The sequence below is a fragment of the Phocoena phocoena genome, chromosome 16 (genome assembly GCF_963924675.1).
Source record: "Phocoena phocoena chromosome 16, mPhoPho1.1, whole genome shotgun sequence".
Lineage (NCBI taxonomy): Eukaryota > Metazoa > Chordata > Mammalia > Artiodactyla > Phocoenidae > Phocoena > Phocoena phocoena.
This window is the reverse complement of record NC_089234.1, coordinates 27420876-27492964: the sequence shown is the minus strand read 5'-3', so window position 1 is coordinate 27492964 and position 72089 is coordinate 27420876. Positions and strand designations below refer to the sequence as shown.

Genomic DNA, 72089 nt, shown 5'->3' with positions numbered 1-72089 from the left:
TCTCAAGCCTCACCTTCCCTCATCTTTAAAATGGGGGAAATAATGCCTGCCCCTTGGGTTGTGAGGGTTAAATTATTTACCTGTGTAAAGTGTCCAGCACCGTGCCTGGAGTACAATCAGCCCTCAATACGGTTCCGTGTCGGGTTCCCACAGCCAGAGCCTGACCCCACACCCTCCACCACTAGGTTGCAGGCACACGGACTGATTTCCTTACATGCAAAGTGCTGGTGTTCACGCGCAGGGAAATACTTGAAAACCGGTGAGTGTGAGGACAGAAATGAGGAAGAAGGAGGATTCCACGTTGGAGGTGATAGGTTTGGGGAGGCCTTCAAACAGAAAGGGGGAACCTGGAACAGGAAGAGAAAAGGAGAGTGAGCCAGCCCTGGGGGATGCTTAGCAGATCCTAGGGGGTGGTCTTGAGGAGAAGGGTTTAGAGGCTGGGTTGCAGGAAGAGGTGGTGATTTGCCTGGGTCAGCAGATTAATGGCACTAATGAAGTTTCCAAGAGCATAGTGAGTTGGGGGGTCGGGGGCGCCCATGTGGAAAGGCACATGACTAGGGATTGATCAGGCTGAAGATGAAACAGAGAAAGCTTCCCGGGCAGCAGAGGTAGGAAACGCCAAAACCAATTACTCCCCAACTCCTCCGGCCTCCAGATCCCTCCCCCGGGGAGGAGGGAAGGGGCTGTGACCTCTCTCTGTTGGTGCATGCACTCCAGGCACACACACAGACAGGCCACTCACGTGGATAGGTGTGTGCCCGGGGGAAGGACCACACGTGGGAGTGAGTAGACCCAGGATGCGATCATGTTTCTCATGTTGGTCTATGTTCTCTCCTCCTTGGGCATGGGTCTTCTCACAGATGTCCCCACATCCCACCTAAGTGTCCCCACATGGCAAGCACATGTGTCACCAGGAAGAGTCAGGGGCCAACGAGTGGCAGCAGAAGTGGGGGGGGGCGGTGCTGAGGATCCCCTTCGTTCAATTTTGACCTTAAATTGCCAACTCTACAAATTTACTAATTTGGACTCAACCCTAGTTTCCAGTAGAGGCAACCCTGGATTACCATTTAGGTGGCTAATTCCCCATGCAGATCATTGACAACTTATCAGCCCCTGGTTAATGGGAGTGTACCCCACTTAGGGAAAGTCCAACCTTTCGGAAGTAATCAATTACCCACAGGTCTCTTTTAATAGCCCCTGATGTTTGTTGAATGAATAAGTGTGGCAGATTGGGCAGCCCTCTTCAGCTTAAAGAATTCACAAAGGATATCAAAGAATTAGATCAAAGGGCAAGCAAACATCTCTTATACGACCTAGAGAAGCCCCTAGTTAAAAATCAACAGTTAAGAGGTGATTAGATGTAAGATAAGGACCCTTCAAACTCCTAACACTAACTCAATAGTTGTCCACATTTGGGATCTTTAAGGGAGATGGAGGTGGGGGAGGGAGAGCAGGATGCCCAAGGAGGCCTGGATTTAGCTCTTGTCTATGGAGGGACAGCTCCCTTCCGAGCCGCGTGTTGTGCAGTGTTTGCCCCTCCAGACTCAGGACAGAATTTGTGTGTCACGCCGTATGCTGAGTGGTATTAGTACAGTTATTAGCAATTATGTTTTATCGTAAAATCACTTTGCCTTTGAATATGTGATTAAAAATCCGACTGTTCCTAGAGTCAGTTCTATCCAATCTATTCCTCTTGGAAACTACTTCTAGTTTTATAATACAAACCAACAGGCAAACAGGATGGGAACCCTGGACATTTGCATGCACCTAACCATTTCACACAGGGAGCTGTCACCAACCCACCCACCGCACTGCTGGGTCCAGATGGCTGGGGCGATAGGGGTCATGCGCCAAAGGTACTGCAGAGAGTCTGTGCCCCCAGGCCCGGCCCCTCCCCCAACCTCCAACCCAGTGACCACCTCCCAAGGCTACCACTGGAGTGCCTCCCCATTCTCAGTGCCCCCATACCCACCCTGTGCCCCTACTGTAATGTCTACGAGGAAGACCGGCTCCTTTTGGGGCCTGTAAGCTTTTGTTAGCGTTATGTGAGCCGCTAGTGACAAGGGCCCTGAAACCCAACTCGACCAAACTCATAAAAGGGGTCACTGTCTCTTTAATTAAAGTTCCCTGTTTGGAGGTTAAAGACAAACCCGTTTGATGGTGCAGGTGTGTGTGGGGGGGGGGTGGGGGAGCCGGGTGGAGGGGACTGGAGGGAAATGGAATTCTATCCTTGGAGGGGAGCAGGGAGGGGCCTCACCAGGGCCAGACTGGCTGACCATGGAAAGTCTGATGGGGAGGGGTGGGCCTTGAGGTCCCCAGTGCGGTGAGGGTCACAAGGGGAGAAACTAGCTGGAATGGGAGGCCAGGGGCCAGCGCAGTCAGCTCTGACCGCCCTGCAAGCACGCCCTGCACATACTGCCTGCCCTCAGCTTCCCACCTCCATTATGCCTGTGGACCACTCCCCTTGTCCACTCTCCAGTTCCTCCTTTTCCACCCCAAAAGTTCTCCGTTAAAAGAGGGTCCAGGGCCTAATCCCATCTCCACACAGATGTGACTTCATCACAGTTTAACATAAAAAGATCAGCTGGTATCGACTGGTAATTTGGACCCACGCCACGCTATTGGCAGGAAGACAGAATAAGTTAGGGTGGCCATGTTTCAAAAATTCTCTGTGTGCACTCAATCACAGCCCAGGGAAGGCGGGTGGGTGCGTAATAACCCAGCCGCGCTCTCCATTTCCCCTGTAGATCAATGCTAATACCAGGAGGCCCCGGAAGATGGATGGAACCGACAGGAACCTTGAAATCCCAACACGGAGGCTGGTGCCTCAACCGATAAAGGATTTTGCTGATGCTGGGGCAGGGACACAGAAACCCTCGGGGCCGTGGGAGACAGTCAGGTGGGGGGCAAGGAGGTGGGGAACAGGGAGCAGCCTCTCTTTCACGAACACGCTCATGTCCTCACTGACACCCACAGTTGCTCACGCAGCCGCTGACAGATGCACGCGCCAGAGTCACTGACACACACACCAATGGCTGGCACACACCATCACTCGCACACTACCCAGCCCGCAGCTCCAGCACCTCCCCAAGAGGCCTTGACTCCCAGAGGCTGCTCACACAGGTCCTAGCACACACGTGCACACGCATGCACACGACTCAAACCTACACACCAGAATCAGGGGCTGTGACACAGACACTCGCGTTGACATACTGAGATGCAGTCACACGCACCCACTGGCATCCACACGCTGCCACAGTGAAGCACAAAGATACCCACACCCACACATGTACACACCCCCGCCTTGCCTGCCTTCCTTTCCATTCCACCCCTTCTTCCTTTCACCTTCTGAGTCTGGTCAGGACCTTGCTGGCCGACAGTCAACTGGGGAGCCTCCCAGGACCTGTTAGAAGTAACTCACTAAGACAGAAGTAGATCAAACACACAGCCCTGGAGACACAACCAGACAGGAACCCCCCACACACACTGGGCTGGAAGGCAGGAAACCTGGGCTCCAGGCACAGCCTAGCCAGAATCGCTGCATGGCCTTGGGCAAGAGTTTGCTCTCTCTGGGTCTCTATTTCTTCATCTATAAAACAAGAGGTTGGACTGGGTGATTTCTAAGATCCCCTTCCAGTTCCAAATTTCTGTGTGTGGTAGATATAAATCCTTGTGGAGTCACACACATACAAACACACACACACACACACACACACACACACACACACAGGCAGCCCCAAGCAAGCACACCTGGGCTTTTAAGTGCCTGGCGGCCTGAAGCCACAACCACGCTGACGTGCAGGGCCACACATGCACGGGCTGCTCTTCCCAGCAAGGGTGCCTGCAGCAGGGACAGCAGCTCCTCATCCTCCCCAGAGCTGGAAGTCAGGGAGCTGCAGAATTCACTCTTCTGGGAGCAAAGAACTGGGGGCAGAGCAGAGAGATGGAGCATTGCCATGAGTTTGAGGGAGTAGGTGGAGTGGTAGGACAGTGATTGGGACCTGCAGAGGGGACAGAGAGAGAAGCACAGGGATGACTGCCAAGACCCTCCCCCCCCCCCCCCACACACACACCCTTCCAGGCTGTTATCTGATTTCCTTCCTTTTGAATTCAGCCCCAGGACAGGAGCCATTTCCGTGGCCTCACACTGACATCTTGTGGCCACCCCTAGGATTGCAGGCAACGCCAGGCAGCGATTGGTATCCTGTGGAGAAGCACAGCCCTACCTAATGGGGACCATCGTGAGCAAGAAAACAGGTCTGATCCTTGGGTGCCCTGTCCCATGCACAGCAGCCGGGAAGTACAGCGGGGGCTAGCATGTACCTCGAGCAGGGACAGGTGGAAGAACAGGAAGATGCTTTGGGAAAAGGCTTCAGGGGCACCTGGTGACAAAGGGGACTAGAGAAAAATAAATGCTTAAGGGAATTCCAGTCTGTGGTGGAGATGTAACCCTGTTCTCCCACAGCCCCAGTATGAGGTAGGGAAACGTGACCCTGACTCATGGGGCTCAGTCTAAGGAGGAGATGCAGCCTTTCCCCAGGGATCCCCCTGCTGAAGGAAGAGACTCAGCCCTGGCCTCACAGAAGCACAGTCTGATGGGGAGCATTTGGCCCCCTCACAGAGAGCCTATTTAGAGGGAGGAGGGGTAAGGTACCGCTCTGCCCTAAGTTATCCTCTAATTTTGAGGAGGGAAAAAACCCAGCCCCCCATCAGGGACCCCAATCCTATCTGAAAAGCATGCAATTTAGGGGTTCAGAAGCTCTCAGCTATCTCAGCCTCCCATGCCAAGCCCTAGTCTGAAATTCTGAAATAGACATGATTTCTGTGTCTGAATCCGTAGCCCAGGGCTGGGAAGAGGGTTGAGGAAGGAGTTTGGGGGTGGTAGGTCCTCCCCAACCAGCCCCATCCGTTCTGAAGAGGTCTGGCGAGTAGTGGGGGAGGTCCATGCCTCCCAGATCTTCCCGGAGGTAGCCTTGACTGAAGTCCCAGCCCTGTCCCAGGACTCTCCTGCATCCATTCCTCCTTCTGGAGCCTCCTGCCACTCTGGAGCCAGGTCTCCCTCGCCCGGAGCTGACAGATCACACGCACACATGAGGCAGAGACTATGGATTCCCAGCCTGGAGCCAGGGAACCCTGGAGGTGCTAGGCTGATGAGTTTGTTATAAATTAGAGACTCATTAAGAGAAGGTGAGGAGGGTTCAGTAACAGCTTTCGGGGCCCATCTTTTCGATTTCTTGTTCAGTTTGTTTATTGCGATTGTTCCTGTCTCATAAGCTTATTGCAAAACCAATAAAAATGATCTATTCAGAGAGGGGAGCTGCTCTTTTGACTGGTAAGCTGCCGCTTGGTGCTGGACCCCACCCCACCCCCTCCGGGTGGCTGCAGCCCCAGCCTGGTTGACCAGCTGTCTCCCGCCGCGGGGTCAGCAGAGGGTGCCAGATTCCTGCTCACCAGAAACTGTGTGCACCTGCCATGCAGCCACCCTGGGCTGGCCTCAGGCCTCCAACCTGGCCCTATCACCCCAATGACCGCTGTACCCCAGCCCTGCAGCTCACCTCTGATGGACTCACCAGGTCTGAGCTGAGCACGTGTCAGGGCTCAGTTGTGGGGAAGTGGGAGGCCAGGATGGGGACCCAGGGATGGTCACTGGAGCCTGGAATTTGGGGTGGACTTTGCCTCAGTTTCCTTTTTTGTGCCTTGGCAAGGCTATACTTTTAGCATGGGGTTCCCTACCCTGAGGTAGCCCTGAGGAGTGGTGATCAGAGCAGAGGCCACAGAGGTTCTCTAGTATCAGAAGTCCTGGCTTTGACCTTGATGATAGAAAAGAGGCCCATGGCCTCTTGCACATCCAGGAACCTAGTCCCAGTTGGGGTCAGGGGCCCAGGAACCCCCCTCCTCAGTGAGATGGCTCTCATCCTTATCCCTGTCCCACCAATGACATCAGTCCATTTAGTGACTATGATATTCCCGAGACATCATGGATTTTCTCATGCTGCTGGCTCCTGGTTTCAGAGGCTGTCGGTTTATTATTGTGGGGAGTGTAGCGTTGAGGGGAGTCAGAGAGATGCCAACAGACTCCTTCACCGACCATACAGAATTTCAGAGTGTCACAGCCTGGAGGGACTTCCAAGATCACTCTGTCCAGCACCTTCATGCTTCAGGTACAGAATTAGGGTCAGAGACATGCAGCGACTTTGCCCAAGTTCCACAGCTAGTGAGTGGTGGAGCTGGGCCTAGAACCCAAGGGGACAGACCCTTGCACCATTGCTCTGTGTCTTTGCTGGTTTATCTTGCTCATGTCAGAGAGCGCTGCCTCACGTGTCAGGCCCCACAGCCAAAACAGATAACAGGCTTCCTTTTCCTCCTCGCTGCTTAACAACAGGCTTGTTTTCTCTAAAGCAAAATCAGTGTCTTTCCTCAAGGCCAATACACTGACTCTGACCAAGGGCCCCAAGGAGGGGAAGAACCTTGCACGGAGGCCTTTAGAGCTTCTCTGACATTTCAAAGAGATAACATCAACGGACTCTTCCTCTGTTTATCTTGCACAAGGAGGACAAGAGGTGAAGGCGGGTAGGAAAGAGCAAACGTTTCCAGGCAGCAGGGTATCTCAAGGACTCGGCACATCTTCAGAGAGAACACATCAACATTTTCCCTTGATCTCCCTGCACTTGTCTATTTTAACAAACACTATATAGCACTTCCTATGGGTCAGGCACTGTTCTAAGTGATTTACATATTAATTATTGATTTGATTTTATTCATATTACGTATTTATTGAATCCTCTTAATACCCCTATGAGGCAGGCACTACTATTAGTCCCACTTTACAGAAGAGTAAAATAAGTCACAGAGAGGCGAGCAGCTTGCCCAAGGCCTCACACCTAGGAAGGGGTGGCGTCACCATTCAAAGCCAGGCAACCTGGCTCTGGTCCACCACGCTGTGTACCCTGTCTTTACAGAAGCCTCAGCACAGCAACTGGTGGGACTCCTGCGACGTGGGGAAAAAGGCTCTGAGCATTCAGAAGGGATAAGACTTCCTTGGGGCCCAGTGCAGTCTCCTCAAGTCTATCTCTTGTTCACCACCACCCTGGCCACCTCTGCCCCTAGCTTACCTTACAGGCAATGTGTTATGGTTGGGCAGGCCAAAGGAAACATAGGCAGCCTGGACCATGGGTCCCTCCCACACCAGCCCTGTTTGGGAGCCTTCCACTGGGTTCTGGAAGCCAGAGCTCCGGGTGCAGGGCCGAGCACCCATCGCCCAGTTGTTCACGAAGCCTTGCTGCTTCCCACGCAGCCGCCTGTCCTGACATCTCTGAGAGGGCCTTTGATTAAAGAGACAAGTGACTTTGCCCATTCTATTGATCAGAATAAATTACTAGGAACTAATTTATGGGCCTCCCCACAGCCGATGACATGGTGGATTGTGCGCTCTTGGTCAGTAAATTGGATTGTCAGGCTAGATTATTGGTTCGTATACAGTTATCTCTCATAGCAATATCAGGCAGCCCAGGTAGAGGAGTGAAATCCTTTCTCTGCTGCCAGATGCCAGGATGTCATGAGGCCTTCTCGAAGGCTGGTGGGGAGGGGCGGGGAGGGAAGAGGAGGAGGGGAGGAGAGGTGAGGCGAGGCCTCTGTGCAGGATGCTTATTAATTAGTGCAGCATCATAGCATTAAAAGAACATTAGTGTGGAATCGTCTGCACAGTGATGGGGAAATGACATTGTGGGCCTCCTCCTGATTCTCCAGCTATGGCTCTGCTGGGTAGAGGCAGGGAGGGGCTTGATGAGCAGACCGGGGGATGGGAAAGATAAAGGGCTGGGGGGATACGGGGCCAAGAAGATGGGAAGGGAAAGAAGAGGCCACATTTGCTGGGAGTTGCAAGCAGAGCAGGTCTGCTGAGTGCCAGCGTCTCTAAGCCCCACGCGGGGGAAATGGAGCTGCCGTTCTGCTCCGTACATCACAGCCAACGATGAAAAGTTCTAGAGCTGGGATTTCTCAGGCAATTTGGCCAGTGATGCATGGGGCAGTAGATCCTCACGCACTCTTCCATGCTTCTGCCAAGCCAGCAATAACAAAAACTTATTTTTTGCCAGGGAAACGGATATGAGTCAGGCAGCCCATCAGGAGTAAGGGGGGCTTTACCACGCCGCTGCGACTTGTACCGCTTGGCTGTTTCCCTGAGCTCTAAAGACCTGCCAGGAGGTGACAAAGGCGAGACAATTTCGAGTTCACAGTCCTGTGTCCTCGAAGCATAACAGCATGCCATAGAAGGGGACTTTCAGGGGCTGTGGGTTGCAAAGTCAGCGGTCTCTTCCCCTAAGCCCACTGAGGAGGGGGAAACAGGGTGAACAGGAATGCAGCAGAGCTGAGGCGCTGGAGAAACCTGCAGCCCTTTCCTGGCCGTGAATTCCTAGGAGAGGTACCCACTGCTCCTTCCTCACGCAGGGCATGGCAAGAAGTGGGGAAGGGGGCGGTGTTGGTAAGCCAAGCTGGCCGAGGGCATGAGAGCATAAACATCCCCAGTGAAAGCGCTCTGTGCTCTCCTGCCACGGGCTGCCAGGGTCTTCCCCATGCAGGGCCTGGGGTCATCCAGTCCCTGAAGGGGTGGGTATGGAAACCCATTTGGTCTTGTTTTTTCCCTTCCACTGTTGAGGAATGAGCCCTGAGGAGGCCTGCACTTTCTTTGAGGCGTGATCAGGAACACGGAGAATGCTTCTTTGGGCTGCAGGCCTCAGGGGAAATGTTCCAACAGCGAACGGAGCCCTTCTGACTCCAGCTATCACTCATCTGACACCACCAGTAACCCCGCAAGTAAATACCCGCTGGCAGGGACCCAGGGCCTCCAGCTCGCTTGAGTTGCCACTGAGTACAACAGCCAGGAGGTCTCATCATTGTCACAAAGGTACCGAGTTCATCCCCCTCACCCCTTGGTGCTGATTAGCAGACAGGGGGCAGGCAGATGTGGGTCCTCAGAAAACACATAGCACCATGGACTAAAAATATTCTGCACATTTCAAAAGATAAAGGTCAGAGGTTTAAAGGGTGAAAAACCCCTTCCCCAACCTCGGGATGCTTTTTGTTCCCACCCTAGTCCCTTGGCTCTCCAAAAGTTAAATTGTGGTGTTTGGTCATTTCAGCATGAGTTTTTATCCTGGTTACTCTCCCTTTCTGCCCTCCATTGATCAATACGAAATGAAAAAGGGCAAACCCTCAAAGACAGAGGAAACAGGGCTAGGACCAGAGCCCCAAGCCCCAAAGCTGTGCCACCCGCTCCTGTCTGGCTCTGCTGTGTCCTGGCTTCCATTACAGCAGCTCTGCAGAAACAAGCACGCAAGCCGCCAGAGCACACCAGTCTCCGAGATGGAAAAGTTTGCAAAGCTTGGAAAAAGAAAAGTGGGCCTTCTAGCCGGTCTATAAATTAGAGACTCATTAAGAAGAGACGCGAAGGGCTTTGGGGGCCCGTGTCTTTCGATTTCTTGTTGAGCTGGTTTATTGCTATTGTTTCTATTTCATACGTTTATTGCAAAACCAATAAAAATTATCTATTAAGAGCAGGAAACCCATCTTTTGACTTGTTGGTGGAGGTTTCTACAGAATAACCTTTAACTGGTCCAACATGTCTGCAGGAGAGGAGCAGGCCCGGGTAGATGCCTCCGGAGGTCAGCCAAGCAGTGAGTAGGAACGCCCAGTCTTGGGGGAGGGGAAAGCACCCTCTCCAGAACCTGCCAAGAGCAGAAGGTGAAACTCTAACCAGTGGAGAGCTATACAGTGTTTCATTCATCCCACTTTAAAATGTTTCGATTGGTTGAAAGCATTTAAAATGTGAGACTTTTCACCAAAATAAGCTGATATCTAGCATCTCTTAAAAAATGGGAACATCATACTGGGCCTCGTTCTCACTGTTTCCAGCAGAGAGACAGTGTCTTGTCTTCACAGGGCTCATGCCCTCCTTTCACCAACAGTGCTCAGCCAGATTGCTATATATTTACATTACCTGCCTGACACCTGTAATCGTGTAAGTTTGCAACTCCTACTTTAGAGGATCAGGTTGGAGGGGGAGGCAGCTAAAATTTCATTTATGGACCTACTCTTGAAATAAAACTTTCTGAGAATGCTTCGAAATCAGACCGATAAAATTTTTCTTCCAAGATTCCCAACAGAAGGCCTGAGCCTTGTCCCAGGTGGACGGGAAGGGAGCTAACATGTGTTGCAGGCCTGTGTGCCTGGCTCAACACTCCTTTTTTTTTTTTTACATGCATTATCCCCATCAGTCGAAGCTGGCAGATGTCCGTGATGTGCCCGGGGGCAAAGGATAATATAACCCTCAGCCCAAGAACACCAGCCCTAGAAGAACCCAGAAACCATCTCCCTGGTTTTGAAGAAGGAACAGAAGGTCCACAGTGTTATTGTCCCAGGCCTTGAGAGGATGCCCTTAGGGAAGATTCACAACCAATTGCGGGAAAATCCACCCAACTGTGACTCAAGTTAGGACTTGCCTCCAGAATTACCAACACCCCTAAATCTAGTGAAAGGGAACCACAGGGTCTTTGATAATCACTCTGTCAGGTCACGGGATGGTGACTAATGGGCCTAGAGGAGGAGACGCTGAAAAACACTCTAGGAAATAAATTTGGGTGATTAAATTTCAAGGCAGTTCATGGAAGAGCAACCTGAGGCCTAAACTAAGCCATCAAGTTACCAAGAGAATCAAGATTTCAATTTAACCACTGCTGCCCAGGAACCAAGTCTGAGTCTGCAATATATTAGTGGGTTAGGAGGAGGTACCCCCCAAAACTTTCAGAGTGACCCAGACATCTTCCCAACTCCAGCCATTCCTTCCCAAAGGCCAGCCAGTAATAAGTCCAGGAAAGTATTGCCTTTCCCCAGTTATTACATAATTTTGAGTCTTTAAGGAAAAAAAATCACCTCTCACCTGAATAAGGGAGATGGGGCTTGGGGAGGGCCGCCAATCAAACACAGGCTAGTGCTGTGCACAAATCTCTAAGAGACTCTCAGTTTACTAAACTAACAGAAGAGGCCCAAATTCCTCCAATTCTCTGCTATTTCCGTTGAGTGCAGTGTACCCTGATTGGATCTCATCCCCAAACAGTCACGGTCTAATGTCTGGGGCATAATCCCCCTCTAGCTGAATCACACCCCAGGTACCCTTAAGCTTTGCAGGTGAATGCACCCGGTGCTCTAAGGTAAGAGCCCTAGTCTGATTCCCCCATCAGATACTGGCCATGCCCGCTGTTTATAGTCCCCGGGGCATAACTTTAACTTGTTTGTTTCTTTTTGAGTAACGCCAGGGTGGAGAGCCTTAGAGCCTAGCTGGCCTCCGTGATGGAGGAGCCCAGGCGGGAAGGCTTAGCTACCGCAGCTGCTCCCATCTCTCTCTCTTGCTCAATCTCTTCCTCTCTCGAGGTTTCACCTCTCTCTGCCCTGGCTCCACCAGCTGTTTCCTGCAAATCCAGCTGAGACAGCTGCTGGCCTACCATGCTAAATTTCCAGGGGCCCTGGAACCCCTTGACTCTCTTGGCCCAAATGCGGGCAAATCTCAGGCGTCCAGACAAGGCTAAGATTGTTCGAAAAGTACTTCACTAGGAAACTGGGGGGAACGCCAAAAAAGTAAATTACAAAAGCAGAGAAACAGACAGCTTATAGAGCACAGATTCCTTCTCCCGGAATGACTCAAGTCTAGACACAGGAAAGTTTGTTGTAAAAATACGTGAATAAGAAAGATGGGGGGAAAGGGAGAGAAGAAAAGCTACAGCTTGTTGGACACCCACGTCTCCTGCCTCGCACTCCTTCTCAGTTCTTTAAGGCTTGGATACGGAATAAAGATGCTCACACTTTAGCCAGAGATAGAGGTTAACAGAGATAAAGGCGATGGCCATGCCTGATGGAGCTCTTAGTTGCTTTCAGAAACTGCCATCCAGGCCCCTTTCTCTCTCCCTCTCTCTCTTTCTTTTTGGCTGTGCAGCGAGGCTTCAGGCCCCTGTCTTGATCTAGCTCCCAGATCTGGGCTATCTGCACATCTGCCCTGCCCTTTGGTAGGGGTTCCTGACCAGGCCCCTGGACAAGGAAGGCAATTCTCTGTCCCCTTCTTCTTACAGGGGCTCCAGGCTGCCCCTTCCAGGGAGCTCAGTGAATACCACCTTCTCCCCAAGGCTGCTTCTACCTGTCCTTAGAGTTAAGGTCTTGGTCTCTTGGTCTGCTGAGGTTCTGGGCCTCTTGAGTTAATGGCCAACTGGCAAGATGGTGGTGAAGCCACTACTACCCCAGAAGCCTTTCTCCTCTGAGCTTCTAACCCTGGCAACTCCCTCAGGTGCCCGGTCCTACCCTGTTCAGTTGCCTACCCAGCACAGGTGACCTTCCTGCATTCTATTACTGCAGTGGAGTTAAAAAGCACAAATACTTATCCATTATCAATAAGAGCTTAAAAGCTGTTCTCTCAGAACACTTCCAGAAGGGGTGTAGCATATGTTGGGTGGTGCTTCCAATTTCCACCTCAAGATCTAGGCTCAGCCGAGCTCCACTTCCAAAGGTCCCATCACTTAAAGGAAATGTCCATCTGGCTGAGTCACCAGCACCTCAGTAACCATTATCCAACTCGCCCCCAACCGAATTTGTCATCTCAACACTGCCAGGGAGCTGAGATCTATTAGTTCTACCAGAGGCTGTGGGTTCCAACCCTGGATTTGTCACCTGTTAGCTGGATGACGTCAGTTAAGCAATTTAACCTGAACTGCTTTCTTTCTGTGAAATGGGGATGAGTGTTTGTAGCTCCCTCTCATGGCTGATGTGAGGAATTAACAGAATTACATCTTTAAAAATAGATATACGGATATAGATACATACAAATACACTCCCTTTCTTAGGCAAACTGGTGCTTCATATCAACTCTCCAATATCCTTCAGTGATGCTACCGTTTCCAGAAAAGTCGGCCTCCTCCGTGAGACAGTGATACCTGCAGGAGTATCCTATCTCCACGTGACAGACGTCTCATTATAAATGAATACATTCACATTCTCATTTTAGGTATCAGTCTTTCAAGCCTCAGTAGTATGCTTTTGCTACCAGGACAAAGATCTGTTTCTAGCTGCAGGCAAAATGAGTTTTCTGAACCTGTAAGGTTGAGGGTCAAATCTTGGACCAGGGAAAAGTCTTCAAGTTAGTGTCTATCCCCTGAGAAACCTCCCAGAAGACAGCCGGAGCACCACCCCCAGGACAACTGGTCAACCCCATCTCTGACAGCCCTGGGCGTGCTGCCTCTTCTCCGTTTGTAACTGTTCTACATTGGGCACGGGAGTTCACGCATAGCAGATATTTGGGATCGACTTGTTTTGTCAGCGTGTGGCTAGGTGGGCAGACGGTTGAGTGGGTCACAGGGAATTTGTGCCTCTTTCTCAGGGTGGTAAGAAGCAGTGGTGGCCTAGCAACAGGGGAATCTGCCTAGCAACAGGGGCGGGAGGCGGGGCCTGCTGGAATCGTGTAGAATGGCTGACGGAGAGGCAGACAGAAAAGGAGACCTTTCCGGATCTTGTCAACCTGGGATCTCAGGCCAAAAAGAGAAAGCAGATCCACAGACACCAGGAGAGAAGCATGGGAGGCAGGGCAGGAATAGAGGCAGCCTTTTTGGAAACGTTAGAAACCCAAACTGGAAAAAGCCGGGTGCCTTTCCCAAAGTGCGCTGAAGCACAGAGAAGCCCTCCCCACTGCCACCCGAGTGAGCTGATGCCCCACATGGACACATTCTTTGGAGAGGATAGCACCTTTCCTGCACTCCAATTTGCAAGGGTACAACTGGATACGCTTTCACGTGTGCTGTCAGGTCTGGAATTTGTTCAAGTCAGAAGGCCACAACCCCCTGGAAGGTATAAAGACCTATATTCACTTAAAAATCAATCCGGAGGCAGAATAAGCAACTTTCCAACACAGTCTGTCTAGGGCAACCATTAAGAACTCAGACCGTTCTGGCATGAATCGCTTCCCTCTTCCCTCTTTTCCACCCATCACAGGACAAGGGCTTGGACAGCCCCTCCTGTGAACTTTCAAGACCCTCCCCTGAAGAGAAGAAAAATTGTCATCAGCCTTTGACCTGATTAATAATTAAAACTGCTGAGTCTGAGTTGCCCCTAACAGCGAGGTGCTCCAAAACCCCAGCAAACTTTAACAAATAACCAGCCCACTCAGGGGATAGAGGAAGCTTTTTTCACTAGACAAACTGACAATTAGCCACTATTCAGATCCCCCTCTAGTCTTAGCATATTGGTTCTCCTTTGAAAGTGGCTCGGCATGGGGTAGAATTTTTGGCCTTGAGTTTAGAACTACTGTGCATAAAATCAAAGCAAGGAAGCCATCAGTTGAGAGAATAGAGGCTGTTTGGGGATTAGTGATTTCGGAGTTAGATTTCTAATAACTTGAGCGGTGGGTTAGGAATGTCCTCCAGGAGCATCAGGCAGTCAACACCGTGGGACATGTCCCCACATTGAACTGCAAAGCAGTGAGTCACTACCCTAGAGGGCGGAAGTACAAAATGACATGAACTGCAGCTCAGCAGCACTACACGGTAATCTGCCTTTTGTAACCGCTGCAGGCTGCATCTGACGCTTACCATCTTGGGGTTACATGTGAAACCCCAAGTTGGGCTCAAAGTTTTCTCCCCAAGGAGCCATAAATACAGGCATCCCCACATCGGGAACCATTCATCGAAAACAAAGGGAGGAGAGTGGGTGAGATGGGAGAAGGGAGGAGGGGCAGGCATTCAAACTGCTCATTTTCCCCTAGGAAGCATAAGGCCCAGCCACTACGGTGGGTGAGCAAAGCAAATTGGTAATGGGTGATCCAGATTGCATCGCAGAGTCTTGCCTGCTTTCCAGGCACTTACTGAACTTTATAACTCTTTTGGGGGTAAGGCACAAATATCCAGGGTTTCTTATTGACCAGTGGGGCAGAGGGAGTTTGAGCTGGCTGATCCAGGCCTGCTGCTTTTCCACAATACTGTACTGTATTCCATCAGGATATTTTTTTTAATATTTTTTTTAAAAGGGGGGAGGGAGCTGGAAAATCATGAAGTGAACAGCAGCTGCAGGCACTTCAAGACTGCAATAGCCCAGCCTAGAAAGTACTAGAAAAATCCATTTTTCAGCGATGGAGAAGGCAGAAGATAGAAGTGGGCAGTTGGCTGCTCACCCTAGGCACGTGAAGGGGAGGAGGGCAGTTTTGTGAGGATAAATTTCCTTTTTATTCCTTTACATTTTAATTGAAGTATGACTTACAAACAGTAAAGTGGATGGTGCATAATGTATGGCTTGATGAAAGTATATATATATTCGTGTCATCACTAGTCAGACCAAATGTAAAGCATTACCACCACCCCAGAAGTTTCCCTTGTGTCCCCTCATTCAATATGCATCCATCCTCTAAAAGTAGCCACTCTTCTACCCTATCTCAGGATAAGGTTTGCCTGTTTTTGAACTTCATATAACTGAGACCATAGAGTATATACTCTTTTGTGTCCATCTACTTATGCACAACATAATATCTCTGAGATTCGTCTATGTCGTTGTTTATTTATCCATTCTACGGAAAGGATATTGGTGTTACTTCCAGTTTTTTTTCTATTATGCGTAAAGCTGCCGTGAGTGTTCTTATACACGTCTTTTGGTGGATGTTAGCACTCATTTCTGTTGGGTATATACTCGAGTGGAATTGCTGGGCTGTTTATTTATTTAAAAAAAACAACCTGGGGCTTCCCTGGTGGCGCAGTGGTTGAGAGTCCGCCTGCCGATGCAGGGGACACAGGTTCGTGCCCCGATCCGGGAAGATCCCACATGCCGTGGAGCGGCTGGGCCCACGAGCCATGGCCTCTGAGCCTGCGCGTCCAGAGCCTGTGCTCCACAACGGGAGAGGCCACAACAGTGAGAGGCCCGCGTACCGCAAAAAAAAACAAAAAAAAAAACCAACCTGAACTCAAGGAGAGCAAAGACCACATCCATCTTTTTCAGTGCTATATCCCCAGAGCTTGTCACAAAGTAGGTACTCAGTAAATATCTTTGGAAAGAATATTGATTAAAATGTCATTTTTTTCCAAAATTAATGTACAGATTTGATGCAATTGTAATTAGATAACAAGAGAGTTTTGGTTTGGGAGGAAAATTGAATAAAATGAACTTAAAGTTACATAGAAGAATAAATGCTTTAGAATGGCAAATAAAAACATGAAAAAGAAAAAGGGTGAGATTTGTCTTACCAGATATCAAAATGTACTATAAAACTACTGTAATTAAATCAATTCAGTATTGACATGGGAATAGATAAATGTATCATTGGAATAAAATAGAGAACCCAGGAATAGACCAAGTGTGTATATGTGAGAATTTACTGTATGACATAGTTGGTATTTCAATTCCATGAAAAAGGATGGATTACTTAATAAATGGTGCCAAGACAGCTTCCATCTGGAATAAGATAAAACTGGACTCCTATTTCATACCACATACAAATATAAACTCCATATAGATTAAAGACAAATATAAAAAATAAGACAATAACCTTGAAAATTTAGGAGACTACATGTTCAATATAGGGGTGGGGGTTGTGGGGGGCTTTGTAAACCAAGACTGGAATCCGGAAGCCATAAAAGAAAATATAGATATATTTTACCTTGTAGCTATAAAAACAATTTGTGTGGCAATAAATAAAATAAAGTCAAAAGACAAACAATAGATTTGGGGGAAAATATTCATAATGTACAGGACAGACAGATAATTAAAAACAACAATAAACAGAAAGGTTTTATAAATGGACAAGAGGGAGACAAATAACCCAATAGAAAAATGAGCAAAAGCTATTAGAAAGCACCCCACAAAAGAGCATATTTAAATGGTCAACATGCTTAGGAAAAAAAGCTCAAAATTATTAGTATTCAAAGACGTGCAAATTAAAGTACAATGAAATATTATTTTATACCTTTCAAACTAGCAAAAATTGAAATGAGGCTAATTTCCATTGTTGGCAGGGATGCACAGAAAAAAGTTTTTACATTGCTGGTAGAAATGTAAATTTCTACAATCCTTTATAATCTGGGAACATCTTTTGAAATTAAAAATATGTATTCCCGGGCTTCCCTGGTGGCGCAGTGGTTGAGAGTCCGCCTGCCGATACAGGGGACACGGGTTCGTGCCCCAGTCCGGGAAGATCCCACATGCCGCGGAGCGGCTGGGCCCATGAGCCATGGCCGCTGAGCCTGCGTGTCCGGAGCCTGTGCTCCGCAACGGGAGAGGCCACAACAGTGAGAGGCCTGCGTACTGCAAAAAAAAAAAAAAAAAAAATGTATTCCCTTGGTCCATCAATCCTACTCTTATATCCCACAGAAATGAAAACACCAGTACATAAAGAGATATAGGTATATACACATGTATGTATGTATGTGTGTGTGTGTGTATGTGTATCAGCATTGTTTATTTGTACTGGCCGATTCTCCCCCTACACCTCCACCCCAGAAAAAAAACTAGAAACAAACTAAAATCCATTAATAGAGATCAGTGGTTTGCTAGTTAAAACCATTGGAAAAGCCCTGATTTGTAGCTTTTGCATACTCCTATCATGTAAATATTCCCACCATGCCCAATTTCAAGCTACCATCCTAGTGTCACTGAATGCCAAGCTGGGAAGAGATGTGAGCAATCGACTCTAGAAAGCTGGGGGCTCCAGCACAATCCCACCGTGAATGAATTATAGCAAAGCCATACCTTGAGCTACTCTGCAGCCATTAAAAATAACAAGATCATCCTATAGAAGTTTACTTGGTAGATTTCCAAGCGGTATTGTTGAGGAAGAAAAGCAAGGGGCAGAAAATGTTTAAGACGACATAATTATATTTTTGTAAAACATCTATCGACCAAAAAAAAAATATGCGTGTGTGTGTGTGTTCTATTTATATATGGTCGTAAGAATATGAGAAGAGGAGGAGGGCAGAGACAAGGAAAAACGGTAAACAAAAAGGACACACTTACGCATTATATATCTGTATAAAAGTAAAATTATTTTTAATTTACAAAAATAAAGATATATTTAGTCTCTGGTACATGCTCAGTTCTATACAAGGTTCCTGAGAATATAGGAACATGTGAGACACGGTTTCACTCTAGCTGGAAATGTAAAAGCAAAAGTCACAGGGCAAGTTATTTTCTCCTATGAGGTGCAAAATAAGTGCCACAATAGAGGGATAAGTAAAATGAGGGTAGGGGCAAGAAAATCCCACAGGGAGAGCTTCTTTTTAAGTTAAGGCCCTCCTTGGCGCCAACTTGCTGCCTGGTCCAGGTTTCCTCCACCTTCTTGCAGTGGGCCCTGGGGACCGGCAGGCTTTTTTCTCCTTAGGGAGGTGCCTTTGCCAGCCTCCGCAGCTCCCCCATCCTTGCTGCCCCCAAAGACAAACCCATTTCATTTTAAAGCTTTTGCTGCTTTACTGCTATTGGTTTATGCTAATCACCATGGAAACTGACATGGAAAAACATAAACACCACTAATGTGGAAGCCACACAACAGTTAAGAATCATACAGGTGGGACTTCCCTAGTGGCACAGTGGTTAAGAATCCGTCTGCCAATGCAGGGGACACAGGTTCGAGCCCTGGTCCGGGAAGATCCCACATGCCTCAGAGCAGCTAAGCCCCTGCTCCACAACTACTGAACCTGCACTCTAGAGCCCGTGAGCCACAACTACTGAGCCTGCGTGCCACAACTACTGAAGCCCGCGCGCCCGCACTCTGCAACAATAGAAGCCAGTGCAATAAGAAGCCCACTCACCACAACAAAGAGGAGCCCCCGCTTGTCACAACTACAGAAAGCCTGCGCACAGCAATGAAGACCCAACACAGCCAAAAAAAAAAACAAGAATCATACAGGTGTCACCAGGTTTGTTTCCCAGGGCTGGCTCTTGTCTCCTTTCTAATATGGGAGCTGGAAGTGCTCACTAGGCTGCCTCTGTCCCCTTTCGTTCCCTTTCCCAGTCTTTCGCAGAGCCTCTCTCTTAGGGTGGCCAACTATTCACCAAGCAAGGCCTACTGACTTGCCATCAGCTTTACCTTGGGGAAGGGTCCTTCCACCTCAGAGGAGTTCTGCTCTTCCACCCTTCTTTTACTGGGTTTTGTTATCTGTGTGACACACCCACAAATAGGCCAGACAGGTGATCTGTGTGTCTCCAAGCTCAGGATTAGCTAAAGCCCACTAAATCCCAGTTGGCCCCAATAGCCTTTGCCTTCAGGAAGCTCCAGACCCTGATGAATTCTCCACCCAGAGAAGTCTCTCATCTGTCAAAACCCTTCATCGCCACCCAATACCTCCACCTCCCCAAACTCTGCTATCTCCTCACTGCCAACTAGCCACCTCTTGTCTTGCTCTTCTCTTCCAGTGGTTTCGCCTTCATCCCTAGACTGTCAGGAAACTGGCGAGCATCCTCTGCCTGGTGTCGGCCATCTCCCATTCAAGCGCAGCTTTAAAAACTTACTGTGCTCAATATCTTTAATGGATCACGTCCACAGTTTACATTCATCCAGTTGCCAGAGCATTTACAGAAAGTTATGACTCATGCATGAAAATGGCCAGAAGGCCTGTTTACATAGGAAAAAGAAGTAGGGTTTCATTAGAAGGTCTGCAGTAATGTCAATCCCAGGGGATCAAGCCAAGCTGGAAAAGAGAAAGAGTTGAGAATCTTAATAGTTAGATGAACACCCACCGAGCCCAGCTGGACAACGGGACAAGAAGGGTGTAGCCAGAGATCAGAGGTGGCAGCAGAAGGTCACAAAGAAGTCATGGGAAACTGCAGTGAGCAAGGATGAGCCTTCAGGCCACGCATGTGGGAAAGATTTTGTACCTGAGTTTGGCAGCAATATCTCAGAAGCTGAAAACGAGTAGTAAGACCACACAGCCACACAATTGATGAGTGATATTTCCAGACAAGGCCTAACTGCCTGCAGCCTAAAATGAATTTGTTTTATTTTGTTTTTTAATCTTCATTCTTTTCCTGATTACAAAAGAACTCATACTCACTGTAAAAATGTTAAAAGTTACAGAAATATATAATGTAGAAATTAAAATTCTGTCCTTCAGAGATAACCACTTTTCATCAGAGGTGTATTTATCCAGATTGCTTTTTCTTCATAGATGAATATTTGCTATATATGTAAAGTTTTACAAAGTCAGTATCATTAAATCATGGCCAGACTTAGAACTTAGGCAACCCTAAACCTGAAAATGGTTAGGATGTCCCCTACCCCACCCGTGTTTCATTCAAAATAAAAATACTAAACAGTAAAATAAGCATATGGAGGTCAAAGTTTTTATTTTTCCTTTAATTATTATTTCAGTATTTAAAAAAAAAATATATATATATATATATATTCTTTCGAAACTGCTTTTTAGCTTTCTTGGCACCCTAAGCATATGCCTGGTTTACACATCGTCATCCAATACTACATATATTACACATTGTCTTGTAACTTGATTTTCTTTTTCACGTAAGATGTATCTTGGGCATCTGTCCATGTCAGTATCTAAACGTTATTGTGACTGGCAGGTGTGGGCTCCTCTCCAGAGAAAGAAAGGATCTTTCAACTGCTGGTGCCTGTAGCCAAGGGTAAGGATCTTGGAGGAATTTTATGGCTTTAATACACTAACATTATAAACAGTGACAAAGAAGATTCCTCCAGATTCAGAATTGAGTTCAAGCAACTGAACTGCCTTCAAACCTTTATGGAAAGAGAAGAGATATAAATAAACTGACTCGTTCATTTAGTCACAGCGTAGATCAACTTAGGAGCAGTGAATATCCTCATCATAATTAAGGGTGAAAGTAAAAATCAGAGAAAATTCATTAATAGAAGTTTTTCCTTTATGTCATCACTGTTAGAGAGAGAATTTAGAATTAGACTACATCTTGATTTGGTTATTTAACTCTTGCTTAAATATGGTGCTTTTGTTACTGATTTCTAATATTATTGCATTGTGGACAGAGAATGTTATTTACATGCTATCAGTTCTTTGGCATCTTGTTGAATCCCGCTGTGACTTAGAACATGGTCATTGTAAATATTCCACATGTGCTTGAAAAGAATATATATTAAAACTGCAAGTTTCTCCACCATCCTGGGAGAAGGAAGAAATCAGGAAACTAAAGTCCACATTCCTAATTTGAAATTAGAACTGAGGGACAGGTTTCCAATAATTGTAAGTCCTGAAATTTGCCTGGCTGAAACCCTCAAAAGATTTACAAAAAAGATTTTTGTTAACTATAAATGCTTTTTAAAACTTTCAAACAGAATAAAAATTATAAAGTGGAAGTAATAATTTCTAATACCTCTCCTAAGTCTCAGTCCCAGAGGGGGGAAGTGGGGCAGTGTTAACTTTTTTATGTATTTCCTTCCAGACACTGTCTATATAAATACAAGAAAATGCAAAAACATATTAACATGCCTCACCTTAAAGGAAACACCATGTAGAAATGGGACTTTACATATGTATACTGTTATGCACTTTGCTTTTTTCACTTGACATACCTCAGGCATCTTTTTATGTCAGCATATTTATATCCTCTCCATTCTTTTTAATGGCTGAATGGTATTCCATAGTAAAGCTGCTCCATAATTTTTTTTTAATTAATTTATTTATTTATGGCTGTGTTGGGCCTTCCCTGCTGCATGCGGGCTTTCTCTAGCTGTGGAGAGCAGAAGCTATTGTTCGTTGCCAGGGCATGTGGGATCTTCCCAGGCCAGGGCTTGAACCCGTGTCCCCTGCATTGGCAGGCAGATTCCTAACCACCAGGGAAGTCCCATAATTTGTTTAGCAATCCTCTGTTGATGGACACTTGGGTTGCTTCTAGTTTTCTATTACAGACAATGTTGCTATGAGCAACCTTGGTTCACACACAAAATTGCTACTGCTTGGCTCAGTCCTTTCTCAGGGCAACTGCTCCCTTCCACTGTGTACCTCACTCAAAGCTCTCCTCTTTTTTCTTTGTTGCAGACTCAGGTGTTCAACCTGCTACCCTCTCATTTGGAGGCTGCCATTCCACCCACCCATCCTAAGCCTGGCTAAGGAGCAGCACGGAGTTACCTAAGCTCCCTGTTTTGCTGGTGGTCCTGATGACTAGCACACAGGCTTTTTTGGTTTTTTGTGTTCTGCACCATCACTCCAAGAAACAAACACAGAATAACAATAAGAACAAATATGGGATGGTACAAAGCTTGTAAAGTTTTTACTTTAATAGTTCCTGGCTCTGGTTTCTGTCTATCTTAAGAGACAGTAAATGGAATACCTAATTTCCAAGGTTTACCGCACCATTTCTGATCCCCTAATTAGGAAAAGTCATACTGATTCTTTTTCCATAGTATTCCTTCTTCCCCAGCCTGCAAATGTCTTATTTCAAGACAACACTTTACAGGGACTTCCCTGGTGGTCCAGTGGTAAAGAATCTGCCTTCCAATGCTAAGGGACATGGGTTCAATACCTGGTCAGGGAACTAAGGTCCCACATGCTGCAGGGCAACTAAACCCTTGTGCCACAACTTGTGAGCCCACACACCACAGCTAGAGAGAAGTCCACATACCACAATGAAAGATCCCACCTGCTGCAACTAAGACCCGACACAGCCAAGAATAAAATAAATAAATAAATATTTTTTAAAAAAGACAATGCTTTACGGCCCTGAAGACCCTAGACTGGGTTCCCAGTTCCACAGTTCTCTGTCCTATCAGTTGTGGTCACCCCCAAGCATTTGCTCCAACTATAGTTTTTCATTATTATGCAACATCTGTAGGTAGGCTGCAACATTCTATGACTAATAAACAGCTTGAAAATGTCAGAACTTTTAGTCCTAAAGCCAGCTAATCCTGGGTGAGTCACACATAGCCTCCTGGTACCTGTAATATAAGGCCAGCAGAATGCATAATTTCCCAAGCCCTGCAGAGATTAGGTGATGGGGGCGGCACAAAGAGGGGGCAGATTTCAATGAGATAATTCAATCCCAAGGCGAGCTTTGGGTATGAGTGCCTCATGGGTCGGTACATCTGTGGACACCTGTTGTTTTGCCATTTGTTCTGCTGAATTGGAGACACCCAGAATCCCCCAGGCTGAGCCCTTGACTTTCACACCTGTCCACATCTGAATTTTTCATTTGTGATCTAAGCCAGCAGCACTCCAAGGGCCTCTAGAAAATCAGGCATGGCATTTCTAGGCTGTGCTCTAAAAAACAAAAACAAAGCATATTCTCCAGCTCTCAACTACCCAGGAAAGGTTTGTTTCTATTCTGGTCATAAGAACACAAAGTGAGAATTTTGTGCTTGAAAGACTTCCAAAAGAGAACATTATGGTAAATACCATCTGAGGCCCCAACATGGGAAATTGGATTCTGGAGGAATCTTGGAACGGATGGTTTGGGTTTACCACATGTTGAGACCTCAGACTGAAGCCTGCATCTAGGGTGAAGAGAAGAGAGAAAGTGCAGATTTGGTCAGTGGCTTGGAGAGTCCTGGAGTGGAATTAGCACAGGTTTTTCAAGTGCTAAGAATGTTCTTAGATTCATTTAATGTAACGTATTTTTCTAATGCCTCCACTTATTTCTGGTATGGTAGCTAGGTGGCTGGGACGGATGAGCTGGGGAAAGAAGGAAGGAAGTGGGGGTCACTACTGACCAAGAACTCAAGCCAGGATTAAGTGAACAGTGGGAGTTACTCCTGAAATTATAGTTGGGGATGCCCAAGTGTCACCTAGGCTAGCATTGCTCCTACACCAAGTACATCCTCTTGCCCTAGGAATCTCCTTCTGAGGAATTGGCCTTGTGTCAGGAAATCAGAGGAAGTTAGGACTGGACAGGAGACATACTAGGGGAACTGACCCAGCTGTAGGAGCTAGCCCCCTTGGAGGTTGTAACACCTCAAGGACAGTGGAAAAGTGTTTCAACATTCTCAGTCCTAATTCTGAAGATAGCATTAAGATATCCAGAGTGGGTGGACAAGGCATTCATGCAAAAATACTATGTGCCTACCATGAATAAATAATGGTTATTAATAATGGGTTGTTAATAGAGATAATCAGAATTAACCTTTATTGAACACCTACTATATACTGGACACCATTATAAGCACTTTTTTTCATTTATTGTGATAAAGAATACATAACATTTACCATTTTAACCTTTTTTTTGACTGTGCCATGCTGCTTATGGGATCTTAGTTCCCTCACCAGGAATCGAAACCTCACCCTCGGTAGTGAAAGTGTGGAGTCTTAACCACTGGACCACCACGGAATTCCCTAACCATTTTTAAGTGTACAGTTCTGTAGCGTGAAGTATATTCGCATTGTTGTGCAACCATCACCACCATCCATCTCTAAACTTTTTCATCTCTCCAAACTGAAACTATACCCATTAAGCACTAACTCTCCAATCTCCCCTCTTTGCAGCCCTTGGTAACCATCATTTTACTTTCTGTCTTTATGAATTTGACTATCATAGGTGCCTCATATAAGTGGAATTATATACAGTAATTGTCCTTTTGTGACCTGTTTATTTTACTTAGCATAATGTCTTCAAGGTTAATCCATGTTGTAGCACATGTCAGAAATGTCCTTCCTATTTAAGCCTGAATAACATTCCATTGTATGTATATATACCACATTTTGTTTATCAATTCATCGATTAATCAACACTTTAGTCGCTTTCACCTTTTGGCTAGTAATAAGCACTTTATATTTATTAACTGATTTAATACAAGTGGATGAGATATGTACTATTATTATCCCCACTTTACAAATGAGGAATCTGAGACATGGAGAAGCTAAACAACTTCCCAAACAGTAAAAGAGCTAAGATTCAAACCCAGACAGTTTGGCTTCAGAGTCCACATTCCTAACCACGCTGCTATACTGCCTTTTGAGACCAAGAGACAGAGCCCTGTTCTATCGAAGCTTCCAATCTAGAGAGAAGACATATATATAATAAATCATGTCAATGCAAAATCATAAAGACTATAGCGGAGCTATAGTGCATATAACAGTTGAGCAAGGAGCAACCAGGTCTCTTTAGGGATGTCAGGGAAATTTTTTCTAGGAGGATAAGATAGCAGTACAAATTGGGGTTCACAAAAGCCCAGAAGCATGAATGAGGCTGATGTGTTCCAAGAATGGACAACACCATCATTCTGAATGGGTGGATATAAGATGTATGGGGAGGAGCAGCGTGATGGCCCCGCACAGGCAGAGAGGGATCAGATCATGGAGTAGCTGGTATGGTATGCCAGAGAGTTTAGGGCTTTAAAGTTGGTTTATTTGGTAATTCTGTTGTTGATGATGACGTTTTTGTTTTGCCTTGTTTCCCTGTCAGTAATGAATTTGGGAGTGGCATGTTCAGATTTGCTTGTTAGAAGGATCAATCAGGCTGTAGTGTGGAAGATGGAATGAAGAAGGGCAAACTGAAGTCAGAGAGATCAATTTGGAAGCTGTTGCAAGAGACTTTGCAAAGGATGATTAAGACCTGTACTGGGGTGCAGCAGGAGGGATGGAAAGAATTTTTGAGTATTCAAAATATGCATTTTTTAAATTCTACAAACCAATAAGAAAAACACAGGGGCTTATAAAATGGGTGAAATATAGAAATAGGCAATTAACAAAAGAAGAATCCAAATAACCCACTCCCAAATGTATGAAGAGATACCCAATTAGGGGAATGCAAAATAAAACAATGAGAAACCGTTTTCACCCTTCAGATTAGCAAAAATAAAAATGGATGAAAAAATATCAAATATTTGAGCAGACATGAGGAAAACAGTGCCCTCATATATTTCTAGTGGGACTGCAAATTAACTCAGCCATTCATGGAAAGCAATTTGGCAGCATACAATAAACTTGATAATGCAAATACCCAGCAATACCCAGCAATTTCCCTTCTGATTATATAACCCATAGAAATTCTTGCACATGGGTGAAAAGAAACATGTACAGAGATGTCTGTGACAGTACTGTTTGTAATGGACAAATAAAATGTGATGTATGGACTGCATACATAAATAAAATGTGTGCATATTTTTTTAAAAACATATACAAAATAATCCTCTATATTCTTTATGACGAGCTATACATGTATGTAAAAACTGAAGAATCTGAGGCTTGTGGACTTGAAAAACCACAGGAGTAGGGGATAAGGGAATTAAACTGGAGTGTCAATAAAAAGAGACTTAGCTACTCCTGTAATGTTTTATTATAAAAATAAAGAAAACCAGGAAAGAGAAGTAACTGGTTAAAATTTTAACAGTCAGTTGTGAGTTCAGAATGGTGAATATGTGTTTGTAATATTATTCTTTGTATTTGTCTATATCTTTTACATTTCTACAAAGAATCAAATATGGGTGGATGGGTAGGTGTGAACATGTGTTTTTAAAAGAAAAGAAAGGATACATGTGATATTTAGCAAAACCATTGACTTGGTGACATAACAGGTGGGGGTTGAGGGTGACAGAGGGGAGAGATTAGTAAGACTCCCAGGTTTCTGGTTGGAGTGACAGGTGAGAGAAGATGATGACACCATTCACTGAGATAGGAAATACAGGAGGAGAGAACATCAAATCTGGAGGTCAGGGAGGGAAGATAATTAGTTCTATTTAAGACACGTTGAGTTTGAGAACCCAACAACAAATGTTTGTACTACCAAATCCCTGGTCAGGCAACATAACTTAATAGGTTCCACGCTGCCTGAAAGGGGTAGGTAGGAATAGGGGTGTCAGTGGCAAGGTTCCACAGGAGGGAGACGAAGGAGAAATGAGCAGATGCTAACAGAAATAGTGGAACATATCTGGTGAAGTCTTCATGGAAAGCAATTAATGTAACACTGTGTAATTTTTCATCAAAAACCATTGACCTTTTATTTTATGATAGATAGATAGATAGAGATAGACATATGTGTTTCTTTGGAAAAGTAATATATGCACCTGGTAAAATATAAATTTCAAAACTAGGGGAAAACCTCTCTCCAGAGGCAACTGCTGTTATGAGCTTATTTACCTATGCTCAAGTTAGACACTTAAAAGGGCCAATGGCTGATGTCTATCAAAATATAAAATGTATATGTCCTTTGACCCAGCAATTCCCTTCCCAATGTATCTTAGAGATATGTTTCTATGTTCACAAAGGTGGATGTATAAAGGTATTTGTTGCATCATTATCAGTAACATAAGGCTGAAAGGAAACTAACTAGGCCAGCAGTGGGGGACTAGTTAAGTAAATTATGGCGGATCCATACAGTAGAATACTATGTTGCATTAGGAAGTTATTTGGAAAGCACAGCATCCTTCCAGAGATATTCTTGGCATATACATGCAAATAACCCCTTTTCTTTATACAAGCAATAACATAATATATATATACACTGTAGCATACACTGTTCTGCAACTTAATTTTTCACTTAACATATTTTAGAGATTATTCCATACCAGTTTATATTGTTTACAAGTGTTGAGAGTTCAGCTAAATTACTCCATATATTGCTGCCTTGGCATCCATTCTGTGTGGCCAAGCAGCCTGCGGTGGCCTTGAACTGACCTGATTCACATACTTATATTGTCTACCTAGCCCCTGTAGACATAAATGTGAGGCCGCTCTTTATAATTCTTGAAGCCAGAAATCTAGAATTTTGTGGGAAATCTCTTGAGTTTTAAATGTTACCCCACATCTTTAAAAAAATAAAAAACCTCTTTGGGAGCTAAAAGAAGGAGATGAAGGATGGCTCCTTCAGGAGGCCATCTTATCATGCCTGGCATAGAGGGTTCAGTATTTTGGTGCTGTGGAAGTTTACAGCTTAAGGACAGTGGTGGTAGAATGACTCTGAAGAGGCAAGTCTGAGCCCGATAAAGAAAGGTTTTATGGGTCATGATAGGTGTGATGAATTATGGGAAGAGCATTGCAAAGGTGTGAGATCACATGTACTATCCTCAACAGATTCTCTTCTTTCCAGGGTGGTGGGGTTTTATGTGAGGGGCAAGTTGGTAAGGGATATAAGGTTTTTCCACCTCTTTTGTATCATTCTCCCTTCTCTCCCATTTCTCCCTCGCAGTCTCAAGATTACTGAGGACAAGGAGGGATCTGATAGGACCACTTCAGCCGCTCCTCCCCATCTTGAAGCTATTACAGCCCGGGAGGGGTAAAGGAAAGCTTCTTTGGAGAGACAGTCTGCCTCTCTCTACAATCCTCCCCCACTCCTGGAGGGTATGGCCTTAAAAGGGCATAAGGAGGGCTTCCCTGGTGGCGCAGTGGTTGAGAGTCCGCCTGCCAATGTGGTGGGACACGGGTTCGTGCCCTGGTCCGGGAAGATCCCACATGCCATGGAGCGGCTGGGCCCGTGAGCCATGGCCGCTGAGCGTCTGGAGCCTGTGCTCCACAACAGGAGAGGCCACAACAGTGAGAGGCCCGCATACTGCAAAAAAAAAAAAAAGGGCATAAGGGGAGCCGGAGTTATGTCTCCCCACCAGCAGGAGTGACCAAAGAAAGCCCATCTTTTGCCCCCCAAGCAGCTTCTGCTGTTCATTGCCACCAATACACAGAAGTGTGAAATATGAATACAGATTACAGCAACAACTTTCAAAAGTTTATGCCACCACCTACAGTAGGGCCACGGGAATACCTTTTACATCACTGCCATATAAAATATATATGTACAACTGAATAAGTAAAAGTCTTGCAAAACACATACTCATACACTGTATGCAGTGCATCAATACTCTCTATTCCATTCTCTCTCTTTCTTTTTTCTTTTAATGTGGTCTGTGACCCATTACACCGATTTCAAAACCTAATGGGTTGTTAACCCAGAGTGAAAAACACCTGATTCCAGGCTGGATTTCCCCAAACCAATATTTCCCAAAGAGTCTTTTATATTTCAGATGTATGGGTAATATCTGTACCTACCACCAATAGAAAACAAGATGTCTCTAGAAGAAACATGGAGACTTTTTTCTAGTTATTATTCAGTGATTTGTTAGTTTTTAGAGTTAGCTTCCATTTGAAAAGATATCCCTTTCCAAATGATACTGATTTTCCACTTGTGGAAATGATTTTAAGTTTTCTTCTAAAATAAATGTATTTAAGTTTAAAAAGTGATTTACAGAAAAATATTAATTAACTATTAATATATGAAACATTCAGGCATGTCAAAATTTACAAATATGTTACTCGTGTTCTAAAGTGTGGGAAACTCTATCTTGCACCATTCCATAATGAAATAACAAGAAACTTACTTTCCTTAACATTAGATCTGCTTCTGCACAGTTTTACTAATTACTCCCAGGAAGTTTAGGTTTCATGACATGACATTATGTTATATTACATTTGGCTTTTCCCCAGCAGCCCCTAAGACCCAAGCTAGTGCTTTTTCCAAGCACTTGTTAGGCAGTTTTGAGTTCAGCATCCATTCGCAAAGTGATTTGTGCAGATCTTGAGACGCTGGAGCTCGCCTTCCCTCCTTCAGATCATCACGTGGTCTTTCTCTGTCAGGCTTTCAAGTTAATTATTTCCTGTTTTTCTGAGTCTGTTCCTTATCCCCTTTCCCAGGTCACCCTCTACCCTCCCCTCCATACACACATTCTTGGCCACCATCAAGGCAGCTCTGCAGCAAACCCATCATTGTCTCTCGCCTGCCGTGGAGCACCCTCCAACAAGAGCCTTGGGGTTTATTCCAGAGTGCAGCAATCTCAGAGCAAAAGTATGTCATTACTGTTGAATCAAAAGGTAGAGTTCCCTGCTTATTAGTAACATTCTGCCCAATTTACTGAACTTTTGTTCTCTTAGCCCCTGCCTGCTAAGGTACAGCGTGAGCCCTAAATAGCTTTCTCTCTGTGACGGCTGGGATCTCTGGCATCAGCTATACTGTCACTCCTCTCAGGACTCCCACGTTGGGCTTGAGGCTCCCAGCAGATTTGATCTGTCGTGCAAGTAACATTGTTTCTGCGGCTGCCCCATCCCTTCCCATCAAGGCCAGAGTCTGTGCTCCTCCTATTGTCTTTAACAGCTCAGGGTGCTAAACTGAGCTGAGGGGTATCCCATAGAAGCCTCAGGCCTAAAAGCCACTCCATTCCTGTGATCTTTGCTTCCTCATCCCCATGCCCAGAAATCTTCTCCAACTAGCCTTTTATGGTCATCCGGCCTTCATTTCTCTAAATTACTTTTCCAATCCTGGCTGATGTTTTGTCTTAAGTCTCTAATTCAGTCTTGTCTACTTTATTGATCATTTTCTTCCCCCAGCCCCACCCCAGTTTTTCTCTCCCCTGGTCTCCTCACGTGCAAATACCTGGCTCTTTCACATCTTTCACCTAGTGTACAGCTTCCAGGCCATCTATTTCCAGCCCACTACAAAGTAATGTGTAAAAATCCCTTACATTAACCATGTGTGTGCACACAGTGTATGTATGTGTGTGTGTATACACATACACACACACACACAAATTCAAAGTGAGAGAAGGGATATAAACACATAATAGACTGACCAGCACTATTTGTGGGGGGCGGGTCGGGAAGAGCCTAAACTGCTCCCGGCAGTTCTGGTTGGTATGCTGAGTATATTTCACCCTGCAACCCAAATCTGTATCATTCTCAAACACAGTTTAAACAAAGAAGAGCCTTGATGTTTATTGAGGATTTGGATAACTACTTCACTGTTAAGAAGAGATTTTTAAAATTGTGTTTTCATTATGACTCCATCTCCATTTATTGATCTAGGGATTTCTTGCCTCACTTAACTCCATAATCTGTTGCTCAGATTAAGAAAATCCAAAAATTATTGTTTGGTATCACGAGTATAGACTTTAAAGCGACACCTTGGAAGCTGGATGATTCAAATACTATAATCCAAGAAAAGCAACTAATTGATTATGCAGAACGTGTTTTTATGCATTACTCTTTTTTATGATCCAAGCATGCAATGAAATGAATCAGATTAAATGTTTTGTAGATGTGCTGTTATAGAAACAGGAGCTTGCTAGTGTAGTAACATCCAACAGAACACAATAAGAGGAGATGGGAAATAATATGTGTGAAAAGCCCTTAATAAACAAACATATAAGGCACTATTCATTCAACACATTTTGAGCATTTTATTCTTTTTTAATCTAAGAAACAATGCTAGGTACAGTAACTTCTCAAGTATTAGGAGGAGAAAAATGCCTCTTATTTCAGTATTTCCTTTCTTGTATCCCTGCTACCTAGTATATACCTATGGATATATACTTTGGGGATGAATGAGAGACCTTTACATTCAGTTTACCTTCTATCCTCCACTTTGCCACCCTGTTAGCCACTTCGTTCCTCATTAATTCTTCCTCCTGAAGGCTAACGGGGAAGGGAAGGAGGTGAACTTGAGGCCAGTCAGGCATGCTTAGCTTGCAAAGCAGTTAAATCTGAGTACAATAAACTTTAAAGACCGTCTAAATTCTGTGTCACTTAAGATTTTGTTCCATCCAACCGATTGAACAGGTCTGACAGTTAAGGCTTGAACAAACTTGAGACTGATATTTTGGTTAATAGTTATTATAATATCTGACCTGTCTCTGGAAGATTTTGTACTAAGTTAAAGTGTTAAGAGTCTGTCTAAAGAACAAGGGAAGGGAACACTAATTTGCCCAGTACTTATTACGTGAGAGACTCTGAGCTGTGCACTTTGCATTGCTTACCATTTTTATGGTTTACAATTGCCCAGAAAAGTAGAATGCCCATTTTATAGATGTGGAAACAAGCTCAGAGATACTCTGACCAGCCTCTCAGTTTGTAGGGAAAACGCTAACAGCCTCCAAAGCACAAGCCCTTTGCAAAGGAGGATTGGAGGCTGCTGGCAGTTTTCACTAACCTATGCTCTCCACACTTAACATGGGTAATTGAAAGCTGAGCCTATGTTCCTTTCAGAAATCTCCCAGGAATCTGGCTGCAGAGGTTTTATGGATAACTCATTTCAGCAACTGAGAAACAAAATGCGTTTGTGGAATAAAAAGTCTTTATTTCAATGAGGTTTTTTTTCTTCTTTAAAAGAGAAAAAGGAGCCACCCCCAGCACTTAGCAAGAACCCTCACAGAATGAACAAGTCTTCAGATTGGGCTGTGCAGACTACCGAGGAAATCGTGACAGCATCAGGGCACTTTGGCCTAAGATGTTAAAGAGACGATGTAATGAACAGCTGGGGATTTCTGAGGCACAACTGTGTGACACTGGAAGCCCAACTGTTGGCCATCTTCATTGAGGTCAGCTACCAAGCTCGGGGTTTGACTCGCCCTTCGCCCTCTTCAAGATGGGTGTCGCCAGCTGCCGCAGCGCACTCTGCTGCCCGCGCCTGCCCGCCCGCCCGCGCCCGCCCGATCCCACGCGCCCGCCAAAGCCGAAGCGCCGGAGGCTGCGGCGCCCCCACCCAACCCCACCCCCCGCGCCCCTGTCCCTGTGCACGTGACGGGGGGCAGTTTTCCTTCTCTCCTCCCCCTCACCGAAACCCCGCCTTCTCCTGAGAGGCTGCGGCTTTCTATTGCGCTACAACAGGAATGACCGCCGTGCAAGCCAATCAGAACGCGACGCTTCAAGTAAGACCCGCCCCCTGTTGGTCCTCAGGTTCCTTCCCGCTCACACCGGAGTCACTTCCGAAGAGAGAGAACCGCCATGAAGAGAGAAGGGGGTGCCGCCCACCTCTGCTCCGACAGCCTCCCCGAGTCCCAGCAGCAAGACGGCAACCACGCACCCAACTTCTCCAGCCACAGCACATGCCGCCGTCGCCAGCGGCGCCGACATGACAAGGCGCTGCATGCCCGCTAGGCCAGGTTTCCCCTCATCCCCAGCCCCGGGGTCGTCGCCCCCGCGCTGCCATCTGAGACCCGGTAGTACCGCCCCTGCTGCAGCGGGAAAGAGAACAGAGAGTCCTGGGGACAGGTACCGTGCAGAGGGCTTGAGAAGGGGCCGGGTCGCGGGGGCAAGGGTATATGAGGGAGGACTGCGGACGGCCGCTCTTCCAGTTCCCGCCATCCTCCGCGAGCTCAGGCCTCCGCGTCCGGGGCCTGGCAAACCACCGCCCCGCCTCCGCGCGGGGGCTGCTGGGAGCTGGAGTCTCCTTTTCTGTAGTTGGGACGCTGTTCTTGGTCTAGTGACCACAGCCTGGATGGCTACGGACCACCCGCCTTAGGTAGAACGTGGTTTTTGTCCTTTACTTTAGCTGGACCCGGGGCCCTGACTGCTAAGTGCATATTTAAGTGGTTTTCTGTACGCTGTCAGTTTTACTGATCCTAGTGGTTGAATAGTATAAGCCTTTTCTGTATTGTGGGTGATATTATGTAAGATGTGATGAGGAAAATCCTTCCACGAATTGCTTTAAAGTCCACTACGCACAATAAGTCTTAATTTAAAAAACATGCAGATTTGGAATGTGATATGTTTTCTCCTTCAGTAACTTTACGCCTCTCCAAGAGGCCAGATTTTTTTGTAAAGATTTTGTGGGAGCTATGTAATGAGATGGGGAGTTTAATCAAATGACATCCTCTGACAATAAAACATGTTTAAATTCTCTACGCACTTGGTACTGTCTTTTTTATTTTAAGTTTGAAAGCTTGTAACGTAAGTTTAACCGTAAATTTATCTTCAGATATTGTTGTACAGGTCCACAACCCCTTATCTTAATTCAGAAAGCTATGAAAATCCAAAGTTTTCAATAAGTTTGGCACCACATCTAACTTGGCAGCCAAACCTGACCAGAACTAATGGAAGGCTATAGATGGTCTTTATCTCATTAGGTGTGAGTGTTTGTAAGTTTTTTGTGTTTTTTTTTTTTGTAAGTTTTGCTGGAGAAATATTAATGTGTTTGCTTATAGGGTGCAGTCTCAGACCCCACTGGGGGCTTTACATAATGCATCCAAAAAAAAAAAATTTAGAATTCTAAAGCACATTTGGCCCCAAAAGTTTCAGATAAGGGTTTGTGTGCTGTTACAAATAATTTTTTAATTAGTTATAATTAGTTTAGTTATAAATAAGTAATGGACCTTTCTGTGCATATGAACTTAGGGGACTGTTCTTTCTTGAAAGTCACATTCCTGGTTATTTTACAGGTTTCTTGTATGTTTTACCCAAAGCCATTTTTCTCTCAGGTGTATTAACCAAAAAGATGTAATACTTTAGGGAAGAGATACAGTGTTACTTTTAGTAATTAACATAAAAACATTCAGTATTGTTTTGAGTTAATTAGCTGCTTTTTAGTCCTTTCTCATCTCTCTTTATTCAACCAGTAATTGAAGGCATCATCCTTCTCCCCTTTGCAGACCTCTAGTATTTCTTCTTTTACCCTCTGATATAATTTATTTTATGAAAAAAATGCATAGATTCCCACTCATTCATTTCATAGCTGCTTAGCTTTTCTACCAGCATCTCAGACAGACATTGTGGACTCTCAGTAAACCATTAAGAATGGGCATTGCTATTCTAATGTGGCAAGTAAAGAGTACAAGATGTAGAAGAAGAATAACCTTCAAAGGACTTGGATTGTTCAAGTTTCCTCTGAGCATTCCAAGCTCATAGTGGATAAATATTTCGGGAAATTCATCTACTGCTTATTTTCTTTCAGCTAAAATGAATACATTTTAGCAAAATTTGCCAGAAGGGTGATTTGTTGCTCAACATATAATAACATCCCTCTATGCAGTTGACAACTCTAAACACATGAACAAATCAGAATACAAATTATGGTAATATGGTCCTACTTCACTTTGTGTTCATTGTAGGATGCAGAAATCCTTAAAAATTAAAAGTTTGGTTTTTGTTATTCTTGTTAACTTACTCCTTTTTCTCTGTTTTGTGTTTTTCCCAGGCAACGCATTATTTTCGTAAATATCTTAAGAATTCTTAGTAAAAAATTAAGATTTTGAAACATGATTCATTCCAGTTTTTGCTGTTACTTAGATTAACGTTAACTGTAGTGTATAAAGAGTATAATAAAAGGTTAGAACTTGATCCTTTCTTCCTTTTGCCCAGCACACTCTTCATCTGCCTCTCCAGACCAGCAAAATCACCCGTATTTGCCATTCTACCATCTACTCTTGTTATGAGTCTGTTCAGGTTTTACTTAGTTTTTATAATCTCCATTATTCGTTCAGCAAACATCTGTTGAGCATTCTTTTGTACCTGGCACTGGAGATATCAAGGAATAGGATCAGATCCCCTCAAGTTCTTTTCTTCTCCCACATAGCAACAAGCTTTTCAGTCCTAGGAAATACTCGACCAATTCCTTAGATCCACACTCTAGTCTTATCATTTTAGTACTATAGAGTATATAAACCTCAATACTGTTTTTATAAATTTACTCCTACAGGAAGTGCTGAATTTAATTTTTAAAATTTTTTATAATCAGCTTAGCAAAGCATTATTGTCATTGTCAGAACTTGATTAAACCAGATAGTGAAATTCAGCCTATAGTCTATAAATCTACTGATATTCTCCACTTAATCTGAATTATTGAAGTTTTAATGTTTGCTAATGTGATCCCATATTAGTTATGCTTTTATTTTCAGGAAGCAGTCAATTATAGATTTCTTCAAACCAGCTTCAAAACAAGGTATGTATACTGTTAATGCATTTTTTGTGGGATCTTTTGGGGAGGAAGATGGAGTCAATTTTTAAATCTACTCTAAACTCTTATTAATTTGATTAAACATGGTGTTCAAAATACAAAATATAAAGATGCAGTGTTGTTTACAAAGATAAACAAGTTCTAAACATCATGAAGAAACTTTTTGCTGTTACGCTTTCTTAATTGAAAATATTCCAGTTAATAATGTTCATAATGTATACTATTTCGATTCTGTATTAAAGTAACTTATTTCATAAGTGGAGCTATAGGGAGCTTACATGATGTAACAAAAGGGAGATTTGTGAAAGTAAGGCTATTAAATCATGTCTTAAATTCTCCCCCCAATAATATGTGTATCATTTAATTATCAATTTGAAAACTTTTGTGATAGTTTAATATTTTAAGTATAATAATTTATAATAAATATACAAATGTAATCGTTTGTGCTATTTTTAATAACATACAATGTGTATGTGTTTTAATTGGCTATTTAGATAGACATATGTTGGATTCTCCACAAAAATCGAACATCAAATATGGAGAAAGTGGATTGTCCATCAGTGGGACAGAGCAGTTTGAAAGGAAACTATCCTCACCAAAAAGATCTAAACCCAAAAGGGTGCCATCAGAAAAGAGCCCCGTCTTAGAGGCATTCATGAAAGGTGTTAAAGAGCACCATAGAGATCATGGTGTACATGAGTCACGTCAGCCTTGTGTGTCACTGGCCACCAAATGTCCAAAGGCAGTTACAAAATACGTTCCTCCTTCATATCTCTTGTCAAAAGAGACGAAGAAAAAACATCAGTCTCCAGAGGGAAGGAAGTCACATTTCATTCATGAAAATAGCAGGGAGAAGAATGATGGAGATCGAGGCAAAATCAGTGCAGATTCTAAAAAGCAGGCCGCGGTGACAGACGCTGACATCTTCAAGAACAGCTCCAGAAGTCTTAGCAGCAGGAGCAGCCTGTCCAGGCACCACCCAGGAGAAAGCCCACTGGGAGCTAAGTTCCAGTTGTCTCTAGCTTCTTACTGCAGAGAAAGAGAACTAAAGAGGTTGAGAAGGGAGCAAATGGAGCAGAGAATCAACTCAGAAAATTCTTTCTCAGCAGCAAGCACTCTTTCCTTAAAATCCTCTAGTATAGGAAGAAGATGCAAACCAAGGCAGGAACAGAGTAAACAGAATGATGTCACAGCCGGAAATAGTAATCTTTCAAACCTGGTATGTGCAATAAATGCTGAATTAGCTTGGCTACTATTTTATCATATTTAGATACTAAATCTAAAGATGTTTGATAATTGTTAAGAAACAATTTGGTACCTTTTGTTAGGGAAATACTGATACACAGTTTGTATAGAAGCTAGTTTCATTAAATTCCCTCGAACTGTCCTTCAAACTTAGTAAAGCATTGTTTTTTGCCCATAATTTTTTTCAGACCAGGAACAAAGATCTTTCTTAATCAGGAAAGTAAGCATTTTTTTTTTAGACAAGTGCAGTCATTTTTAAGTTAGGCTACACTGAAGGGAGATTCTTGAGGGAATGGAAAATCTAAAACAACAGGAAATGGTTTAGAACAGAGGTTCTCAGAATGTTCCTTGGACTAGCAACATCAGCATCACCTAGGAACTTGTTAGAAATGTAGATTCTCAGGCCCCACTCCAAACCCAATGAACCAGAAACTGAAGTAGAGTCCAGCAATCTGCAATTAACAAGCTTTCCAGATTATTCTGCTGCACTTTAAAGTTTGAAAATCACTAGTTTAGGTTATATGTCTTAAGTAGTTGAGTATGGGTCTTAGAAAACTTAGAATATGATGAAAACTATCCAGATACATCTTAAGCTCATCAAACTTCTGTTTTGAGAATTAGCATAAAAGCTGTTCCTGTCCCCTGGAAAGTCAAGTTGTTAAGTACATCTGTTTCAGAAAGCTTCTCTACATACAGAGCAACTAAAGGAAGATGAGATATCAAGAAAGTGCTATGTTGATAAGATACTATGAGATTTTAAAATCAGATGGACCAAAAATAAACCAAACTATGACATTCTAAGAGTGAATGGAGTTGTATTTTATACTGCTGGAAAATTATATTTGTAAACTCATGGGTTTGTTTGCAAGGAATTTAGTGCCTTTACCAGTGAGATTTGCTAATGATCAATAGAAGTTAGTAACATTTGGTCCATTTTCATAGCATTTCAGTGTTTGGTGGTGTATCAGTACCTAAACAGAAGTGTTGAAGAGTTGTAGCCATTTGATAGGCAAATATTAGGCTATTTCTTTATTAAAATAATAGTACAATACAGTGCTCTAATATTAATCTTGAGCTATTAATAAAAATTTCTAAATTTACATTATGAAAACTGACATTTTTACATATGATACAAATGTACTTCATTTTTATGAAAAGACTTAGGAATTTAAAATATTTTATTATAGAAGTTTGGGTTTACCTCCAAATTTGGTGCTTGCTTTATTCAGAGTAGAAATCTGTGTTTAAATATTACGAAGAAAAGTTCACATTCTTGACTGCTCCCAACTCCTAATTATTTTTTTCTCATTTTGCTAATAGGAAAATGGACCTCTCTCAAGAAAAAGATCCTCTTCTGATTCATGGGAACCTGCCTCAGGTAGAATCAAAATTAAATTTCAGAATTTTAAATAAATTTGCATCTTAATGGCACTGTTTTTTACTTAAATTTGTTTAAATATGCAGTTTCCTTCCTAGAGGTAAATTCGGTGTCTCAGATTAGTTAAAAGTTCGGTAATGTTATATTCAGAAGGAATAGTTCTTGAATTCAGTATGTGTAAACAGTGGTTTGTCTTGACTCTTCTCTGCCTTCTTCAAGAGTTCCTAACAATGTGCTTTTCATATTGGTACTCAGTGTTCTACTTCTGAATCCTTGGCTACATTAAGAAGCATAATCTTAAATTCTTGGAATTATGGACTGAGGTCTTGATATTATAGATGCTTTGTTTAAGTTTGAAACTGTTATCAAGGTCTAAAACTGTTTCTTAATTTTTCAAATACAAAGGTCCCTTTTTAATATCAAATTCAAGGACACCTACATGATATTAACTTGTACTTTCAGTAACTGTTGATTGAGAAAATACATAATAACAAACAGCTACTGTTAACTCAGTAATTCTTAAAATATTCTTTTTAACTAGAAGATAGAACAGTGTAAAATTCAAACACCGCAGAAATGTATAACATAGAAAATGAAAGGCCCCCAGAAATGCCAACTGTTCAGAATAGTCTGGTGTATCAAATTTCTTTTTCTGCTATAACTGCAGACTTTGAAAAATGGGCTTTACAAATTTCCACAATCAGTAAGATACATTGGACATACTGATAATAGCCAACATTTATTGAGCACTTACTGTGCGCCATGCTTTTAATCATTTGATTCACATCCTTATAAGGTGGTTACTTTTAGAGATGAAAAAACAGGTACAGAGAGACAGTTCTGACTCATTCTTCTTCAGGTTTCATGTAAAACTCTGTTTTTTATACATTCTAGAGGTGTACTGCATTTTGACCAAGTGATCTTGAGTCTTAAAATCCATCTGCAGCCAAGGCTGAAATCATATTTTACTATTGTAGAAGGACCTTCTAGGATAAAAGAATAAATTTGAGGTTTTATGTGTTGTTTTTTAATTTTTAAAAATTTTACAGTATTGTTGGTTTTAGTGATCAAATTTTAGTGGATTTTGACATTATAGTACAAGAACAATAATTTCTCAGCCATGAGACATGAGATTGCTCCTGTACTGTGTTACATATTTGTAACACTAAATAAATGACCACTTTGCACTGAGGTGAATGGAAAACAAAATATCTTTAGGCTAGCTCTGCTAGTATAAGGGAACACTGGTGGTGGTGTTGCCACCCAGCTGTTCAGCATTTTTTTTCTCTGATAATGACTAAGATAAAAATTCTCTTCAGTTCATGGGTTTGCAGATTTCATCAGTGGTGACTAAAGTAGTTTCCCATATACTGTTTCCCGCATTCTCGAGCACTGCTTGAAAAGGATGCTTTCTACATATTTTCAGAGGCAGGTTTAAGATAATTGCCTTCACTTGTATTTTTATTTCTAATATGTTTGCATGTTTTCATAATCCTCATTAATAATTATGGTGTTGTAATCTTAGTAAACATACATTTATACTTCAGTTGAATATCAACAGAATATAAAGGGCATAAGGGGATTTTTCACTCTAGATAACATGAAGAATGTTTATCTTTATCTGATAGATAAATAATGAATAGATATTAATAATCCAATATTATGTTTTATTTATATTACTGCTAATTACACTTAACAGTTGTGATATACATAATCACACACAAGTTCAGGGATTTCAAAAATGTTGGTAGTGTAGGCATTTAGCTCTTTGGTCTTCCAGAGCCCTGTCCTTCGGCTGAATTCTGAGGACCAACTTAATCCCTCCCTAGTTTATTCCATAATTTATTAATAACCAATCCCCTATTGAGCATGTGGAGTTTTCCTTTTTACAAATTCAGTCCCTATCTTATCTGAGTATTTTATATATTAATAGATATTTGAAGTGTTGTAAAACAAACATTCAGCCTACAAGTTGTACAAGAAGTATGAAAAGAATCATGAAACGTTTACAGTTACATTATTGCCCTAGAGAGCTTGCAAAAGGAGACCTGTAGTACCAGTTCACTCTCCTCTTAACACTAGATGTTAAAAGCTCTTAATAAGCTGATTTTTCGGGCTTCCCTGGTGGCGCAGTGGTTAAGAATCCGCCTGCCTGTGCAGGGGACACGGGTTCAAGCCCTGGTCTGGGAAGACCCCACATGCTGCAGAGCAACTAAGCCTGTGCGCCACAACTACTGAGCCTGCGCTCTAGAGCCCGGGAGCCACAACTACTGAGCCCGCACACCTAAAGGCTGTGCTCTGCAACAAGAGAAACCCGTGCATGGCAGTGAAGACTAGCCCCTGCTCGCTGCAACTAGAGAAAAGCCCACACACAGCAACAAAGACCCAATGCAGCCTAAAATAAACTAATTTAAAAAAAAAACACCATCCAGTTTAAAAAAATAATAATAAGCTGATTTTTCCTAAACTTTGCCCACAGTTTTTCTTTCCTCCTAGGTAAGTCTTTACTTCTTAAACAAAGCAGGAATTTCCCCTCATTACTAGCTGTATATAAATTGACTTCTCTAAGGAAATGGAGCAAAACTCAAATTAGCAGCTCTATAGCTTTTTTGTAACCCCCAAACTTAAGATAATCAGTGTAAGTCTTCTCTTTTTCTTAGTTATCTGATTTCTCATCCTGCCCTATAAGGGACCTCTGTCCTTTTTTATAAGACATTTAACCCCAGAAAACTTAGTGGGCATGGAGTGATTTCTCAGGTAATAAAAATATCTGTAGAAGAATGTAGATAGGAGCATTTGTTTATTAATTGATTTTTCATTCTTATAAATTGAGTTTTCCAGAGTATGTATTGATCAGGTTATGCAAATAATTGCTTAACTCTTGAGGGTTTTTTGGTTTTTGTTTTTTAAATCAAGTTGTTAAGAATTTGGGGACATCTGTCCATGTGCAGAAAGAACTTGATTTAGGGAAATTTGATTTTGAGAATACTAGTTATATAAATAGTGAATTTTTAATGAATAATAAATTTTAAGAGTGAATTAATGAAACATCACATTTTTAAACACAGAAATTTTAAAAAACTGGTTAACTCAAATATATGTGCTTCTGGATGGTATACGTGCTTCTGGATGGAGCTCCTAACACAGAGACAGGTTGTATTAGTTTCCTAGGGCTGCCATAACAAAGTACCTAAACCTGAGTGGCTTAAAACAACAGAAATTTATTGTCTCATGATTCTGGAAGCTAGAATTCCCAAACTAAGGTTATCAGCAGGACCATGCTCTCTCTTAAAAACTATAGGGGAGACTCCTTTTACTTGCCCTTCCAGCTTCCGGTGTTTGTCTACAATCCTTAGCATTCCTTGACTTGTAGGTGCATCACTCCAGTCACGTGGCATCTTCTTCCTATGTGTCTTCATATTATCTTCCTCCTGCATGTCTTTCTCCATGTCCAAATTTCCTCTTTCTATAAGGACACCAGTTGTATTGGATTAGGACCCACCCTAATGACCTCATTTTAATTTGATTGCCCCTATAAAGACCCTATTTCTAATTCAGGTCACATTCTGAGGTTCTGGGAGTTAACACTTCAACATATCATTTTGGGAGCTACAGTTCAACCCATAACACAGCTGAAGACTAGAGGGATACATGGGAAAGAATAAAAAATTTAATAGTAGGGAAAAAGACTTAGGGGAATTTTTTTAATTGAGAAATTAAAAATTTTCTGCCTTCAACTAGTTATTGTGTATGTGTTTTAAGGTACTATAAATTTAGATGTAAAAGTGTTACATTTCTAGAACCAGGTAGGCTTTAGTCTAAGAAAGAGTATATGCACTTTGAGGAAAAGTGCCTTTAGGATCCTTTCCTTGATATAGATATGCAGTTTTTTAGTGTTTTGGGGTGTAACACCTCTAATTCTATTTAGGTGGTAAACTTTTAATAGCTTTTGAATGAAAATGAGCATTTGTCATTAGCTTTGGACTAAATTTCATGGACACTAGTATTTATCAGTTAATAAATAAAATATTAACTCTGTTTCCTCATTCCATATGTGGTTAATAATCTCAGCCTAAACTTTTAGAATTTAAACATTTTGTCAGGGTATTCTAGACACTTACTGAATAAACTTTAATAAGATAGGAAAGTATACTTTTCACTAATCTGGCAAAAATTAAATTTTAGCAGGCTCTAAGCAGAATAAATTCCCTGACAAAAGAAAAAGGAACTCTGTGGACTCAGATCTGAAAAGCACAAGAGAATCTATAATGCCAAAAGCAAAAGAGTCCTTCCTTGAGAAGCGTCCTGATGGACCACATCAGAGAGAAAAATTTATAAAACATATTGCACTGAAGACACCTGGTGGTGTATTGCGCTTGGAAGATATATCCAAGGAACCGAATGAAGAAGCTGATTGCTCCTCTGCAGGCTTGGCACCTTCAAATACTGGGCACCATTCTTCCAGGAATAGTGACCAAATTCGTGTGGCAAGTACCAAAGAGACTAAGATACAGAAACCCCACTTACCTTTACCTCAGGAAAAGTCTGCAGTTAAAAAAGCTAGCAACTTTCAGAAAAATAAAACTGCTAGCTCTGTGGCATCACAGGAGACAAAACTTCTACCTTTACTTTCCCATGTTCCAAGTGCTGGTTCCTCTCGGGTTCCATTAAATGCTAAAAATTGCACTCTTCCAGTTCCTAAAAAAGATAAAGAGCGTTCCTCATCTAAAGAATGTTCTGGGCATTCTACAGAGTCCTCCAAACACAAGGAACACAAAGCAAAGACTAATAAGGCTGATTCTAACGTATCTACAGGGAAAATTTGTGGGGGATCTTTGCGTTCAGAATATGGCACTCCTACAAAGTCTCCCCCGGCTGCTTTGGAAGTTGTGCCATGTATTCCGAGCCCAACAGCACCTTCAGATAAAGCCCCTTCAGATAAAGAGAGTTCAGGAAATTCCAATGCAGGTAGCAATGCACTGAAAAGAAAACTAAGGGGTGATTTTGATAGTGATGAAGAAAGTTTAGGTTATAACCTAGACAGTGATGAGGAAGAGGAAACATTAAAATCACTGGAAGAAATAATGGCTTTGAACTTCAATCAGACTCCTGCAACTACAGGAAAGCCTCCTGCTCTTTCTAAGGGGCTTAGATCTCAGTCATCAGACTATACAGTAAGTAGTTTTATGACATTTATCTTTACTTGAAGAGAGAAAGATGGATTGACTAGTGAACGAGGGATAGATTGTTAGAACTTACTTTAAAATTCAGTTTGTTACAACTTTTTTTTAGACTGAAAGTGGTATAGTTCTTTTTTGGTAAATGGATTTCCCATATCTTCAGCTTTATGACTGTAAATCAGTGGTCTCCAAACTTTTTTTGATCACACACACTTTTATTAGTAAAAAAAATTTTGAGCATGTACCCCAATATATATGTATAGCTATAGATTATATACCTGTACTACTATACTACTATGTACTTTCTGAAGCATATGAAGAAAACAGAATTTGAAAGGAAGAAGAAAAAAGTATTTTCCTATATAAGTTATATAGAAGTTACAATAGAGTAAGTTCTACTGGAGTTTCTATAGAAGTTCCATATAAATAGAAGTTCTATTATTTTCTTCCTGCACCCCAATGGATCACCTTGCACACCCCCTGCTTTGGAGACCACTGCTGTAAATGAAGGTAGAGTGTAGAAATGTTGTTAATTGTGGTGTGCAATTTTATTTATAAAGTGCTTCATTCTGTCTTGGGAATAAGCTGAATTAAATTCTCATGTGTGTAAAATTTGGTGGGGAAGGTGTTAATGTTTCATGGTAACACCTAAAAATTAGTAGTTTAATTCCACTAAAATAGAATTTAAAAATAAAGACAGGGTAGCTATGGAGCCCTTGGGTGTTAACAGTCAGTTCCTAAGGCTAGCAGGGTTTTTATAAGTAGTGCCTTTCCTAATAGATGGTAAAATCAAATTGCCTGCAGTACAAAATTCTAGATTTAAAGCATGATGGTGAAAATTATCTTTTTAAGAAAGATATCCTTCTGGCCCAGGTTATTGAAATAGAAAATACTTTTTAGTCTTCTGAATAATTTAAAACATCCCAGTTCTTCTACTAAGATATGTTATAAAGTATTCCCAAATTTTCTTCTTGTTTTAGGAACATGTTCATAGTGGAACTTATACAAATACTTTAGAGCGTCTAGTGAAGGAGATGGAAGACACACAAAGGTAGGTTGGCATCGTGACTGTCTTGCTAAATTTAACATACTGTTTGTTTGTATGGCTGGCTTTTAATTTACCTTAAAAAAACATGAGAAATTAGCATGTATTTTGTGCTAGTGCTATTATAACAGTTTTGCTGTCAACTATGTTAGAAATAAGGTGTTCTTATTTACAGGCTGAATCAAAAGATCCTGGTTTTTATGGCATACTGCATTAATTAATAGTATGAATTCCTTTCTACTTATTACAGCTGGTATCTGGTAGCTGAAGTTCTTGATCAAAAGCATGGGTAGAATTTTTTTTTGTATTTTTTTTATTGTGACAAAAATATAGAACATAAAATTTACCATTTCAATCATTTTTAAATGTATAGTTCACTGGCGTTACCATACATTCGCATTGTTGTGCAACCATCATCACCGTCCATCTCCAGAACTTTTATTTTCCATCTTCCCTAACTGAAATTTTATACCCGTTAAACAATAACTCCCTATTCTCCCCTTCCCTCTAGCCCCTGGCAACTACCACTCTTTCTGTTACTATGAAATTGACTATTCTAGGTACCTCATATAAATGGGATCATACAGTATTTGTCCTTTTATGACTGGCTTATTTCACTTAGCATAATGTCTTCAAGGTTCATCCATGTTGTAGCATGTGCCAGAATTTCCTCTTTGAATTTTTGAATTTATTTTTTTATACAACAGGTTCTTATGAGTTATCTATTTTATACATATTAGTGTATATATGTCAATCCCAATCTCCCAGTTCATCCCACCACCACCACTTCCCCCGTCATTTCCCCCCTTGGTGTCCATATGTTTGTTCTCTACATCTGTGTCTCTATTTCTGCTCTGCAAATGGTTCATCTGTACCATTTTTCTAGGTTCCATGTATAAGCGTTAATATACAATATTTGTTTTTCTCTTTCTGACTTCACTCTGTATGACAGTCTCTAGATCCATCCACATCTCTACAAATGACCCAATTTCGTTCCTTTTTAAGGCTGAATAATATTCCACTGTATGTATATACCTCATTTTATTTATCCATTTATCTATTGATGGACACATTTGGGTTGCTTCTGTTTTTTTTTTTTTTTTTTCTGTTTTTTGACTACTGTAAATTTTGCTGCTATGAACATGGGTGTACAAATTATCTCTTCAAGTACCCACTTTAAGTTCTTTTGGGTATATACCCAGAAGTGGAATTGCTGGATCATATGGTAATTCTATACATAATTTTTTGAGGAATTGCTGTACTGTTTTCCATAGTGGCTGTACCATTTTATATTCCTGCCAGTAGTGCACACGGGTCCAGTTTCTCTACCTCCTCACCAGCACTTGGTTTTTCTGGTTTTTTAATGATAGCCATCCTAACAGGTATGAAGTGGCATCTTCATACTTGTTAAACATTCGTATGCCGTCCTAGTCCAAGTTTTGAAATGAGTATAACCAGAAGTGGTATTTCTACATCAAATTACTGTTTTGAGGAAGAAGTTTAGAATTATTACTGATAACCCCACCCCCCCACACACATACAGAAATCAAAAAGTTTGGGCATTATAATAACCCCAATGAAATTTATGTAACTAGTTGCAAACTGCTTTTGCTTATGAAAGGGGAAAAATAATATTCCTTATTAGTTCAAAGATTATCCTTGAAACTAATGCAGAGAAATTCACTGAAAACTCAGTTGGCTTGAAGTTGGTATATATGTGTCTTTAAGTAGCTAAGCATAGGAATTGCAGACAGTAAGTGAGGAGTATTTCCCCTTTCTGAATTTAACTGGAGAAATTTGTCTCTACTATAAAATTCTTTTTTTTTTTTAGCCGCACTGTGCGGCATGTGGGATCTTAGTTCCCCAGCCAGGGATGGAACCCGTGCCCCCTGCAAGGGAAGCATGGATTCCTAACCACTGGACTGCCAGGGAATTCCCATCAACTGTAAAATTCTTTAAAAGTTTCATGAATTCATGTGATTTGTGATGTCAGATCTGAAGTTGCTTATTTAAAATTGAACATTGCACAGACCAAAGGCAGAGGTTCTAGTTTTTTGTTGTTGTTGTTCTTTTGCGGTACGCGGGCCTCTCACTGCTGTGGCCTCTCCCGTTGCGGAGCACAGGCTCCAGACGCGCAGGCTCAGCAGCCATGGCCCACGGGCCCAGCCGCTCCGCGGCATGTGGCATGTGGCATCCTCCCGGACCGGGGCATGAACCCGTGTCCCCTGCATCGGCAGGCGGACTCCCAACCACTGCGCCACCAGGGAAGCCCAGAGGTTCTAGTTTGATCTGATGATTAACTCTTTCCTGTAGTGATAGAGCAGTGCCTTTACTGGTCATTTACTGTTGTATTATACTCATCTACTGTGGGGCTGGAGCTGGGAATAAGGACCTTGGTTAAAGTAACTTAATCTTGGCAAGCAATATAAGCAAGGACTCCAGAGCTAAACTCTCTGGCTTTGAATCCCAGCTCCTTACATTGTGAGCTTGAACAAGTTAGCTTTTCTTTTTTTTTTTAGCTGTACGCGGGCCTCTCACTATTGTGGCCTCTCCTGTTGCAGAGCATAGGCTCCAGATGCGCAGGCTCAGCGGCCATGGCTCACGGGCCCAGCCGCTCTGCGGCATGTGGGATCTTCCCAGAGTGGGGCACGAACCCGTGTCCCCTGCATCGGCAGGCAGACTCTCAACCACTGCGCCACCAGGGAAGCCCCAAGTTAGCTTTTCTAATGCCTGTTTCCTCGTGTATGAAATGGGTAATAATCTACCTCATGGAATTGTTGTGAGGGTTAAAAGAGTTAATACATGAAGTCCTTGGTACAGTGTCATAGTAACTGCTTAGTAAGTGTTGGGTGTTGTGATAATCACAGTGACAATGGTGATGACTACTGCTTCTAGAAAGCCTGGTTAACGTTATCAGGTTGTTGGTCTACTGGAAGTCCAATGAGCATTAAAGATTAGAGGGATAATCAAATCAGTGGTGTTTATTCTTTGTGATTTTTCCTCCCCCGATCTCTAAATGATTTGGACATCATTCTTGAAGTCCTAGCCATAAAGAAATATTCAGATCTTTTAATGAGAGTTTTCTTTGGTGCTGCTTTTAGACATACCCTAGAAATAAAAAAATCTTTAGTTTAAGCCATTTATTATAACATTCTTTCGATTCTCAGGCTAGATGAACTGCAGAAGCAACTACAGGAAGACATAAGGCAGGGCCGAGGCATTAAATCTCCAATCAGAATTGGCAATCAAGACAGTACAGATGATGAAGATGGCCTCTTAGAAGAGCACAGGTATGTGGGGAATATAGTAAATAACTGTATGATATCTTTGTAAACGGTGGTGTATCATAACTAGACTTATCATGATGATCATTTTACAATGTATAGAAGTACAAAATCAATATGATGTTGTGTAATAGGAACTAACAGTGTTGTAGGTCAGTTACACTTCAAAAAACAAACTCAAAGAAAAAGATCAGATTTGTGGTTACCAGAGGCAGAAGGTTTGGGGCAGGGAGGGATTGAATGAAGGTGGTTAAAATGTACAAACTTCCAGTTATAAGATAAATAAGTACTAGGGATGTCATGTACAACATGAGAAATATAATTAACACTGCTTTATGTCGTGTATGAAAGTTGTTGAGAGAGTAAATCCTAAGAGTTTTCCCCACAAGAAAAAGATTTCCTATTTCTTTAATGTTGTATCAATATGAGATGGTGGATGTTCACTAAGCTTGTGATAATCATTTCATGATGTATGTAAGTCAAATCCTTATGCTATATATTTTCAACTTAAACAGTTCTGTATGTCAGTTATACCTCAATAAAACTGGATAAGTAAATAAATAAAATCAGGAAAAAAGAGCACAGGTACAGCATTTTTCATGATGTATGCTGTATTAAAAATACATTTTAAAATTTTGTTTTCGTAAAATAAATGAGCCATTGATGGTTATTTACTCTGTGAATAATCTGTGATGGGTTTTTAATCCATCTGGGGTGGATTTGAAAGGCAGATTTTAAGGCCAAGTTAGATTTTTTGTCTTTTCTCCTTTTCACACAGACACATTTAGTGGCTTTGGACTATAAATATTCAATACTAGCAAAAAGTGGGAGAGCAGAACATGTGTTCTCATGTTCATCTTCTAATGTGGGATTAATAGTGGTCCTAAGAAAAGGGTTTTTTGCACCCAATCTTCAAATACAAAATTATATGCAGTATAACTGTTCAGTATTCAATAACTTCTTTTTTTCAGAGAATTTCTAAAGAAATTTTCAGTTACAATTGATGCTATTCCTGATCATCATCCAGGCGAAGAAATATTTAATTTCCTTAATTCTGGAAAAATTTTCAATCAGTATACCTTGGATTTAAGAGACTCTGGTTTTATCGGACAAAGTGCTGTAGAAAAGCTTATTCTTAAGTAAGTAGGAAAATAGACATTTAACTTTTTCTTGTATAAAAATTGAAAGGTTTCTGACTGATGTAATCTTCTGAAAGGTTAATTTCTATTCTGACCTATCCAGTTTCCTCATCCTCTTACTTATTACTGTTGCTCTTTGTGTTTTATTATTTAGTTATAGGAAGCCGTGTAAGATAGTCGCTTGGCATATTACATGCCTTTATTAGTTAGGGTTAAGATCAGTATCTAGTAACAGGGACTGTCAAAATAACAAGGCTTAGGGAGGTGCAAGAGGGAGGGAATATCAGGATATATGTATACATATAGCTGATTCACTTTGTTATACAGCAGAAACTAACACAACATTGTAAAGTAATTATACTCCAATAAAGATGTTAAAAATAAATAAATAAATAAATAAATAAATAAATAAAATAACAAGGCTTAAACAAGAAGTATATTTCTTTCTGATGTGGAAGAAGTTCAGAGGTAGGAAGTCCAGGGCTGGTGTTTCACCATATAATCTTTCTTCCCCACCATCCTTAGCACCTGGTTGCTTCAGGTGCTACTGGAGCTCCAGCCTTTAAATTCCCAGAAACCCCCCACAACATTTCTACTTATGGTTAGTTGGGTAGAACTAAGTCAACCTGGCCACACCTAGCCACAAGGAAGGCTGAGAAGTGATTTTCATTTCAGGCAGCCAGTGTGCCCAGCTAAAAACCCCAGGGTTCAGTTACCAAGAGGAAAGACAAGAATAGATGTTGGGATTAACAGTCTCTACCACAGTACCCAAACTGGTCTAATTTCTCTCAGTACGTGATAGCTCAGATCCAGACAGATCACATTAATTGTGGTGCTAAGTTTTGTGGAAGTACAAACCCAGTCTGGCAAAAGCAGATGATGCTCTGAGACTTAATAGGCTCTTCGACACTGCCAGCTACTGTAGATTTGTCCACCAGATAAATCTGGAGCCAAGCCAACAGATTGGTTCAGCTTTAGGCCACTGATTGAATTTCTAATGAGTAACCCATCCACATTGGGGTAGAGTCCACCTCCACGGACTATAATGGTTTGCTTGCTCATTTCCGATTATGTCAGATGTGGTGGTGGTAGAAGTTTCTTGCCATGAAGATAACAGTCATATTGATTTCACTGTATTTTTTCAGATCAGGAAAAACAGATCAGATTTTTTTGACAACACAAGGCTTCCTTACCTCTGCTTATCACTATGTCCAGTGTCCTGTACCTGTGTTAAAGTGGCTGTTTCGGGTAAGAGAAATATTTGGGGGGTATAGTTGCCTCTTTCTATATTTCCCAGTCAAAAATAAACTTTTAAAATATAATCTTATTTGCACATTACTAGAGAAAAAATCTAGCATATCAAACCCATGATTTTAGTGGGCTAGAATGAAGCAAAAAGAGTCAGTATAAAGAGATTATAAAAGAAATGCTGGGCTTCCTTGGTGGCTCAGTGGTTGAGAGTCCGCCTGCCGATGCAGGGGACACGGGTTCGTGCCCCGGTCTGGGAAGATCCCACATGCCACGGAGCGGCTGGGCCCGTAAGCCATGGCCGCTGAGCCTGTGTGTCTGGAGCCTGCGCTCCGCAACAGGAGAGGCCACAACAGTGAGAGGCCCGCTTACCGCAAAAAAAAAAAAAAAATGCTGGGGGGCTTCCCTGGTGGCGCAGTGGTTGAAAGTCCGCCTGCCAATGCAGGAGACACGGGTTCGTGTCCTGTCCGGGAGGATCCCACATACTGCAGAGCGGTTTGACCCATGAGCCATAGCCACTGAGCCTGTGCGTCCGGAGCCTGTGCTCCGCAACGGGAGAGGCCACAACAGTGAGAGGCCTGCGTACCGCAAAAAAAAAAAGAAATGCTAATGCAGATAGTGTGCAGGATAGGCAGTAATGCTAGTTGTGCCTAAGTTGTTTCATCACACTGGTAAATCACTGTTGTAGTTTGCTTTAGAAGAAGTCTTCTAATGCTTGTGTACCTGGGGGGATTTTTTTCTACCTTTTCCCCCCTATTTTTGTGGAGGTGCCTACATACATTTTTAGGATTTGACTTGTATACTGATATTTCCCCATTCATAACTGGGTGCGGGGAGTGCAAATCCAATTGAATATTTCTTTTCCCCATTTGTATTTAACTTTTAAATGCACTTAAATAAATAATTTTGTATTATCTACATGGTAACTTTATAAATATCAGTGGTATCAGAGAACTGTAACTACTCTATATATGTGAAGTGAGAAGTGGGAAAAATATATGCAGTTTCTATTCTGGGCTTTAAGGTTACATTTCAGAGAATCTCATATTTGCAAGAGCTATATATTCCAATATAGTTTTTCATTCATTTTTCATATAGCTGCCATGTTTGAGTGCCAACTGTGCCAGGTGCTGGAGAGAACAGCAATTTCAAAAATCAGTGTTTCTGATTTCATGAAACCCACATTCTATTATAGAGGAGATAGACAATAAACAGGTGTGTGTACGTTTATAGATATGTCAGATGGTAAATGGGAGAAGGGCATTCTAGGCAGAGAGAATAACAGGTGGGACAGACTGTGGGGCAGGAGCATTTGCTTCCAGTTGTTAGGAGCTCACTACTTGGATCCCAGTGATTTTTTTTTTTTAACAGTCCTAATTAAATCAAAATTTGCCTCCAAATGGTTTTTTAAGTAGTAGTACTAATTATCTTTTCTATAGCTTCCCACAGTATGCCTCATCTCTCTAACAGTCCTTCAGTTAAACAACTATCATGACCCTCATTACTCCCCACACTAAACTTTCTCAAGTCACTAAATATCCAGTCCCTTTACTGATCACCTTTCTGAATGACCTTTAGCTTGTCAGTTTCCCTCCTAAAGTGTTCCTCCTTCCCCCTAGTAAATGAATATATGCTCCAGATAAGGTCTTTCCTACCAGCAGTTTCCTGCAAGGCTCTTATGCATCTACCCCCGCCCCCACATATTTATGTTTATTGTGATTCAAAACTTCATTTGTTGTCACACCAGGACTTCATTATTCTCTAATTATGTAATATATCTTTTCTTAAACTTACAAGTAGGACTTTGCATTTATCTGTTTTCATCTTGTTGGTGAGGGCCCATCATTATAGCCTTTAAAACCCTAATGATGACATACAAGCATATCTTCATGTAAGCAGCTTTTTATACTCTTTATATTCTTTGAAAAGCAAACTAATAATCATTTGTTAAGTGCTTTTTCTGTGTAAGACACTTTGTCTCGTTTCTCCTTTTCAATTCCAAGTCCATTTTTCATGATGGAGAGACTTACCAACTTACAAGTTTTTTTTTTATAAAATATATTAGAATTCATTTTAATGCTATAGTCCTGATAATTTGAAATTTAATTGTAATGTAATTGAAATGTTTGCATCTTAATGATTTTATCATGTGTCTAAACGTAATTGACCAGAAAGACAATGTGAACAGAATATGTGCTGTTTTATAACTTTTTTTTTTCAGGTAACAATAAATTATTGAGTATTTTCATCTCAGTATAGACATGTTATCATTCTTTTTAATGGCTTTATATTGTATACTATATTGTAATAGTAATAGTATTCCTTTGTAGTGCTGTACCATGATTTATTTATTTAACCCAATCTCAATTGACAGACATTAGATTGTTTTATATGTATGTATGTATCTCTTTACATATTTATTTAGCTTCAGGTACTGTAATGCCCACCTTAAAATTCATCACCCCCCACAAAAAGATTCTTATGCAGAATTTGTCCTGTGTCCCACATGGCTTTGAATGGTGCTGCCCCTTGTGGCAGAGTGTAATGACTCAAACATCATAGCAAAGACATTTTTTCACATAGGTTGACTTGGAAATGACTCAAATTATATGCCTGATTGAAACCAGAGTTTGGGCTATTCACCCTTATATTTTAGATGTAAATTTATTATAATCATAATCCATGGTTTCACAACAAAAGAGAAATAGAAATACACCATGTTTTTCTCTATAAAACCACTTTAAAATAACTTTCAATATGTTATGATTTTTTTAATGTCTTTTAAACTTGAGATTTTGTTCCCAAAAAGTTGTCTTGTAAAATTACATTCATTATATGCTTCTGTATATAAATTCCTGTACGTTAAAAAGGCTGAGTAGGGCTTCCCTGGTGGCACAGTGGTTGAGAGTCTGCCTGCCGATGCAGGGGACACGGGTTCGTGCCCCGGTCTGGGAAGATCCTACATGCCGCGGAGCGGCTGGGCCTGTGAGCCATGGCCACTGAGCCTGCGCGTCTGGAGCCTGTGCTCGGCAACGTGAGAGGCCACAACAGTGAGAGGCCCGCGTACCGCAAAAAAAAAAAGGCTGAGTAGATCAAAGTGTAAGGACAATGATTTTGCATAAATATTACCAAATGACTTTACAGTTTTTACCAAATTACACTCATACTGGACATACTCCCTCTTTCCTAGTACTCTTGTGAACACTGGGTATTATGAAAACTCTTAATCTTTACCAGTCTTGAAGTCAGCTGATGATATCATGTCATTTTTCTTTGCATTTCTTTGATTACTAGTGATACTGAATAGCTCTTAAAAATATACATTGGTCTATTAATTTGTATATTTGTATCTTTTCAAATATTTTTACTAGTTTGTGGTTTGATTTTTGCCTGTGATGTGATCAGTGTAGTAGCCTTCTCCTTTATGGTCTTTGGGTTTCATGGCATAATATGAACTAGAAAGGTATTTTTGATAGTTTTTAAAGTTATATTTATCTAATTGTAGATGAAAGTTGTAAAAAAAAAAAATCAGCATGTTAGAATGGAAAGGGCTCTGACTTACAAATCAGACCTGGATTTAAATTCCAACTCATGTATTATGTTGGGTGGAGTATGTTCATCTCTCTGAGCCTCTTTGCTCTTTCTTCTCTCTTAATACTCTATCATTTATCTACTTTGGCAGATGATGTCAGTTCATACAGACTGTATTGTGTCTGTGCAGATTTTAAGTACATTAATGGAAATAACAATAAGAAATGGTGAGTAGATAAATTTATTGAGATTAACAGTGTGAATTATTGGTTGCTTTGTACATGAACTCTTTCGTATTACTAAACAATTAGGATATTTGGACATATAGAATAAAAAATTGTTTTTGTAATATAAAGTCTTTAATAATGAAATGAAACTCCAATAAAAAATGAGTGCATTTTTCTAGTTGCATTGAGAAAAAGGGTATAAGATCTTGCAAGTGGCATCCCTTACCTAATTTTTACCAAGACATAGCTTACTGTGCTGGATAAGTGGAAATAGTTGCAAGTTTATTTAGCCAATTAACTTTGATGGCTTTTTGGTGAGCAACAGTATTGTACTGATTATGCACTGAGAAGATTGAAAGTATCCACTGCAAAACTATGACACTTGCATTCTTACCTTTGAGATCCCTTATAATGAAACAAGCATTGTGATTTACCTTTTTCACTTGTTTTAAGGCTTGGGACTATATAGGCACTGAACATGGTAAAATCTTTGTGTTAGCAGTAGTTGGTTTTTTACTGTTGTTATTTTCCAGTCTTCTGAAAATGTTCCTCCTGAGTTACACCCTTTTATCCATCACTTGCAGATATTTTGTTCATAAATGTCATTTCCTTCACATTTATTTGAAAATCTGTAATTCCTATATGATCATTCTAAATAACTATATGGATATCATTACCAGCTGCCATTTCTATAAATTCATAGTAATAATCCATGTTTCATGTGCAGACTGTCATCTTGCAACTATGGGTTTGTGAACCCAGGATTTGGGATAAAATATTTTCTTCTGTTAACTAGATACCTTCAGTGATTCACCAGTTTGGCCTTGGATCCCATCATTGTCTGATATAGCTGCTGTGTTTTTCAATATGGGAATTGATTTTAAATCTTTGTTTCCTCTGGAGAATCTTCAGCCAGACTTTAATGAAGATGATCTAGTGTAAGTGTTCTTTTCATAATTAACTCCAAAAATTGTCTTTTAAACAATTTATATATAAACAGTTAATATTCATTTGATAAATTAAGTATTCATGCTTGATTTTTTTTAAAACTTAAAGTTGAAACAGATCTTGAATTAGATATATTCTTAACATCTAACTTAATCTAAATGCCATCAGCATGTTTAACAGGGAAAAAATGGGGACATTTTTTAAATTAAAAAAAATTTTTTTAAATAAGACCGCCTATTGTTATTTACCATTATTTTGGAGCTACTGGCCAAAACAATTAGACAAGAAAAAAAAAGAGATATAAAGATAGGAAATGAGTTCGTGAAAGATTCGTTATTTGCAGAAAAAGTGATTTAATGTATACATAGACGCCTAGGAATCAACTGAAAAGCTCTGGCAAACCAGTAAGAGAATTTGGTATGGATGCCAGGGTACAATGTTAATAAAGAGAAATTAGTAACCTTAAGGTATATGAACTGTAGCTAGTTAAAAGATACACTTCATTTGCAATAGTAAGAAAAATATATTAAATACCTTGGAATAAACTTAAATAGAAGTGTGTGTGTGTGTGTGTGTGTATGTGTGTAAACATTACTAAGAGACAAAAAAGACCAGATAGGAAAATTCAGCATCATAAATACATTAGAGCTACCCCTGAGGTAAACTGTGAACTTGATGAGATCCTAATAAGAAATGAAACTAACACAACATTGTAAATCAACTATACTCCAATAAAATTAAAATAAAATAAAGAAATGCCAGTCAGATTTTTGTGGGGACGAGGGGAGTTGGGACTCTACAAGTGATTCTAAAGCCATATAGAAAAAATACCCAGGAAAGTTTTGAGAAAGAAGAGTTATGAGGTGGGACTGACCTCAGCAGTTAATAACATGGGACAAATGCAGGTATTCATAGGTCCATCAGTGGAACAAAATAAGTCCAGGGCCAACTCTACTTTATACGAGGATTTGACTTTGCAGCAAGTGGGTGCCCCGACCCCTGCATTGTTTAAGGGTCAAGTGTAGGGACTTGTGGTTGAGAATCGCCTGCCATTGCAGGGGACACGGGTTCGATCCCTGGTCTGGGCAGATCCCACATGCCACGGAGCAGCCAAGCCCGTGCACCACAACTACTGAGCCTGCACTCCTAGAGCCCGTGAGCCACAACTGCTGAGCCCGCATGTCAAAACTACTGAAGCCCACGCACCTAGAGCCCTTGCTCCGCAACAAAAAGAAGCCACCGCAGTGAGAAGCCCATGCACCGCAATGAGGACCCAACACAGCCAAAAATAAGTAAATACATATATACATACATACTAAAAAAAGGGTCAACTATATAAGAATGGAACTCTGGTCACAGACAAAGGCTTAATTTCAAATTAATAAAAAGATCAATAACCTATTAGAAAAATGGACAAAGGAAATAGGCAGAAAAAGAAAAATTAAAACAGTTCTTAAACTTTATGAGAATATTCTCGTCTTCACTTTTTCAAAAAAAAAAAAGCAAATTTTTGTTACTTGGTATATCCAGAACCAAACTCTTCATCTCTCCGTTTCTTTCCACCCCATACAGGATCCCTCCTTGTTGCTCAGATGTAACCTGTATCTGAAAATATGTTGGATAGCAAATTTTCACATAAAGACTGTATTCCATCATCCATCCTATTCCATTTAAATAGGAAAAATAATGCTTTCTCAGACCATTCAAAAACCCCAAACATGACCAAAATACTCAAATACCTATATTTAGAAAGTTAAAATACTATTTTATTATTTAACATTTAATGAACTGAATAGTGTGTAGTGAATTTTTATGTTGTATGCAACAGATTTGTTTTCCTTTCTTCACTGTAGTGAACAGGTACTGTAGTGGACATAGTGAAATAAAGATATATAATTATTTCATTAAGACATAATAAATGCAAATAATATTTAGCAAAATTGTTTTTTTGATTGATTATTTACCAACTGAAGAGTTGCCTCAGTCAGGTTTGGGAGCCGGGATATGGTGGCTATAAGTCACCACCATTGCTGTGTAGTGGTAGGCAACGATGAACACAGGTAAGCAAGAGTAAGCTGGTGAAGGAATCAGCGAAACATAATCAAATACCTGTTTAAACAACATGAGCACGAGAGAATTCTGTTGAGATATCACAACTGACTCTTCTCACTAGGTCTCACATGCAGCTTATCCATTTTTGCTGGTATATATGTGCATATTCACAGTAGCAAGTTGCTATCCAAATGGGAGGTTTGGAGTGAAAAATGTTTAAAGGTTGTTAGAGTAAATATTCAGGTGGGGAGAGTAAGATGTTAAAGGATACTAGGACAGTTCTTTTCTTTACCATTATTCTGCAGGAAATACAGACCTAGTCCTAACCTCTTTCTAGTCTGTATTCCATCAATTGTCACATCCCTGTGTTCCTCTTCCTCTACCTATCTCACAACTATTCTTTCCTTTCCGTTCCCGGTGTCAGTCTAACTCAGATCCTCGTTTCATGCCTAGCCTGGCAAAAATCTCCTTTTCCGTGGGGGCTTTCCACCTCCAAGTTATTTATTCCTTTCATTGTTAGAGGATTCCTTTTATGAAAGCTTTTTTCTCCACTATTAAACCTTTACACCTGTATTTGAGACTCTGCAGTTGACTCTGACCTGTTTTCTGTTTTGTTCACCCTGTTGTAACCAAATTGATTCTGTTGCTGTTCCTCCACATTAGCCATTGCTGCATGGGATCTTCCTCATGCTAGTCCCTCACCTCCATCCTCAGTGTCTGCTCACCAAAATTATCTGTCTCACTTGTTGAAGCACTGTTTATAAGAGTAGAATTACCAACATTACATATTGTTTACTATGTGCCAGACATGGTTCTGGGGGCTTAATATAGAGTACTTCATTTAATAGTCACTACAACTACTAGATAGTTTTTTCATTCCCATTTACAGGTGAGTGAGGCACAGAAAGATTAAGTAACTTGCCTGAGGTTGTATAGCTAGGAATGGACACAGGACTACTGAGCAGATATTTTAAAAAATAAAGTTCTTCCCATGTAGTTATAGGAGTATCTCTAAGACATATTAAGTGAAGAAAGAGAGGTGCACAACAGAGTGTATAGTATGCTACCATTTGTATTAAAACAGTGGGGAGTGTAGTCATATTTATTTATATGTATATAAAATGCCTGTGGGAGGAAGGACTAAAACTAGTAGTGATTGTCTGTGAGGAGGGGAAATGAGTGGCTGAAGGCCTAGACTGGGAGGACAATTCTCTTCAGCACACTGTGCCTTAATTTCTTTTAACTTTTTTTTTAACCATATGAAAGGGTTATTTATTCAAAGAAAAATAAAACAAGAAAATATTATCTATGTTTTGAAGGCAAATTCATGTGTCTCCTCTTCCATGAACCTTCACTGATTCCTCAACCAAAATTGGGGTGCTTAGAATTGTTTATATTGCTGTGGAAGTTTTGTTGGGCCACTTACGAGGCCTTTAAATATTATGAGTTCTTTGTAGTCAGAGCCACCTTCTACATAGCTCTCTGACACCAAGAGCAACAGAGAGAACGCCTCATAAAAAGTAGCTGTTTGGCCTTTCTCACCTTCTGAGATGGCCCCCACTCTGTGGAGTGTGTTTCTCTCTAAATAAATCCACTTCTTACCTTAAAAAAAAAAAAAGTAGCTGTTCAAGGGAAAACTAATGCATAGAAATAGAAATCAAATTTACCTGGAGTGGAGATAGCCGATTGACTCGGATCTGACATGAAGGGACTTTTGAGGTATTATAGAAATGTTCTGTTTCTTGATTTGGATGGTGGTTACACTAGTATACATATCATCAAAAATTTAAATGTGTGTATTCCTTTTATTGTATGTAAACTATACCTCAGTAAAACTTTTGTTGTTCAGTGCTTCTCACAGTTTTGTGCATAATTTCACATTGTTTTTATTCACTCTTCCATAGTTCTGAAACACAGATGACACTGGGGGTGAAAGGAAGTGAAGATTCTTCTTGTAAGCCAATATTTTCATCTCTCCCTGAAACCAACATTTTAAATGTGGTCAAGGTAGGAGAAAACTCTTTTTTGTAAGTCTAGCACAGAGCTGGAACCACTTAGTTTTTTGCTTAATGGTTTTAAAACAAAATCAGGGACTTCCTTGGTGGTCCAGTGGTTAAGACTCCACGCTCCCAATGCAGGGGGCCCAGGTTCGATCTTAGGGAATTGGATCCCCTCAGGACACATTGAAGATCCCGCACGCAGCAACGAAGATCCCGTGTGCCACAACTAAGACCCAGCACAGCCAAATTAAAAAAAAAAAAAAAAAATTCACTGGTGTTTTACCATGGGATTTCTAGTCTCTGAAATTGCTTAGCAATAATCTTCATATTAAAGGTTGTTTTTGCTGTTTTATTTATTTATTTTTTGTTTTGTTTTTTGGCCGCACTGTGTGGCATGCGGGATCTTAGTTCCCTGCGTGGAGTCTTAACCACTGGACCACTAACCCTAACACAAACCAGGGAAGTCCCTTATTTTTGTTTTAATATTAGGAACGAAAGGGAACTTTGAATCAGAGTTATGTGATTAAAATAGTTCTAGGAATACCTTTACCAAGAAGCTTTTTGCTAGTAGTAGTTTTGAAACCAGTAATTTTTTAGAATTAGAATGTATGAAGAAAAAAATTGTAACTTACAGTATAACTAAGTGACCAAGAATTAATAACAGTGCTAAAACATTTTTAGTGGCTGAATCAAATCAATGATATTGAACTGTTAAGAAAATTTTGAAAATTAAAGATGGGGAAGAAGATACTTATCAAGTCAACTATTAACATGAGTATTTCTTGCCTTTTTCCTAGACAACTGATGTTTCAATTTCTATATAGTTCTCTTTTGCATTTTTTGTTAAAAAGTTTTTATAATGTAAACTCTTCAAGCAAAATATATCTCCTTAAGTTGTTTTGTCTCTGATATGTGTCAAAGTTTCTAGGCTTGTGTACATCTATACATCCGGAAGGTTACCAGGATTGTGAAATAATGTTACTGATTTTAATGTTGTTTAAAATGAGTCTGGAAAAACAACTGAAACAGATTCCTCTAGTAGACTTTCAAAGCCTCCTGATAAACCTGATGAAAAACATCAGAGATTGGAATACAAAGGTAACATTACTTAAAATTTTAATATTGTTTTTTGTATAGCATCACAATTTGAGTTTCATAGTGCATGCAGAATTGAAAGTTTGTAACCTCAGTTAAGGTGCTCAGCAGATGAAAAATAAACTGAAGAAACGACTGTCTGTGCTGGCACTGTATTTAAATTCATGAAACTGAATCTTTTCTAAAACTGCAGTTAATTCATTCCACAAAAAATGTGTTATGTTTACTGGGGATTTACTGTGGGCGAAGCATTAATGCAGGTGCTAGAGATAAAGCTGTGAAGAAGATAAAGCCCTTGCTCTCCCAGCACTTCTATTCTAGTCAAAGGGTTAGGTTATAAACAATGTAAATGTAGATTATAATATCATGTTAAGTTGTAATAAGTGCTACAAATTACAATAAAGCAGGACAAGGCAGCGATGCTCTACTATTTCATATGAGGCAGTTAAGGAAGCACTTTCTGAAGTGACCTTTGAACAGAGACCTAAATGAAATGATAGAGTGAATCATACATAACAGCAAGAAGTTGAGTTGAATTTCTGCAGCCATTGGTGGTAAACATGTATAGTTTTTGTTAGGTTTTTTTAAATTATATTTTTCAGCCTTTTTTGGTGGAAAATGTCAAACATGCAAAAGTAGAAAGAAGAGTTTAATGAACCCCTAAATACTTATCACCCAACTTCAACAATTATCAAGACATAATCAATCTTATCTCATCTCTTACCCTCATCCCATACTTCCCTTCCCTACTCAGGGATTATTTTGAAGCAGTTCTGTTAGACTTTAAATACTGGAATAGTTGATTCCTAAAATTCAAGAAATCCCAAGTCAGGAACATGTACTATCTTGTGCAACTCTCATTATATACCTTTGGAAACTGGTATGTGTACTTAGACTTTATTCTTCGAAGGACTGTTTAAATACAGATAGATATGATGTAGCACAAAACACAAAAGCCAAATGAAATTCTGATAAATGTATCTATTCAGTCTATTCTAGAGTTTAAGATAAAACTGAATATGTGGGGGCTTCCCTGGTGGCGCAGTGGTTGGGAGTCCGCCTGCCGACGCAGGGGACACGGGTTCGTGCCCCGGTCCGGGAGGATCCCACATGCTGCGGAGCGGCTGGGCCCGTGAGCCATGGCCGCTGGACCTGCGCGTCCGGAGTCTGTGCTCCGCAACGGGAGAGGCCACAACAGTGAGAGGCCCACGTACCGCAAAAAAAAACCACTGAATATGTGTACTCCATGCTGTTTCTTAAAATGAATGCTCTTTTTATAATAATGCTTCATTAAGAAGGGATGTGGATGATCTGTTAGATATTTGATTCCACTGACCTATTTGAAAAATCTTGCTCACTGTTTGTTTTCAGGTACCTGAACTCTGTCTGGCCATAAATGAACTCTCCAGTCATCCCCACAACCTTCTGTGGTTGGTACAGCTGGTCCCTAACTGGACATCACGTGGAAGGTATTGAAAAGTGAGAATTAAACACTAAGAAAAATGTATGTTTACATTAATGAAATGCTTTTAGGTCCTTTATTTCCTTTAATCATTCCTTGAATGTTAAATCAGAGTCTTTTATTTCATTTCATATTCAGTTGTGGGAAAAGGCATTGACAGCCTGATTCTGATACTTAGATCAGTTTGTAATATTCTTGATGTTTAATTTTTAGCTTATCTGATAACTTAATATAGATGGCATATACGATGAAAATGAATCAGTTTGCTTTTTTTTTTTTTTTTGGCTTTAGTAAAAAGAAATCCCAGGGCTTCCCTGGTGGCACAGTGGTTGAGAGTCTGCCTGCTGATGCAGGGGACGCAGGTTTGCGCCCCGGTCTGGGAAGATCTCACATGCCGCGGAGCGGCTGGGCCCGTGAGCCATGGCCGCTGAGCCTGCGCGTCCGGAGCCTCCTGTGCTCCGCAAAAAAAAAAAAGAAATCCCAGCAGTAAAATAGATTTTCTAACAGTAAATCATCAGGGTCAAAGATAAAGGCTCTTAATGGTTTTCCTGAGCTTCAGGCAACTTTAAATTTGTGTACAAATATTTTACATGAAAATTTTACTGTTCTAGTATAGCTTTTATATTCTTGTATAGCCTTCTTTTGAAACATTAGCTATGTTTCGAATTAGAAGAACTTCTTTTTGCAAACTTCATTTGCTTCTTAAGCAGTATTCATTAAACACATTCTAAATACTTTAAAATTCTAATTCCAGGCAACTGAGACAGTGCCTCAGCCTAGTGATTATTTCAAAGCTTTTGGATGAGAAACATGAAGATATCCCTAATGCGAATAATCTGCAGGTATAAATAACATTTTTGTTTTCTTTTAATAAATGGGAGAGCTAGTGACGTGTAGAGAAAATTGATGGATCCTACGTCAAAAGTACTGAGGTTATGCGCTTCCCTGGTGGCGCAGTGGTTGAGAGTCCACCTGCCGATGCAGGGGATGTGGGTTCGTGCCCTGGTCCAGGTAGATCCCACATGCCGCGGAGCGGCTGGGCCCGTGAGCCATGGCTGCTGAGCCTGCGCATCCGGAGCCTGTGCTCCGCAACGGGAGAGGCCACAACAGTGAGAGGCCCGCATACCGCAAAAAAAAAAAAAAAAATAGATCCTAACTCAGGCATAATACTATTCATGTAATCTTTAGCATGGTACTTAACTAATGAGACCCAGTTTCTTTATGTGTGAAATAGAGACAGTATCACACCCTCTACCACATAGGATGGTTATGGACAATTAGATGAATTAATGTATAAAAAGTACTGGGAAAGGGCTTCCCTGGTGGCACAGTGGTTAAGAATCTGCCTGCCAATGCAAGGGACACAGGTTTGAGCCCTGGTCCAGGAAGATCCCACATGCCACGGAGCAACTAAGCCTGTGCGCCACGACTACTGAGTCTGTGTGCCGCAACTACTGAAGCCCGCACACCTAGAGCCCATGCTTTGCAACAAGAGAAGCCACTGCAATGAGAAGCCCACGCACTACAACGAAGAGTAGCCCCTGCTTGCCACAATTAGAGAAAGCCTACGCGCAGCAACGAAGACCCAATGCAGCCAAAAATAAATTAAAAAAAAAAAAGTACTGGGAAAATCGTAATGTGCTATATAAATATGACATTATTTAATTAGTTCACCTTGTCAATGTTAGTAATTTTATCACAAGATTAAAAATTGTAGAACTATTAAACATTAATTTCATCTTGTACCTATTTTAATATTAAAGTCTTTAAATTATAGAGCTTAAATGTGGTTGCCCAGTAGTGAATATATCATGTATGAGTGTGTATGTGAGTGTGTATAAACATGTCCTATAGAAACCCCACTCTGAGAAGTCCTGAAGGCTTTTTACAAGCATAATATTCATAGTTGAATCTGAAAACTCAACACAGAACCTGATCTAGATGTGGTGTTCTTGTTTGAACTGCAGTTCAGTACAAGATAATCCGTTAGGTCCTACAGATTAAGAAAAAAAAAATGAATAAGATAGAGACTCTGACCTTGAAAATATAATGTAGTGGTCAAAACAGAATTAAGCAACCATTGTGGTACAGTGTAGCAAGAACTGTGATGGAAGTATGCACAAGGTGCTGTGGGACAGAGAGATTGAAAGGATAGCTGGTTTCTACATTAGTAGAGTTGATGTAGATTTCATTTTTGGGTGTCCACACCTGAGCCACGAGGGTGATTAGCAAATAGCTCTCAGTCCTTTCAGTGATATTTACTGCCATCAAGAGAGAATTCTTGGACTTCCCTGGTGGCATAGTGGTTAAGAATCCGCCTACCAATGCAGGGGACACGGGTTCAGGCCCTGGTCCGGGAAGATCCCACATGCCGCGGAGCAGCTAAGCCCGTGCTTCACAACTACTGAAGCCCGTGTGCTTAGAGCCTGTTCTCCGCAACAAGAGAAGCCACCTCAATAAGAAGCCCCACACACTGCAACGAAGAGTTGCCCCGACTCACCGCAACTAGAGAAAAGCCCGTGTGCAGCGACAAAGACCCAACGCAGCCATAAATAAATAATTAAATAAATTTATTTTTAAAAAGAATTCTTTTCAGAATTCAATAATGCTACTCACAGGGAGGAAGATTCAACTCTGCTGCCTTTCAAATAATTTCTCAAAGAAAGTCCTCCCTTTGACCTCTATTGTAATGCCATTTGGTCTCCTCAAGTTTTCATCCTCAATTACAAGTACTAAATCTTTAATATCCCTTTTAGGGAATTCCCTGGTGGTCCAGTGGTTAGGACTTAGCACTTTCACTGTTGGGGCCTGGGTTCAATCCCTGAACGAAGAAATAAGATCCTGCAAGCTGCATGGCACAGCCATAAAAATAAAATAAGATCCCTTTAAAGCAATTGGGGACTTTTCTTACTCTCATTTTATTGCAGTGAAGTTTAATAGTACAGAAAAGTCACATGACCTTGGTGGGTCAATTGGGGACTTTTAAGTTAAGTGAATATCACTGGACTATAAGAAGCTAAAGGGGCAAAATTAGAGAAGGCAAAAATTATTCAGTGTTTCCTCTTTCTTTTGATAGATATCAGTCTTGCATCGCTATCTTGTGCAAATGAAGCCTTCAGATTTGTTGAAGAAAATGGTCTTGAAGAAAAGGGCTGAACAACCAAATGGCACTATTGATGATAGTCTTCATTTGGAACTTGAAAAGCAGGTATCCATGGCTAGATCATCTCAAAAGATGATCTTAACCATGGACGTTTCTGGATTTAGAGACTAGATAACATTCTAGCAAACACAATTACATAGTGAATGATATTTTTGTTTATTGCTGTCATGAAATTGTTCAGTTGACTTGAGGATTGAGGTAAAAGGATGGTTGTTGGTAATTTAATACTGGGAGTATTCTTTGTAGCCCTTTACTAGGGCAGTCGTGAGGTGGTAAAAGGAATGCACTTGAGTTAGAAATCAGAAACCTGGTATAAATGCTTGGCTTTTCCTTACTAACCAGCTCAGTTAACTTGAGCAAATCCTTAATCCTTCCTAGGCAGCTTTCCTAATGTATAAACTGGGATGACATGTATTCTAGCTAATTCATGGGTGTTAATTTTATTCATTTCTCTACCAGGCATATTACCTGACCTACATTCTTCTTCATTTAGTCGGTGAAGTTAGTTGTTCTCACTCTTTTTCTTCTGGACAACGGGTAGGTATTTTTTAGTGTTTTTTGTTTTTAATAAGTGTCACTATTGATGGAATAAATGAACATTCTTTATATAGGAGAAAACTTAATAACTTTTATCAAGTTACCTTTGGATTCACTATAGAAATCCGAGTGTACGCTGGAAAGAGAGAAGTAATAGTAACCTTGCAGCCATGTCACTGACAAAAATTATTTGTCTACACATGTTAGTTCTGTTTACTGGAGTGGGACTTAACTGTGATAACTTGGCAGTAGTGTAATACATTAATAAGAGCAAGATCACCAAATACCAAATGGGCTAGCTCTTAGCTGGTTTCTTCCCATCTCTGCTCCCACTCCACTTCCTTTTTATTTAGAAATAATGTTTGCCTTCAAAATTAAACTGATGGTAAGTCAGGCTACCTCAGATATGCATTTCTAAATTATCTCACCATGTTAAGATTTTCATTTTGAATTATTTTATTCTTCCTATCCTATCATGTTGCATACTCCTGGGGAAAGTTCTTGTTTAATTCTTCATGTTTCACACCTTAGGTAATCCAACCCCTGTTTAAAACTTTGTATCTCCTTAGGCATGATCAGAAGGACACAAGACTGGTTCATGTCTTTTTATAAACACTGCTGTACATAGAACTATTGTTTGCTCTCCTGATTGGAACCTAACATAGTCATCTATCTGTTCTTATATATGGTCTTTACATTTTTAAATTATTTTTTTCTGATTAGAAAAAATCAATGATTATTGCTTTAAAATTCAGTTATTATAAAACCATATAAGGTAGAAAGTGAAAGACTTTATAATCCAGTGCCCTCCTATAAATTTCTCCATAATTTATGCATATACTAACATAATTATTTTTTAATGAGGTCATGTTATTCATATTATTTGCAACTTGTCTTTCTTTTTCCCCCACTGTAAATTACTGGCACGTCTATCTAATAACTGTAGTATTTCAAAACATTTATTGATGAACATTCCTTTCTGTGTGATTACACACAGTGCTAACACGAACCTTTGGAAGCATTTCTGTAGGGTAAATTCCTAGAAGTAGAAATGCTAGATCAGAGGTTATAAATTTTTCAAATTTTAATTATTTAGAAATGGTTGTTATCACATTTCCCTCCCAAAAAATGTTCATTTACATTCTCACCTTAGTATATTCAACCATAGTATATATATATGAGTGTGACTGTTTTGGACTATACACTTCTAAAACTTAAGGCACTTAATTTTTCAAGGAACTACCACTAAACCTCCTTTTGTTCATAGAGAAAAAAATAGGTTAGCTGTTACTTGAATATTTCATTAGAGAATGTGTTAATGGAAAGACTCAAATTTCTAGGCACTACTTCACAGTCTGAATTCTAGGGTTAATTTTCATTAATGTGCCTTAATACATAGCAAAACAACCTTTATTTTTGTGTATATTTTATGCATTAACTAGCAATAAACTATAACAGTCTTATTGTTGTGGCAGTTAGTACTTTTTACTGATATGACTGCTATTATGTTGGATAGTTAATATCAGAAATTGCTAAGGTAGATTTTTTAAAATGATTGTTAGCTGTCCTAGCTACATGATCTTTTCTTTGTTAATTTGTAATGCTTCAGAGTTGTTTTCATCCCTTGCATTTGTTTTACACAGAAACACTTTGTGCACCTCTGTGGGGCTTTAGAAAAGCATGTTAAGTGTGATATTAGGGAAGATGCAAGACTGTTTTATAGAACTAAGGTAAGTGTGTGTTTTTCTTATTGTTAGCTTTTTGTTTGTTTGTTTAACCTTGGTTTCGTTAATACTTGAGTAATACGTATAAGCCTCTCTTTAAGAAGGAACATATAAGATTAGAAATATGACTTTCTCCTTTAATAACAAATTAACTTCTACTAAGTACTTCTAGCTAGATTGAAAGTAAAGCAGGGGGGGAATCTCAAAGCAAATACATTTTAAGACAAGCTGAATATATGAGTATGGAGTTAGGAAAGCAACTTCGGTATTATTAAAACAATTTGACGATTTTTCCTGAAACATAACAGGATTTTCTGGAAACTTTTTCTTCTAAGGATTTTTTTAATTCTAAATCATCTTTTAGCTTTTGTAGTGTAGAGCCGATCCATTCTTGCCATTTGTGTTTGGATAGTCATTGAATGTGAGGTTTCAGCTGTGTAACTTTATATTTTACATTAATTAGCTGTAAAGATTAGATATTTCAACAATTCCCATTTAGATTTAGTATCTGTATTTATTTTAATAGATTTAAGTTAAATACAAAAATGAGCAACTAATGAAATTGTATCAGATTGCAGATTTTCAAATACATGTAGGGGATAGCTCTTTGCCTTAGAGTGGAAACTGTAGTTTCAGAAGCACATTCTTTTGAACATTAACTAGAGTTACTGGCCCATAGAACTTGGTGGTAGTGGCTACTGCTGACAGACATGCTAAGGAGGACCACCCAAGGTTTTTGTTTCTTAAAGCCAAGAGGCTGGGCATAGACTGGTGCCAGGGCTCCTCTTACTTAGAGCAGAGAATGACACAGAGGTCTGTGGCAGTTGCTTTCAGGGGATGGTCCTGCTGAAATAGATGAATTGCATGCCTCTCCACAAGCCTCTGGTAGAAAAAGGTGGTGCTTGTTTTAGAGAAACTGAATCTGCTGAACTCTAAATGGAGAAAAAAGCAGACCTTGAAATAACTTAAAGCAACTATAAAATTCCTGGCCTGTTTAAAACACTTTGTTGGGACTTCCCAGGCAGTCTAGCGGTTAAGACTCTGTGCATCCACTGCGGAGGGCGTGGGTGCGATCCCTGGTCAGGGAACTAAGATCCCACATGCTGTGTGGCACGACCAAATAAATAAATTAATTTAATTAAATAAAACATTTTGTCAAGCAATTATGTCCAGGAACTAACTGAGAATCTCTAATATAGTAGGAGTTTCACACAGAGACTTGCTAAACCTCCAAATACAGGAATAGATCAGGTATTTAAAGAGGATTCATAGGGGCTTCCCTGGTGGCACAGTAGTTGAGAGTCCGCCTGCTGATGCAGGGGACACGGGTTCGTGCCCCGGTCCGGGAAGATCCCACGTGCCGCGGAGTGGCTAGGCCCGTGAGCCATGGCCACTGAGCCTGCGCGTCCGGAGCCTGTGCTCTGCAACGAGAGAGGCCACAACAGTGAGAGGCCCGCGTACTGCTAAAAAAAAAAAAAGAAGAGGATTCATAGTGTAGTCTACCTTTGAACAACACGGATTTGAGTACTGATTCTGTCCAAACCATTTCAGCTTCCTGCCCTTGGGTAAGTCATTTATCACTTTCTTTGTTTTTGAGGCAGAGAGCCGTATGATTTTCTGCTGTGCGGGGTCTTGGCACCACTAACCCCCGCGTTGTTCGAGAGTCCACTGTACTTTGCAAAAACCTAGAGAGGCTTAACATTGAATTTTGGATCTTGTAATAGTGTGAAAAGGAACAGATGACAACCCTTTTTTTGTGGCCTTGAGTCTTTCAAATAGAACTTGGAAGGCAGGGAACAGCCAAAGCTTTGGGTCCTGTAACAAAGGCCACTCTTCAGCTTCCCTTTGTGGGTGTTCAAAAGACAGCAAGTTAAAGATATGTGTCTTGAAGGCAGGGAGTATGTTTATCTGGATGATCGTTAGTAACTAATGGGAAAGTGGAGTCCTAAGCATTCAGTATTTTGGATATGGTGATGAAGGTCTTAGTAATCACTATGACTTGAAAGCCCCTCCAGAAGTTGAGGAGTTTATTCTCTCTTTCTTTTTTTTTTTTTTTTTTAAACATCTTTATTGGGGTATAATTGCTTTACAATGGTGTGTTAGTTTCTGCTTTATAACAAAGTGAATCAGCTATACATATACATATGTTCCCATATGTCTTCCCTCTTGCGTCTCCCTCCCTCCCACTCTCCCCATCCCACCCTTCCAGGCTGTCACAAAGCACCGAGCTAATATCCCTGTGCCTTGCGGCTGCTTCCCCCCTATTCTCTCTTTCTTAACAGAAACCACATTTAGTTGTTGGGTGTGGGTCTGTCACAGCTATCAGGTCTTTTGTATCAAGCATTAAATTGCTTTGCTCTGATCCCTTTTCCCCTTCTTGATATTTTTAAGGTAAAAGACTTGGTTGCCAGGATACATGGAAAATGGCAGGAAATAATCCAGAACTGTCGACCTACTCAGGTGTCGTTTTATTAAACAGTTTCATTTATTCTCAGTAGTTTTGCTAAATGTTATTTCTTCATACTGTTCAAAAAAAAGCATGACAGAGCACTTGCTTCTAGGTATCCTAAAATGAACTGAAAACCCCAGTATATTTTATGTATGTTTTTAAATTTTTGTTTGCTCTTATATTCATTAATTTATTTCCAAAGGTGTTTGACCCCACTTTAAAATGTTACACTGCATCAAATGGAGGTTATTTCTCGTGGAGTATTTTTCTTAATATCTTTATTAAGATAAAATTCACATATCATTCATTTCATCCAAAGTGTACAGTATTTTTTAGTATATGCACAGAGTTGTGCAGTCATCACCACAATCTAACTTTAGAACATTTTTGTCACTCCAAAAAGAGATCACATATCTATTAGCAGTCACTTCTCATTCCCAACCACCTGCACTCCCGTCCCCACTCCACGCCCTAGGCAACCACTAATCCACTTTCTGTCTGTATAGAGTTGCCTGTTTTTTATATTTCGTACAAATGGAATCATATATGATGTTGTCTTTTATGACTGGCTTCTTTTATGTAACATAATGTTAAGTTAATCCATATTGTAGCATGTTGTATGTCCTTTCTATTGCCAAATAATATTTCATTATGGATATACCACATTTTATATATCTACTTATTAAATGGACATCTGAGTTGTTTCTACTTCCTGGCTGTTATGAGTAATGCTTCCATGAATACTTGTGTATAGGTTTTGGTGTAAATGTATGATTTCAAATGAAAACATTTTGGGCATATACCTGGGAGTGGGATTGTTGGATCATATAGTAATTCTGTGTTAAATGTTTTGAGGAACTGCCAGACTGTTTTCCAAAGTGGCTTCACTGTTTTACATTCCCACCAGAATGTGTGAGGTTTCTGATTTCTCCACATTCTTGCCAACACTTGTTATTATCTGTCTTTTTGATATAGTCATAGTAGGGGGTTGGACATGGAATGTCATTGTGATTTTAATTTGCATTTCCCTAATAACTAATGATGTTGAGCATCTTTTTATGTGTTTATTGGCCATTCATATAGCTTCTTTGAAGAAATGTCTGTTCAAATCCTTTGCCCATTTAAAAATTTTCTAATTGTAAGAATTTTCCATGTGTTCTAAATATAAGTCCCTCATTAGGTATATAATTTGCATGTATTTTCTCCCATCCTGTATGTTGTCTTTTATTGTTTTGATGATATTATTTGTAGAACAGAAGTTTTTCGTTATGATGAAGTTTGGTTTTATCTTTTTTTTTCTTTTGTCACTTAGGGTTTTGGTGTTATATCTAAGGAGACTTTCCTTAAGAGGAGCATTGTTTAAACACCTGATATTAAGTTTGCCATCCTGCTTATTTACAAACCAACTAATATGGGATTGTCGAAAATGCTTCTCAAATTTTATTTATTTATTTTTAATTTGGCCATGCCATGTGGCTTGTGAGATCTTAGTTCCCAGACCAGGGATTGAACCTGTGCCCTCAGCAGTGAAAGCACAGAGGCCTAACTGCTGGACTGCCAGGGAATTCCCTGTTTCTCAAATTTTAATGTACATAGGCTTCAATAAGGAACTTGTTGAAATACAGATTGTGATTTAATAGATCTGGAGTGTAGCCTGAGATATTCTGCATTCCTAACAGGTTCTCAGACTGATGCCAATGCTGCTGATCCGGGGACCATACTTTCATTAGATAGGGCCTAGAAGTTGCTTATATTTTATATAAAAGTAGTAGGAACACTGAAGATTAGTTAAGAAAAGCAGTCTCACTGTGTTATGACGCTTTGACTCTTTTGCTGTTGGTGTTCTTCATAAGATAGAGAAGTCTTTGAGAAATCTTAAGTTAACATTTTCTTGTTCTTGTTTTAGTTTTTAATCTCAGTAGACTTTTTTTTAGGCCTGCCATTTTTGTTGATGTAACATTAAAACAGAAAAGAATTTAATACCAAAACTTTATATTAATCAGCTTAACAGGGACTTCCCTGGTGGTCCAGTGGTTAAGACTCCACACTCCCAATGCAGGGGCTCTGGGTTTGATCCCTGGTCAGGGAACTAGATCCCGCATGCCGCAACTAAAAAAGATCCCACATGCCGCAACTAAGACCTGGCACTGCCAAATAAATAAATATTTTAAAAATCAGCTTAACTTTTTACTTAATCTTTTTAAATATGTCGCTCCACATGTGTGTGTTACTGAGGAAAACATCTTGTACTTATTTATACTTTTAAAAAATTTTTAGACTATAAAATGTGAAACTTGAATCTGATTTACTGTAAATTTTCAGAGCAATTTATAATATCAAAACTTTATTACTTTCATTATCAAAGCACATTGTCTGATGATTAGTGGTTTTATAAGGATTAATTCATAATCTGATTTTCCTTTATTCTGTTTTTTCCCCCTTCCCTTTTCTAGGGGCAGCTTCATGACTTCTGGGTACCAGATTCTTAACAGGAGTTGCAGCAGCAAAATTATGAACCAAGAGAAATTCAATAAGAGTCTTTCCTAAAGGAGTAGAAAGTAGTACAGAACCCAGTGGAAGGCCAAGAAAATGTTCAGCAAATATGCTACTTGAATATCTAGTATGAAGCTGGTAATGAAGAAATTGCCATTTCTGAAGCAGATACGAAATGTGATCCGCTTAAAAAGGCAATCAGCCTTTTAAAAGAGCAGAATCCCATAACAAGAGGGGAGGGGTGGAAGCAGCTGATAGTTGCATGTC

General features: G+C 41.0%; 1 protein-coding gene across 1 annotated transcript; it reads left to right on the top strand.

Moving 5' to 3' along the window:
• The first annotated feature begins 32802 nt into the window (after positions 1–32802).
• On the top strand, positions 32803–71818 carry SLF2 (SMC5-SMC6 complex localization factor 2). Its single transcript, XM_065894486.1, has 20 exons — positions 32803–32942; positions 35564–35607; positions 36117–36841; positions 38188–38245; positions 42431–43419; positions 44406–44476; positions 47638–47760; positions 48726–48893; positions 50039–50141; positions 53824–53899; positions 54696–54837; positions 58804–58906; positions 59821–59997; positions 61366–61463; positions 62211–62298; positions 64533–64664; positions 65079–65156; positions 66800–66886; positions 69272–69340; positions 71783–71818. The coding sequence occupies exons 1-20, from the start codon at positions 32803–32805 to the stop codon at positions 71816–71818; spliced, it is 3507 nt and encodes a 1168-aa protein (XP_065750558.1).
• Positions 71819–72089: the final 271 nt, after the last annotated feature.

Coding starts and splice junctions, on each gene's coding strand:
- SLF2 (XM_065894486.1), top strand. CDS start 32,803: ATGACAAGGCGCTGCATGCCCGCTAGGCCAGGTTTCCCCTCATCCCCA. Junction 36,842..38,187: donor ATAGTAATCTTTCAAACCTG/GTATGTGCAATA, acceptor TTTTGCTAATAG/GAAAATGGACCTCTCTCAAG. Junction 50,142..53,823: donor TGTTAAAGTGGCTGTTTCGG/GTAAGAGAAATA, acceptor CTACTTTGGCAG/ATGATGTCAGTTCATACAGA.